General features: G+C 30.1%; 1 protein-coding gene and 4 non-coding genes across 5 annotated transcripts; 3 read left to right on the top strand and 2 right to left on the bottom strand.

Annotated features, from left to right (window-relative positions):
• The first annotated feature begins 27,371 nt into the window (after positions 1-27,371).
• Trnae-cuc (transfer RNA glutamic acid (anticodon CUC)) lies at positions 27,372-27,443 on the top strand. Its single transcript has one exon. It is a non-coding gene; the product is annotated as a tRNA-Glu (tRNA).
• Positions 27,444-40,003: 12,560 nt separating this feature from the next.
• Trnas-uga (transfer RNA serine (anticodon UGA)) lies at positions 40,004-40,085 on the bottom strand. The gene has a single exon. It is a non-coding gene; the product is annotated as a tRNA-Ser (tRNA).
• Positions 40,086-50,715: 10,630 nt separating this feature from the next.
• Positions 50,716-50,797, bottom strand: Trnas-uga (transfer RNA serine (anticodon UGA)). The gene has a single exon. It is a non-coding gene; the product is annotated as a tRNA-Ser (tRNA).
• A 2,345-nt stretch (positions 50,798-53,142) lies between these two features.
• LOC145755857 (uncharacterized) lies at positions 53,143-54,270 on the top strand. Its single transcript, XM_082572092.1, has one exon. It carries the CDS (start codon positions 53,143-53,145, stop codon positions 54,268-54,270), a length of 1,128 nt encoding a protein of 375 aa, XP_082428218.1.
• A 14,988-nt stretch (positions 54,271-69,258) lies between these two features.
• On the top strand, positions 69,259-69,364 carry LOC145758197 (U6 spliceosomal RNA). Its single transcript, XR_014286189.1, has one exon. It is a non-coding gene; the product is annotated as a U6 spliceosomal RNA (small nuclear RNA).
• Positions 69,365-72,089: the final 2,725 nt, after the last annotated feature.

The following is a 72,089-nucleotide window of genomic DNA, read 5'->3' as shown; positions in this document are numbered from 1 at the left end:
ACAGCTAAAGAGTAAGAAAGATCGCAACATGTAAACCAGTTCACTTTTTATTTGTTTTTCCGAGGACAGTATTGTTTATGCCGAATTTTTATATACCAGAAATGCACAACTTTTTTTGAAGGCATCAACTCACCAAACAACGCACTCTTAAATCGCCCTTAACGAGAATTTGCCACGTTACCTGTATGTTTTGCAATAGTAGCATGAACAAACACTCCGAGAAGGGGAAATGTAGAACAATTTGGATATTATCCTAGCATAGAACCATGTTTATATCAAAATGGTTCTTAACACGTCATAGACAATGATTAATTGCGCAAAAGGCTTATTTGTTGGCCAGACTTAAGTCGTGCTCTACCGGAAATACCAACGCGGTCATTATCTGCTTACATCGGTTTCGTCGCACGCAAAACATATTCCTGAACTGGTTTTTAACTTTCACAACCTAATTTAATTTTAACTTACTTTCATTCTATAACGTTGCCTTTCTCCTTTTCCAAGCTATTTACCTTTTTTTCACAGTATTTTCTTTTAACGTATGTATTACATGTATGTTTGAGTAAGAGTATTTGACCACCATTTCTACTCTAATCGTATCCTCGTGCAAGTTGGAAAAATTCCAACATATACTATCTCTTAAGGCAAACTAAACTGGATGCGGCTCTTTTTATAAGCAAAGCAGAAGCTTTAAAGCTGCTTGACTTACTTGATATTAGTAGTAACCTTGTCATTGAATATAAAAAATATATTAATACCAACGTTGCTAGGGATTTACTAAAAAAATATATTGATATGAACATTCAGTTTCAGGTTTTTTATTTCTAAACCAAATATATTTTACTGCCTTATTTGTTTTGTATTAAAAGGCTTTATAATAAGAGTTCTGCTTAATGGGGGATTTAAATTAAAAAAACTCTTGCAAAATTATATTGAATTAGTTGAAGCAACGTTAACATAAGTTTTTTGGATCAGAAAACAAAACAAAAAGATATTTCCGGTTAGTACTTGTTAAACAATAATCAATTTATTTTGTATTAACAAATTTTTGTAATTTAAAGACACTAAAAGCCCAAGTAATTGATGTAAAAGGAGGCAGAGTTGAAGTATCGGGATGTTAGATTGATATTCGGGATGTTACATTGACATTTAAAGGTGCACTTGATATGGATGTTAAAATCAGTGTCCATGTTGTTTGTTGCAATAATTTTACTCTCCCCACCAAGATATTTGCTTTTACAAATTGACCTGAATATAGAGTAAAATTATTTACCCTGATCCAGCCTTAAGTTGCCTTAATAGTTTAGAAAATTAGTAATTATAATTGCCCAATAATTAAGCTCCTTGTTAGTATAGTTGTACTAAAAACCAATACCAACAATTAATGTTTAGGAAAATCCAACATATTTGTTGACTTCACAATTTGAATGCTTGCCACATGGATTAAAGTTTAAGGTTTCAGTTACAATATATTTTTCCACTTCATTTTACTCAATGGGAACCTGTGTTGTTATGGTAATTCATTATTTATTTATCATTTGTTCAAGATACAAAATTTGGGAAAGACAGTGTTATTTTTAAAAGACTGTTTTACTTTTTTTTCTGTATCTAAATATTATCATTTTATTGTATTTTAGCCACAGGTTAATGAAAATGAAATAGTTTGGGAAGATCCTGCTGATGTTATTTAAATTAGTAAATACATTAACTGATAAGTATTTTTTTTGTGGTTTTATTGCTATTAAATTAATTTATTTTTATTAAATAAATTTATTGCAAGTAATTTGATTTTGTGTAGAGTCGCAATGAAATTTAATAGTAAAATTGCTCTTATATTCTTGAATTGTGCAGTTTACTTCGTCTAACGCTTATTGACATATAAATTGATGACGTTATAGCTGAGTTTTGGCCCATTTTAATTTTTTAATTTTAATTTTGGCCCATCTCTACCTAGAAGAAGTTGGGGAATTTTGCGGCAAAATTGTTGTAGACTTTCGCTACAACAAAGCGTATCGGATGCCTTTATTCTTGGTAGGTGCTTCGAGCTCGAAAGTTTACTTCAATTACTGGATGGAAGCCCTATGAGAACAGCACGGCAACGAGCCCTATTAAGTGATTACGGACATCAAGATTTCAAACTGTTTTTTCTTATGTGTGCGAATTACCGCACGTACGAAAACTTGCAGCGGACAATCCCCAACTAAATTTGCTACCACACTTTTCAAAAGAAGTATTGCAGTCGTATAAAAATGTTATAAGCGAAGTTGTTTTTTACAATTTTGGTGGGCTGCGAAACACCTGGTTTAATCCATAGCTGGAACACTTGCGGATACAAATGCCGAATCATTTGAAGTAAATGAAAATCCAAACGATTTTGAAAATAATTACGAGTTTAAATATCTCAGTATTGAAACAATTTGCTGTCGGTTAGACGAAGCGGCGGTATCTGAAACCTTTTATACCAACGAAAAGGTGGGGAAGGAATTTTGCATTGCTTTGGATGTGGCGTTAGGGAGGCGGTCGTTGAATCGTACTATTCAGTAATAATAAGCCAAAGTGGCGGACAAAACGACATTTTAGTAAAAAGAACAAATATTGATTGGTTTATCCGATGCCCATGCAATGTCCAAACGTAATAGAAGTTTCACGGTTCTATTTGGATGGCGACCAAAACTTTGGTATACCAAAACACTACGCCCCTGTGTTTTTGAATAATAGGCAAAGGGCATTAAAAAGGTTTAAATACGGCAGCAATTTTTGGATAGGTTGCACAAAAAACCTATTAAAAATTATTTTATTTTACGGGGATTTCATGATTAATATTTCCTTTCTTGGTATTTTTTGTTTTCTTTTTTTATTGGGTATGTCTTTTTTATACAACTATTTTTGATTTTTAGCCGTGTGAACCATAAAATGTTAAGAAAACCACCGATTTCGTGAGAAACAGTTTAAAAGTGTAGAATTTACCCATTTAAAAAAGCTTGAATGTAACATAGCAAACAGTTAATTTTAGGCGTGCATTTTTTGCGTGAAAAAATTTCTCGTGCGTGCAGACTGCCCTACTTTTCAGACTGGTGGCATGGCCCTCCCTTCATTCCAATTAAATAAGAACGCAAAGTATCAACCATACAAATAACCTGGAATTATAAACAGGGTTTTATCTCTAGTTTAAAAATGTTACCTCGGAACTCCTTTTCGCCAGAGCAATAACCGTATCATAACTCCAAGGCAACATAAATGCATGTAGGCCTATACAAAATACGAGACCATTTTTACTTTTACAAGAGCTAAATTTTGTGTTCTAAAATGATGCTTTGTGTAAAATTACACAAAAAGGTTATTTCACGGGTAGATGACTTGTTGCTACAGAACAGTATTTCCCGCATGGATTTTTATTAAAATGGAATGAACATAAAAGTCTGGTGAGTGTCTGAACAAAGGTAAATTTTTTTTATAGTACTATAATACTTTTGTTGATGTAGGTATGCAGTTTGGTGGCAAACTGAAATGAAACTGATGTAAGTAATTAAGCAACCTGCTTATACTTGCTTTGGGAATATTTACCTCATTGAAAGCCCAATTTGCACAACTTCGTTAATCGTTGTTTTCCATTATGCTGATTTATTAGGCTTAGAGCCATTGCTAGTTCTTTGCTATTATGAGGTTTCCAAGTAGGTTTATTAACATTAGACTGCAAGGCAGTGTTGTTATTACAAAACTTATTACGCCTCCATTTTTGAACTTTTGATAAATTCCCAAAGTTCTTCTGCATTTTTCTTTTAGTATTTTTTTGGTTGCTCCATTTAAGCGAAGTATAGCATTTTCTTGATATGTAAAAACGATCTATATTTATATTTTTTTCTGTTTAGGAATACTTAAAATTTAAAAATTGATATATAACTTTTAAAACATTCTTTGGGAATGTTAATAGATAAAGTGATATGGCCTGTTTAATATGCGTTTTATGTTTTTTAAGTTTGGCAAACCTGTATATCTCATATCTGGCTCACATGTCATTATGGAATAGAGATATCTAAATTTATATTTCGAAGATTTATTGTAATTTTTTATCTTTTATAATCCAGATTTATAGGCTATTTGAGCTAGATTTATAGTTAATTATGATACTATTGTATACTTTACTTGGGAATTCTTTAAAAGAAGTGAACTAATTACACAGTTCGATCTTTGAAATCGGACTTGCATAACTTAGGTAATTTCAATTTTTTTGTGATGTTTTGTATTATTCCGATGTTAGTGTTTTCACTAATTCTATATTTCTGCTTTGTTTGCATATAATAATAGGTTTTATTTACTATTATCAGGGACTTAATCATCACCATCGTAATAATTTTCATAGGGCCTAGCAGTTGGTTCTGGGTTACTTCTAGCTTGACTTGCTGCAGGAATTGGCTCTGCTATAGGAGTATTTTCTAGTTCGCAAAAGTGTATATATCTGTATATATTGCAGACTTTTCAAAAACAGTTGCATCATGGGTGCTTCCAGGGCTTTGTATATTTATAGACGAATCCTATTTTACATAAATAAAATGAAAGCGATTTTTTTAATTCAAGAAACATTGTGGTGTTTTAAACATTTACCTAAATTATTAACTTACATGCACTGATTATCAACAACAGCTTGTAATATTATCGAGTCCCATCCTTTTCGGTTTGTGTAGTTCTTTTTCCCTACTCTGGGTGCAGTTAAAGGAATTTTGTATTTAAACATAAAATGTTGTTTATTAAGCACAATCAACTTTTACTTTTTAAACTAAAAAAAGTACACACTTTGGGAAAATGAGACTTTTTTGGGATTCTTTTGCAATTTCTATAGCTTCTTCTGTGTTTGGCATATAAATAAACCCATGCAATCGAGCATTAACAGCTTTGCAATGTCTAAATTTATGTAAAAAAGTTAATATAATATCTTTGTTTATAAATTATAGTTAACATCAGCCCCAAAATGTATTACTTTAAACCAGTGGTTCTCAACCTTTTTAGCCCATGGACTATTTCCAAGCTGACCTAAATATACGCGGACTCAAGCCATAAGTATAAAAATAAGGTAGTTCTATAGCTTTCTACCGAAAAAAGAAAGCGCTGTTTATTTCTAAATAGGCAGTGTATTTCACAAAATATGGGCATTAAATACGGTATTAACGAAAAAAAGAACGCACTTTTTTACAAAAAATTTCTCGCGGTAATTAAAATGCAAAATCCCCGCTGTTTTGAAAAAAAAAATTTGGCCGAAGTGTCTGGTTACCCATGCAGACATGATACATATGGCAAAGGTGGTGCACACTTATAGAAAAAAAAACTTACAAATGCTTACAGTCTGACATTTGTATTTTACTGTAATTTATAGCACATTTGGACAAACTTAATAATAACATTTTTTTTAAGGAAACAATATATTATCCTTGTTTCTCAGAATACAATATTAAGTACTGTAGATTGTTTATTAATTAGCTTTAGATTATTAATTTGCTATTTAAAAAATGGAAATGCGTAATTCTCCCTCCCAAACACCCGAAAAAGAGTTTGCTTCGGAAAGTGAATTCCTGCAAGGTATACAACCATATGCATTTGAACCACAAAAAACAGGATTATCTGAAATGACAATATCGACAGTGATTATGATGACAACAATCCTGAGGTTTTGCAGTCTTCAAGAATTAAAAATTTATCATGGTGCACATGCTTAAAATGCGTAAGTATGAACAACCCTCTTGAATGTTTATGCTGCAATGAAATCCAAGTATTTCGCCGTCAAAGTACACTTGCTGGTTTTCGATGTATTACAGACAATCCTGAATTTGACATGGTTTGCTTAAACAGAGAAGTAAATGAAGTAGCACTGTTAACCATGCATGAACTTCGTGGTGATAGCATTTTGACTCGACCTTTATCTTCTAGGTAAATCAATCGTACATACTTTTTAAATTTATATGTTGTTTTAAATTTAAACTAAAATAGTCTTTTAGAACATACCGATTGAGTTGTTACCGGCAATTTACATTGTGGGCTCGAGGCAAGTTGGGTAGAAAGGTGCGTTTTGTTATACCTGCCTGTGTAACTAATAAAATTCGTGAAAATTATCCTGAAGCAAGATTCTTTTACTCTGGATTCTCTTACTCATCATTCTCTTACTCTGGATTCTCTTACTCATCAAGGTAATTAGGCTATTTATTTTACAAAAAATTTAATAAGGCATAGCTGCAAACTTGATTTACAAATATTTTATTGTAATTGTAAAAACACATAAATAGAAAACCCAGTATAGAAAAAAAAGCATTATTACATTTATAAAACAGTGTTCAATTATTTGCAGTGGGGAATCTGCTCTTCATTGATTCAATTACTACATCCCGTGGGGGTAATTCAATTCCAGCATGCTGAGCAAGTGTTTGTGGGCTTTTCTCTGCTTCCACAGGGTCTAGCGCAATATTTTCTAAAAAACATTATTGGTTTTGTTGTTAAAGTGTAAAAATTTTGTTATGTTTAAATAAAATTCAAATAAAAAGATATTTAATTGTTTTTACTATTTAACACAAAGTTACTTACCACAGCTGTACTCGAAAATTTCTTTAACTAGATCATTACGAAATTCGTAAGTTTTTGTTTTTTTTACAATTTTAGCCACAAAGCCAGCAGCAGGTTTAGAATATTGAATTTTGTACTGGGGATCACCGCTTTTTGTTTTTGCCTGCTCCCGGTCTACAGCATTGTTGTGGTCCATTGCAGCCACCCTTAATCGAGCTTGTAGACCCTTTTTTGTAAATTTTTTTCGTTTCGGACAATATTTAGTGTACAAAGAGTGTAAACTTTCCAATTCTCCAGTATGAATAAATTCTGTAACCTAAAATAAAATCATAAACAGGCTGTACAGTTGGTAAGGGTTTTTTTAATTTTCTAATTATATACAGCTGACCAAAAACTAAAGTAATATAAATACCTTTTCAAGGGATTTCAGTAAAGCTGGTCTCATAACTGCCGACTTAATTATTTCCATAGCAATGCCTGATGGGTGTAGCCATTCTTTATTTCTTTGTTCATCAGTTACATATGGAGGGTGATCACAGGCATGAAATTTTTCATATAATAACCAACTGTGCTTATTTTGAATATGGTAAACCAGGGAATACCATTTTTCTTTTAACAATTGAGCATCTTTATTGCAAGTGGACACAGAATACCATAAGTGGTTAATTATAGCCTTTGTCCACTTTAAGACTAAAGGATTTTTAGATTTTACTAAACGCTTTTTCAAATATTTGGCAATATGCCATAAGTCATATTGGTGATTTATATGAGAGAAATCATCTCTCAGCATTTTTTGAACTCCAGGGTGCATATCAGTGGCAATGCTCTGGACCTCTACACCAAAATTCTGTAAGAAAAAAAAACATGATAAATACAAAACAATCAGCCATAAAATGTTGCTTTTAAAAACTTATACTGTAATTATGACACAGTGCTATTTGTCCAGTGCAATTCACAACTGTGTATTTACAAAACATAAAAATTAGGTGTATAAACTCACATTTAGATAAAATAAAGCTTTCTTTAATCCTTCAATTTCCAGCCAGTAACTGTTTTTTACATCGCTTACGTGGATAGTTTCTTGTGCCAATATTAAATTGGATTCTTTATCAAGGAGAGTATATGTGCCAAATGTGGCGTTATGTCCTGGGCTATCAAATCTTGAATCCCCAGAGATTACTCTTCCCTTGCCAGCTACGGTTGCCAAAATTGACTCATTATGCCGGTTCCACATTTGATTAACGATAGGAATAATAAAAAGGTTTTGTACATTATAACAATTTTTTTCAGATTCACATTTAATATAAAGTGTTCGACAAAAGCTTAAAAATGTTGAGTAACTATTTCCAATAACAAACAATGTTGATGGTATTAAAACATTGCAGGAAAAACGTTTTTTGGTCACCGGTTTTTTGGTCACTATGCACTCTGTTGTAATTATTACAGCAAATCCCCTATAGATAACCTTAGGAGCTTCATGGACAGCTTTACCACATCCAATGTGGTGACAGATTTTAAAAAGATTTAACAGTAACTGCACATAAACAATTACTTTTAGTCCTGTTACAATGTCAGTATTTTTATTTTTCTCCCAAGAATCGATAGAAGATGATGTTGATGCAGATGAATCATCTTTGCTATCGTTTGATGATGATGATAGCACCTCCATTTCCATGGTTCCTACAAACTGGCTTTTACCCTGAGGTAACTGCAAAAATGATGTGGTAGGTTGGCGGTCAGTGTTTACAGCAGCTTCAGCTGTTGTAACAAAATCAGTCTGTGTTTGAGCATCTATGCATCTGATCTCAGAAGTCATTACTTCATCCTTTTAAAAAAAATTGTTCATTAGATCAAATTAACATTAATGATTTTACATAAAATGAGTATATTCTTACATCTTCCGATAAAAGGGAAATTTCCCGTTCCTGAGCTTCAGTTGAAACCATGTCTCGTGTTTGTACTACCTTTTTTAAAGTATATATAGATGCAGTTAGAAAGTTTTGTTACATATGTTTCAATAAAAATGTCTGTACATTTGTTGGGTAAAAACAATTATTGTTTAGTCAAGCATGTGTAAGTTAGAAGTTTAATAAAACCTCGAAATCATAAAATTATGTTCATGTTTAATCTAAAAGATTACATTTCACATACCATTTTGCTTTGTCTATATTTATATCGCGTAGCTCTTGTAGATTCCTGAGTTGGTGAAGATGTCGAAGGCCGATCAGTTGTTTTATAATCATATGAGCTAAAATCAAAAACTGAAGGCACGGCGTCAGGCTTTAATCTACTCAAATATTGTGTCACAGCTCGGCCTTCTGAATCAATCTCCATTTTTGTTAGATAATCTTCCTTAACAAAATGCTGACTGCAAATCATAGAATGTTTTGCTAAAGGTTTTGATCTCTTTAGCTTATGCATCCATGCTTTTAAAAGAGCTTTATTTTTCTGTGGAAACCTATGAAAATGAATTGGTTCTGATAGATTTTTTGTATTGTAAAAAGAATTGGAGCATCCAGGAGCTTCACAAAAATTGCCACTTCCAGTTGATGTTTTAGCTTTTTTTGATAAACTTTCACCACTTGCAATGAGACAAAGCCTGTCCCCTGTCATGCTGTACTTAGTATCTAACAAAATTTGACCTTTGAATTTTAATTAGAAACAAATTACAGTTGATAGTAGACGGTAAGCATTTGTAAGTTTTTTTTTCTATAAGTGTGCACCACCTATGCCATATGTATCATGTCTGCATGTACATTTTGGTATTTTGCAGTCATAGCCAAACACCCGAATTTAGCCTTAATAAGTGGATTAAACCTAAAAATTTTACACCAACCTTTCATGTAGACCTAATTACAAATGTTTATCACATTTTTATTTAGCATTCGCAAAAAATAAAAGTTTTAAACTCATTTGAAACTACATTTACATACTAAACTATACAAGCGAGATTACGGACTCCCTTACGGTGACGTCACGCGCGGTAGGCACTTTTTTCACTGCAAAATCCAAATCCCCGTAATTTTTAAAATTGACCCCGAAAAAAAAAAATTTTTTTTGAATTTAAATTAAAAAAATATAATAATTTTATTAGTCTGGGTGAAATAATGAGTTCAGTTCCCCTTTAAATTTGTTTATATATATTAATTTATTGTTGCTTTTTTTGTATACCATTTTGCAATTTTTTATACAACTTATATATATATATTAATTTTATTATTCCTTTTTTGTATACCATTTCGCATATACTTATATACCTTAATATACTATAAAAAATTTAAATTTAGACTAACCTTTTATTAATGATTGACTGATTTTACTGATTTGTGTCTGCCACCACCATTCTGTTGCACATAATATTACTAGTAGAGTTGACAGGCAGCCAGGAGGCTAAAATGTATTATAAAACGAAACAAATAGAGTTTGATATGAACATTTAGAAAACTTTTCTAAAAATAGTTTGTTAAGAGGGTTTTTGGGCTTGGTAAGATTTTTCATTTATTTATTTTAATGTAAGAAGGTCAACATAAAGGTAAGATTTTTCATTTATTTATTTTAATGTAAGAAGGTCAACATAAAGTAACATCTATTCACCTGACCCAGTCTTGAGTTGCCTTTGGCAGTTTGAAATATTATAAATTATACCTACGTAAAAACTAGGTTGCTGATAAGTGTTGGCTAGGCATTAGTTCACACCGTTTTTAGCGCTTCACATAAAGATGCTATAGAGCTATGGCGGTCGAACCCGTGATCTTTGGAAGTGAAGCTTTTTGACCACCACGCCACGCTGCCGGTTTTTTATTTTTTAACCGTCTAACCTTTTCATTTGGAAAACAGCTGCTTTGTATAGATTTATACAATAAAATCTTATTTTAAAAATTAAAACATAAAATATCTAGAAAGAAAGATCGTATAGCTAAAAATTTACGAGAAGCTTAAAGAAATGTGCACATTTATCGAGCCGCGTGGTAAATCACGAAACCAGTCGACAAGGCCAAATCCTCTAAAATATTAATATTTTTAAAACATACTTTAATTTAAAACAATTTAATTTAGAAACAGTATATTTTTTATAAACAAAATAAAATGTTTTTACTTTATTTAACAAAAAATAACAATAATTGTTAAAATTTTTTGGCAACTCTGGCTAGTATGGCAAATCGGTCTTCAATTTTTGACACAAAATTGTTGTGATGCCCACTCTAGTGTATATATTAGTATCTCTATGGTTACAATTGTGTTAACAAAAAAACTGTGTACCAAATTTTTTTTAATAATTAAAACAAAATGGAATTAGTAACTAAAAAATAAATATTTTAAACGAAGATACAAATAAGTTCATTAACATCGTAGAATGTAAAATAACGATTCTGTAACCGTTACAAAAAAAAAACATACCTGGGATGAAATTACAAATCCTTATAATGCTTTGAACACAAAACTTACAAGAAATTCGGCTCAAATTTAGCAATTGTGGAAAAACATTAAAAAAAAACAAAGAGGATGTAAAGTTCCAACGAAGGAAAATTTTTAAGACCGGAGGAGGGAAACCATCCCCTACGCTTGAAACAATGTCGGATCAAGTCTCGGGTAAATATTTCGTATCAAAATGCGTTGATACTACTTTACTAAAAACTTGTTATTTTTAGCAATAATACCATCTCAAATGGTTCCGTTAAGAAATTTGTTCGACGACGATGCGTCTGCGTTTTTGTCCGAAACTTTCCCTGTTTTGGATGACTTTTTTTTTGCTCAAGGTGATTTTTTTTCTTAAAATATATCTATTTTTTTATAAATTGTTTTTCAATGTTAAAAAATTGCAATAGGTATGTGGTGTTCATTAAATTAATCGTAATAATTTATATTTATTTGTGTTGTTCTACATTCTTTAATTGCACGTTTCTAATTTTCCAATTAATGACGTCAAACGCACCACAGGTGCTTCAAGTAAAAAAGCGTTAATTACTAAACTAAACACATTTCTTTCATTTCTAGTTGTAGAAAACACGTGCTCTCATTCTCTGTTGTAGAACTTACAGTAAAGTTAATATTGTTTTCTTTATTTAACATTTTAACTAACTACTTATTATTTAACGATTCTATTTGAATAAGAATAAGGCAATAAATTTAACAAACAAATTGTGTAATTATTGGCATCCTTTATTGGTGAGACCCCGACGTGATCTTTTATTGGATTTACTGAAAATGAAAACAAGATCAAAAATGGAGGATTCAAAAAATTCTTCATCGTCAAATTCGTATTTTAAATCAACGGAATCTATTCGAATACCACCATTCTGGCCGGCTGACCCGCAACTTTGGTTCTCGCAAGTGGAGGCAAATTTTAGCAACAAAAATATTGTCGACCAAAAGAGTAGATTTGAATGTATAATAGTCTCGCTTGCACCCGAATACGCAGTAGAAGTAAGGGATATCATAATTACACCACCAACAGAAAACCCATACGATAAATTAAAAGAAGAGTTAATCAAACGGACAACTGTTTCTGAGCGAAAGCGTCTTCAACAACTTTTGTCTAAAGAAGATATGGGGGATCACAAACCCACGCAGCTTTTACGTCGAATTTCTCCAAATGTGCGAATGATTTTATCCCCAAATCACAATTTGCCGCTGGAAGATCAAGCACGAATGGCTGACAGCATAATGGAGGTCATGACACCGTCTGTGAACGTTGTGACGCAAAATTCAGACCAAAAATTGGACCAAATTATTGCTCGTCTTGAACGCCTGGAAAAAATCAACTTTGAAAGGCCAAGAGGGCGCAGTTTTCGGCGAAACCGTTCTAACTCACGTTTAAACCCTGTTTCGCAATCTTCTGACTTGTGTTGGTACCACAACAAATTCGGTCCGGATGCAAGGAAATGTAAACCCCCTTGCAGAAAATCGGGAAACGCGGAAGGCAGCAACTAAAGACGACTGACGTTGTTGCTAATACTTCTATTTTACATTACTGATAAAACTACACAACGCAGATTTTTAATTGATACTGGAGCTACATTATCTATTATTCCTCCAAATTCATTTGAACGAAAGCGTCATTCTGACGGTAGAATTTTACATGCAGCAAATAATTCTGCAATTACAGTGTTTGGAGAACGTTCCCTGACCATTGATTTGGGACTGCGTCGGGAGTTTAAGTGGATTTTTACCATTGCTGATATTCAACACCCGTTAATCGGTGCAGACTTTTTATGTCATTACAATTTATTGGTTGATGTGCGTTTTCTGCAATTAATAGATGCTACTACACATTTTCGTGTAAACGGTTTAGCATCTAATCAACTATCAATCAACCCAACATTTATGCCTTTTACTGACAACGATCATAAAATGTCACAATATCGAAAATTGCTGGCTCAATTTCCAGAAATTAGTCAGCCATTGAAATTTCGATCCAGCGTTAGACACTCCGTTACTCATCACGTGACAACGCATGGACCTCCAGTGGTTTGCCGACCAAGGCGATTAGCATCTGATCGTTTAAAGATTGCCCGCAAAGAATTTCAACACATGTTGGATCTGGGAATAATTCGTCCCTCTTGCAGTAATTGGTCATCGCCATTACACATGGTTCCAAAAAACAGTGGAGCTGATTGGAGACCATGCGGGGATTATAGAGCTCTAAACGCAATCACAAAACCCGATAGGTACCCAATCCCCCACATTCAGGATTTTTCTGCTAGTCTTGCAGGATCAACAATCTTTTCTAAAATCGATTTAATTAAAGCGTATTTTCAAATTCCCATGGAACAAAACGACATACCAAAAACAGCCATAGCAACCCCATTTGGACTGTTTGAGTTTAATTATATGCCATTTGGATTAAGAAACTCAAGTCAAACTTTTCAACGGTTTATAGATCAAGTAATAAGAGGTCTTGATTTTTGCTATGCCTATATTGACGATATTTTAGTAGCAAGTTCTTCTGAGACCGATCATATTCATCATTTAAATAAATTATTTACGCGTTTTCAAAACTTTAGTGTTGTGATAAACCCTGCTAAAAGCGTTTTTGGACAAACGGAGCTAATTTTTCTTGGCCACCATGTTAACAAACACGGTATACAGCCTCTTGACGAAAAAGTTCAAGCTATCAAAGACTTTCTACTGCCCAAAACACAGAAACAATTACAGCGTTTCTTGGGATTGGAAAATTTCTATCGTCGATTTATTCCAAATTGTGCTAGGTTAGGATCCCCTTTGTACGAAATGATTAAACCAAAAACAACAAGATTAAAAATTTTGGAATGGAACGAAAATTTGGTGATTGCTTTCGACGCTTTGAAAAATGCACTTGCCAATGCATCAATGCTTTGCCATCCAAGTCAAAGTGCTCGGACCAGTATAATGACAGATGCCTCAAACGTATCTATTGGTGCTGTACTTCAACAATTTATCAATGATCAATGGAAACCAATTTCATTTTTTTCAAGAAAGTTAACTCCAGCAGAAACACGCTATAGCACATTTGATAGAGAATTACTTGCAATTTATTGCGGAATCTTACATTTTCGTTACTTTGTGCAAGGACGTGATTTTACAGTGTTCACTGACCACAAGCCGTTAACTTACGCTTTAACAACAAACCCAGAACGTTGTTCACCACGTCAATCGCGACACTTAGACATTATTTCACAATACACCAATGACATCCGTCATGTCAAAGGAAAAGAAAATATCGTCGCTGATGTACTGTCTCGTCCTGATGTTTGCAACGTAGAAAAAGCAAGCAAAAATGAAATATTAGATTTTGTTGAAATGGCCGAAGCTCAGAAAAATGACAATGAAATTCAAAATTTTCTTCAACTAAATACAACGGCGTTAACACTAAAAGAAATTCCGATACCTGCGAGCAGCAGCAGCCTTATTTGTGATACATCAACTGGTACACACCGGCCTTTGGTGCCAAAAGAATTTCGAAAATGCATCTTTAACACATTTCATTCAAAATCTCACCCTGGTGTTCAAGCTACAAGAAAGTTAATAACTGCAAGATTTGTTTGGCCAAATATAAAACAAGATTTAAAAGATTGGACAAAATCATGCATTGCTTGCCAACGATCAAAAATTCATCGACACACGTCATCACGTTTGGGAACATTCACAAACCCTGATGCTCGGTTTGATCATGTTCATATTGACATAGTAGGACCATTGCCAATGTCAAATGAATTTCGATATTTGCTTACGTGCGTAGATAGGTTTACAAGATGGCCAGAAGCCATACCAATATCTTCAATCACTGCAGAAATATTTGCCAAAGCGTTTTATGAAAATTGGATTTGTCGCTTCGGTTCACCATCAACAATTACCACTGACCGAGGTACTCAGTTTGAATCGCAATTATTTAAACATTTGTTAAATTTAACGGGATGTGCGCGCATACGAACCACGTCATATCATCCATCTGCGAATGGAATGTGTGAACGAATGCACCGGCAAATGAAAGCTGCATTAAAAGCACAAACAAGTCCAGATCGATGGATTGACACATTGCCCTCTGTGCTGCTTGGCATGCGCACAACGATTAAGGAGGGCATTTCGGCTACATCTGCCGAACTGGTGTATGGAACTACGTTGCGGTTGCCGGGAGAATTTGTAACTTCAAGTACATATGAAAAAAACGATCCTGCCTGTTTTGTTACACAGTTGCGAACCGTGATGCACCAATTGCGACCGGTTCCGGGAATAAATAATTCGAAAACTTATATTTACATACCAAATGATTTAAACGCTTGTACACATGGTTTTGTGCGGGTGGATACAGTAAAAAAACCTTTGCAGAAACCTTATAATGGCCCGTACAAAATTCTTAAACGAGACGATAAATATTTTACTTTAAATATCAAAGAACGGTTGGAAAAAGTTTCTATAGATAGATTAAAACCGGCATATTTTGTACAACCTGTACCTTATTGTGATTTATCTTTAACAGCTAGTTCTGAGAAAAAGCATGACATAATTAAAACGCGTTCAGGACGCTCTGTTCATTTTCCCAAACGTTTTGCTACTTACTTGTGTTAAAATTAAATTATTTTGTATTTTTTTATGTTTATTTCTGGTATCATTCGCTTATACTCACTGCGGGGGAGTCATGTGGTGTTCATTAAATTAATCGTAATAATTTATATTTATTTGTGTTGTTCTACATTCTTTAATTGCACGTTTCTAATTTTCCAATTAATGACGTCAAACGCACCACAGGTGCTTCAAGTAAAAAAGCGTTAATTACTAAACCAAACACATTTCTTTCATTTCTAGTTGTAGAAAACACGTGCTCTCATTCTCTGTTGTAGAACTTACAGTAAAGTTAATATTGTTTTCTTTATTTAACATTTTAACTAACTACTTATTATTTAACGATTCTATTTGAATAAGAATAAGGCAATAAATTTAACAAACAAATTGTGTAATTATTGGCATCCTTTAGGTACAACGAAAATTGTTTCAAATTCAAGAACGGCCAAATCGGAAGCAGAATTACGCCTTTCTTTGCTTCAAAAGGAAAACGAAAGGAATGGGAACATGAATGGAAGGAAGTTAAACACCAAATGAAAAACTACGCCTTAAAACGAAATTGTTAAATAAGTAAGTAAATTTTATTTCTGTTTTTCACCTTGTAAATATTATTTAATGTTTTTTCTTAATATATTTTACCACAAATTTAAACCTGTTTTATTTTTATTTCTTATAAAAAACGATAATATATATATATATATACTATATAACAACAAATTATTAGTATGAATTGTAAAGATAAAATTCTAATTATAACAAATTACTACAAAGAAAAATTAAATAAATAAATATAGTTTTACACAGTACATACAGTTTTATTAAAAATTATAAATACAGTTATAAAAATTTTTTAAAAATTAAAAAACTGAACTATAACAAAATTACTTGTTATACACAAAAATACACAAATATATGTAAAAAAGAAAACACAAAAAAAAGAATTATGAAAAAAAAAATTGTGATATGTGTTGTCGAAAATAATTACCACCACCTGTAGCTGGAATAGATTCAATAGAAGGTTCCTCAGAACAAGGAATAGAAGGTAATATGATGTCGTTATGTTTGATTGCAAAATTATGGATGCAAGCAACAGCAACAAAAATGGCAAAAGAATTTTGCAATTTAGTACGAAGTGGGATTTGGAGGGAGCGAAATCTTTGTTTCATCACACCTAAACATCGCTCAATCACGCTTCGATGTGAAAGCGGTTGTATTTTTGCTTAGCTGCTGTGATTGGGTTAGCAAGTGGAGTTAAAAGATATTTTCGGCATGAATATCCCCCATCACGAAGTAAAATTCCTTCCATCATGTTGGTATCAAACATTACAGAAAGTTTGCTATTATCAAAAATTCTGCTATCATGGGTTGATCCAGGCCAATTTGCTACAATGTTAGGTATTAATAGTTCAGCATCACACATATACTGGACATTAACAGAAAAATAACTTTTTCTATTTCGAAAGAGTTCAGCTTGGTCCCCACCAGGTGAAACTATGGGAATGTGTGTGCAGTCAATCGCACCAACAATACCAGGAAAACCAGTAATTGAGTGAAACTTCAGTTAAGTTTAAAGGAAACTTTATAAAATATTTATGTTTTGCAGCTATGATTTTGATTATTCTGCAGGCAGTGGACTAGTGGTATTCAAGAAGATCCCCACCACTTCTTTGCAAATGCCCGGTTGCATAAAAGCGGAAGGGTTATTAAAAGTTGTATAATAGGGGAAACTGCGTGTGCTCTGACTTGCACCATCGAAAAAATAATAGAAAAAAGATTATGTACTACTACTTTTGAAAATCGATATCTTGCTTTAAATTGAGTTTCATCTAAAACAGTGAATGGATTATTTTTAATTGGAATTGGACACATTATCGAAATCATTGGTTGTCTCCGTGCTTCTTTACAAGGCAGTTGATCAAGAAAAAGAATAACTTCCATTTTTTTTAAAATTACTTAAATTTTACCAAAGGATTCTATTTATATTTCACTACATTACAAAAATGTTAAACTATTAATTTTGAAAGCAAAAAAAGCCTGTTTTAAAGCTGACCTTAAACGTTTTGTAACCGCCGTCTGCCAATCCGCAGGCAACATAAGCTTAACGCATAAAACTACTTGTCTTTTTGTTTTTTATTATTCTTTCGTTAACTAATTAACATTTTTGTAACTTTTAAAACTAAGTTAATCGAAAAAAAAAATAACAATTACACTTTATAAACGACGTCCGACTTTCTGACGCGCAATTCTAAACTGACTTTTCTAAAAAAAGTTGTGACTTAACTCGTGATTTAACCTCAGATTAGCTTAACTCTACTTTCTGCATAACAAAAAAATTTAACTCGCGATTTTAATTCAGGTTAACGTTAACTCGACTTCCTGCATTAGACCCTAAATTATACTTTGCGGCAGAGATAATGTTGCGGGCATCCACTTTTTAGGCGCGCCTTCTCATTTTCGCCCCATTTTCTATTCGGACACAACCTTTAATTGTTTTTTTGTTGCTGTTGTTTTTAGCATTTTTTGGCGGGTGTTGTGCTTCTGCTTAAATTGTATTTAATTTAAAGTAAATAAATTAACAAAAAATATTGTACATAGGTTGAATACTAACATTGTTAATAAAACTTACAAGCAATATTACATCTCAGTAAATGTAATAATAATTTAATTGTTTTGAGTTGTTATCAGCTTAGTTTAAACACCAATCCCTTGGGTTTATTAACACTTTGTATTTGTTTCAGTAAAACGTGACTAAAGGCGTAACTTGCTAATTTCCCTTATCTTAATTTAATCTGTCTTGAAACTGTAGTTACGGTTTACTTACTTTGTATCTTGTATTGTTTGTTTTTCTAAAACTCAAAAATAACAACAAACTTCTAACTTTTTGGACAAAAAACAGCATAGTTAACATCTTTTAACATTAAAAATTTATGTGAAGAATGATGGTATGGATATCAAAACAGATAGACAGTCACCAAAACCATGATAAAACACAGCCAAAAATACCAACATTAAAAAAAAATAAGTTATAATAACTTAAAAAAAAACTCGACTAAGGCCAGTTATGGTTCCGAGTCATAATAACTCTTTCATTTTTGTTCAAGGTGATAGTTAAGACCGGCTTTGTAGTTACGATCACCTATCGTAATGTAGGGTTTTCTTAATGTTTAAAAAAATTTAAATTAAATAATGGTGATGGGGGGGTTTATTGGATTTAAAGTTATGGATTGTTGATTTGGGGTAACTGCAGATTCTATCATAGCCTTTATTGCTAAAGTCTATGCTAAACCTGACTATTTGATTATTGAATTGTTTGAAGTTTAAGACTCGGTTTAACTCCATTTACACCTAAGCTTTCTGGTTAATTTAACTTGATAATAACAAACTATAAACTGATAAATTGCAAGTTATATTGTAGATACAAATAATATAAAATAAGTACTTGATTACACTGAATATACAATACTAAATAAAAACTAACATTACATTTTTATATTGATGACGCGTCTGGCCATGTTTCAGTTAAAAGAAATTTATCTGGTTACTGTGAAAGATAAAAATTAAAGTTTTATGGTCTTGATAAGGTTTGTAAAAAAAATTGTATATAAAGGAATTATAAGCTTAAATTTTGAAAAAAAATACATTTACTGATTGTATATTTACCATATCCATATTTTGAAGGTATTTACCGTAAATTTTACCATGTTGAATTTGGCCCAGGTGTGAGCATTGTTATTGGTTGTTTGTGTTAAATGTGTGTGTTTGAAAATATAAAAGAATACAATTTGAATATTAGAAGAGATGTTGATCGGCACAAAGCCGTTGTTGCTAAGGCTGGAAATATGAAGATAATATTAAAGCGATTGAGACAAAAGGCGTTTTTTTTCATGCAAGAAAAATGTCTTCTGAAAAGAAAAACAAAGGTTTCAATCGTTGTAGCGTCGTGTTATTAAAACAACTCTTCCGCTAGTTGGCGGCTCTTCAATCACTGGTTGTGATGTGGACGTTACGATTTGTAACCAAAAAAATGTCGTGTTGTAGATAACGACTCTTCCTCTAGTTTGCGGCTCTTCAATCACTAGTTGTGATGTGGACATTACAATTTGTAACCAAAAAATAAAGAAGTATTGGGCCTGTTTGCGCTCCTGAAGAACTACGCAGCCGTACGTAAGATTAGGTTAATACGATTTCGCGATATAAATATTTAAAGTCGTGCCGTTTTGAAACAAGAGCTGCAATTGATTGTTTAAGTTGTAATTGTTTTTGACCCTTGACTAATAAATGAACTTTGCTAAGTCCACGTACTATATGACCTTGGATAAACTAACTCCAATGACAGATTAAGTTCAAATGCGAACATGTTTTGAATCGAAAACAAAGTCTTTGTTCCCACAAAGTACTGGCTCAGCAGGAGTTAGAGTTCATACCATAATATTGCATAAAGTTGCATAAAGTTCTGACTCATGATTATGAGGTGTAATTGAATGAAATTTGTTTTCGTCCAAAACAATTTTTCCGGACCCTCGACAATCATCTAAGTTCCCTTATGTGCATTTTAACGATATGGCAATACAACCAGTCCCACGTCCTTGCTTAGAATTTGGAATATATCTAAGAATATCTTCTGTAACATAAAGTATGGCCCATGCATGGCTAATACTCGAACGTGCAATGGTTGAACTATACCTGAACTACCGAGTATGGCCCATGTCTGGCTTATAGCAGGTAATGCGATGGTCGGGAACCCGACCAAATGCCACACTAGAGCCTGGCATAGATAAATACAAATGCCTAGCATGGGCCGGGCTAATGCCAACTCAAAATGTTTGACTGGGAGAGAAAGCATGCTATTAATAACATGTTTACCAATGACTTGGAATCTAACGATAAAAAAATACTCTTTTTGTGGAGTAAACAAAAAAATATTTTCGATCCTCAATCAAAACCTAATTTATTTTAAACAGATGCTGCAGTGAACACGAATTTCGCTCGCGCGATTTCGTGTCAACTTCGCCACTAAACTTTATCCCCAAAAATTATACATTTTTATCACTAATTACCAAGTAATATGTGTTTTTTTATTAAAGTTTAAAGGTTGTTATTATTTTATTAAATCTTGGTCAATTGTATATCATGATATTGGTAACTCAAAAATAAATTAAAATTTTAATTTTTATCACTAATTACCATGAAATAGGTATTTTTTTATTAAAATTCAAAGGTTGTTTTTATTTTTTTTAAATCTTGGTCAATTGTATATTATGATATTAGTTAAATAAAAACAAGTTAAACATTTTTTTGTATGTTTATCATATTTAATAGCTTGTTTATTTAATAAAATTTAGGGATTGTTATTAAAGCGCAAAATAATGAATTTTTTTAAATTTTTTAGTCTAATAATTAAAAAAAGGTATACGTAATATTTGTATAATTAGTTTAGGTAATATTTTTTCATTTGAGTTTATTATTTCTCCAAGAAATCAGCACATATTTCGTCACAAATAATTCTCTTTTGATTATGCAACGCGTTGAACTCGTTTCAAACTCGCTACTAATGTAGCCTATATCTTGCATAAAATAAAAATGTTTTTTTTTTGTTATTTTTTTTAGGCGACTTCCTTCTAAAAAAAATTTCATATTCAATAAAAAGCAGTATAGTACATAATACATTTCTTTCATTTATGGTTAGCAAACTAGATTAAAGTTTAGTTGACCATTTACTAATAACCATTTTTCAGATATAAAAAGCAGTAAAAATACTTTAAATTAATTAAAACATAAAATTAGCAACATGTTTATTTGAGACATTAATGTAATTAGATAGTTTGTGCGAAAAATAATGATATAATTTAAAAAAATTAAAATTACATATCAACAAAAAATTTTTTTTATTTAATTGTTACATTAATGAAATATTTAAATATAATATTTGCAGTTACCCTAATTTTTTCATCTTCTCTTCCCTTTTTTTCCACCCACCCGACCTTTTCCTCTTTTTCCCCAGCCCTTATCCTTTCATTCTCCCTCCTCTTCTCACCAAACCCGTTTTCCCTTCCTCCACCACCTTGACCACTAAAATTTTTGTAATTTGATTAAAAAAAATGTGTAATGTAAATAAATGGATTACTATTCCTATTTTTAATAAGGTATTTTAACAAGCTAAATAAAATATTAAAATTTTTTTCTTACCTCCATTCCCCTCCCCCATATTGGTTGAATGTACAGTTCATTTTTTTTTAAATTAAATATTTTTAACCTAAAAATCTTTTTAATCTTTTCAACCTAAAAATAAATTCCAGTTTTTTGTACGGTGATTAAACCGCACGGGATGGTAGCGAGTTTGCACTGTTTTGGTTCGCCGAACTAAAGTTATTATTGCCCCCGTGAAAAGGGGTTTCTCACGTATTTCTTTTGTTTGTTGAATCAATATCAGTTGATTCTGGTTGATATTGTTCTGTTTTTAATACCCCAGTGGCCAACGCTGTATTTTATTGTTCAAGGCCAACAGGTCATACGGTTTTCTCGTCGTTCGGTGTGAACCGGCATCAAGTCTGGTTTGAGGCTAGGAAAGCCTTGGCATTGTAAGTGATGGAGATGATAAGCGCTTTTCTACACAGGCAAGGCTTCTTAAGGAAAATGTAAAAGTATTTCACACACCATGTGTGTGCCACAATTATAATCTTTAACTAGAAGATGTGACAAAAAGTTGTACCGAAGCAATTTCGTTTTTTGGGATACTACAAAGAATTTGTTTTTCTCTGCTTCCACAAAACACTGGAGCGGCAATACGAAACTTAAAACGTCACTTGAAAACGTAAGAAACGTCACTTTGCGTAGCTCAAAATTTTTTCTTTTGCACTCTCTCATTTTTAACGAACTAGGTGGTTTTGTAAAACCGATTTAGTTAACGAGCGAGATAGCTCGCTAAATTTTGACGCATTAGCGAAATCGTTAAATTTAACTTAACAAGTTTCACAATGCCGTCCTTGGTCTGTCTTTAGAACCCATGTTACAGGTTTGTTGGTTAAACCACTCAGTGGAACCCTATGGGAGTGTAGGATAGACAGTGTATAGGTTGTAAGATATCAAGCTGGTGAGGTCTATGATGCACTGGCTAAAATTACATAAATCGCCAGCAAATAAAGGTAATAAAACCAAAAATAAGGAAACTCGTCTGCGTAAATTGGTAGCTGCTAATTTTGAACAAACATGTATTAATTAATTCACCTTTTTATTATTTTGTGAAAAAAAAACACAACTTTTTTTCTAATTTTCATTGTGATTGCGCAAGGTCTTCTTATGTTAATAAAATGTTTTGCTGAATTTGCACTTTGTCTTTGGTGTCTTGGAAAGACTAAGACCCTCTTTGCTTTTTAAGATAGATTTTTGTCGGGGATTTGTACTTTCGAAACGAAATAACAGGAGAAGTGGAAGATTGATTTTGTTCTAAGATTAAACTTAGTTTTTTCTAATCTATTGTTCTTTAAACAACACTTGGTGCAGGGTTTACCGCACTAAATTTATAAACAATTTAATCATCGTCGATAACAAATGATGGGGTTGCTTGTTGATAATATCACTGTAACATAAATATATAAATTTTACTAAAAATGTTAAAAGAAAGAGCTTAAGGCTCGAAATTTATCCACAATCTGAATAGTTTTATCAAATGTCCACATTGAAAATTTTAAACACACACACTGTAAGTGCTTTACTCAACTGTATAAAGTATCCTTCCTTGCAGCCCCAGGAATTTTATCAACAACTTCTTTGCCTATTATTGCGACAACCCTGTAATTCATTTTAGAAGATTCAGATGCTCTTTTAGGGCCACCAACCGTTTTCTGCATCTCCTTTTTCTTCCATGCAGCCACCTTTTTTTGGAGAAACTTTTAATATCCCACCACTTGTGCTCAACTTGCATTGGTGTTCGGGCCACCTCCGCAAGATTTACAGAATTTACCTGTACATTTATAACAATTTCAATACGTATTTAAACAATATTAAAAATTAAGAAGTAAAAAAAATACTTGTAGTTCAACTTTTTGTATATCACCTTGTCAGCAATTGTTATTTATGCATCTTTTCGCCTCTGCAATGTGACTGTTAGGAAAATTGATCCTTCAATCATGCCACTATTCTTTTCGGTACCTTTTAACAACTCGTATAATTCTTCTATTAACCAAGGTGGTTATCTTTTAGCTTTAATATACTATATTTGTATAACTTTTTTTTTTATTTTCATATTAACATATCGATTGTTTAATTAAATAAACATTAAGCCGGTTTTAACGATACTAATAAATCTCCTACATGGTCTAGGGGTTAGGATTCTTTGCTCTCACCCAGGCGGCCCGGGTTCGATTCCCGGTGTAGAAATACTTTGCTCAATTTTGCCTGGCGTTTTGACAATATGATGCATAAATCGTTTAATTACCTTAAACTGATAACAAATTGAAATAAATTTGGGATTTTGAAAAAAGGTTTAAGTATTAAGATATTTTATTTTGTTAAATACATTTACTTATAACGATATAACTAATACATTGACTTTCTTCAAAAGCGGTATGGCTTAGTGGTAAAGCGCATAATAAACAGGAGATCCTGGGTTCGATCCCCGCCTGTTTTTTTCACGGCTTAACCAGAAGAGCTACCATAGCCGCCTCTTTGTTTATTTTAATTATATTTTGACACAATCGGTTATTACTTACTTTCGTTACAGTATACTTATTTTAACTGATCATGAAATTAAGGTACTGTATAACGATATTTAGTAAACAAAGATACTTACTATCATGCGGCTCGTTGGTCTATCCTAGATGTGGTAGTATGGTTTTTTCTTTGTTACAAAGGGAACCATGTTTAATATATAAACTAAACATTGTAAGTTTTTAATTTTAAATTGGTTATGGCAAATCGTTATATTTGGTTTATAGCTTTTTTATATATTTTTGTGGGCTTGCAAGCTACATCCTGTTTATGTAATAAATTAAACCAATATTATTTTTAACAACCATAATGACGTTTTTTAAATTTAAACTGAAAAAATACAGGTAACAAATGTGATTTTTTTATCTTTATTTGAGGTAAGTTAATATAAAATATACTATGATACCTAGCATGACAGATCAAATAAAAACGTTTTCGGTACGTAATTTTTTTTTAAATTTTAATAAGCAAAACACTCTGACAAAATCAGATAAAGAATTTATGTATTTAAAATTTCTATCCATACGTTTGACTATTTGTCGAAAAAGATGTCGTACGTACGTTGCGGTTAAAATTAAAAATTTTCTTTGGCAATTTCACTTACAAAATCTAAATACATATCTAGAAAGAGTACGCTATTTAGGCATACAGCACACTTTGTAATGCAACAGGCCATTCAGGTAACAAATGTGATTTTTTTATCTTTATTTGAGGTAAGTTAATTTAAAATATACTATGATACCTAGCATGACAGATGACTTGACTTAACGTTTTAATTAAATTAATAATATTATTAGTGATGGTTTATGGTGGTTTATAGAATTTGAGTTGTGGATTGTTAGTTGTCTAATTTGGGGTCACCACAGGTTCTATCATAGCCTTTATTACTAAAGTCTATGATAAACCTGACTATTTAATTAATAAATTGTTTAAGATTCAAGACTCCGTTTAACTTGAATTGCACCTTAGCTTTCTGATTAATTTAACTTGATAATAACAAACTTTTAACTAAGGATTGCGAGTTATATTGTACACACGTATAATATAAAACAAAAACTTGATTACACTAAATGCGCGATACTAAATTAAAACTGACATTACATTTTTATATTAATGCGTCTGGCCATAAGGCCAGACTTGACTGCTGTTGTCTAAACTTCAGATCGCATAAACACTAAATAAGAGAGCGTGAGAGTAAGAGTCAGAGAATAAGTGATTTTATAAAATAAAATACAAGCTTATATACCTAAAAGGCGGGATAATTATAAAAACAAGGTGGCGTCGGGAAAGTTATACGAGTCGTCCTTTTCTTGGTTTCTTCTATTGCGATGACGTTTTAGAACCGGCCTGGAGCGGTTAGAAGTCTGATTGCTGGCATTGTTCCGATAAATTGCGTTGTTTGGCCTGTTAAATTGTATTGTTTATGGCCTGACCGGTAAAACGTCGTCATTTGCCGCTAATTTCTTGACGCCCGAACCAACTTTGAAGACGTGTCGGCTCGGTGAACTCGTATGAACTTAACCCGTTGGAAAGCGGTTAAGAATTAAGCGCTTGCCACAATACAAAAAATATGAATATTAAAAATCAGATAAAGAATTTATGTATTTAAAATTTCTATCCATACGTTTGACTATTTGTCGAAAAAGATGTCGTAAGTACGTTGCGGTTAAAATTAAAAATTTTCTTTGGCAATTTCACGTACAAAATCTAAATACATATCTAGAAAGAGTACGCTATTTAGGCATACAGCACACTTTGTAATGCAACAGGCCATTGAAAAGTATGAACATGACAATCTAAGCATAAAAAGTTTTAAAAATCGTATAAAAGGCTTTGGCCTCGTCCAAGATTTGAATCCGGGACCTCCCGCACCCAAAGCGAGAATCATACCCCTAGACCAACGAGCCGCTTGATTTACAATATTAAATTCAACCTATTGCAAGTGAATTGTTGCACTTGGTTGGTCGACTTGGGTGTGTGAAGTTTTGGTCTTATTTAGGGCAGACGAAGTTTTTAGTTGTTTTTAGTTACGTTTTTTTTCATAATACTTCTTACAAAATTAAAAAACATGTGTTTTTTAGTATATAAATATTAAGCCGGTTATAACGATCGAATTAAATCTTCTTCATAGTCTAGGGGTCAGGATTCTCAGCTTTCATCCAAGCGGCCCGGGTTCGATTTCCGGTGAAGGATTTTATTTCAATTTCGAGGTGCGTTCTGATAATACGATGCATAAAGAATTAGAATTGTTTCTGCATAACGATTAAAGTTAATGTAATTCCGTATTGATCGCGTGATTAGTTTATCCCATATTAATGTTAATCGCACTTTTTGCAATTAAAGAAAAATACTTTTAAAAGGTAATTTGGTTTCGTACATTATACCAAAAATAAAGTCAATATTCAAAATGTCTATCTAATTTAAAACAATTGCAAACCTAAAATTAATTATGGTTTTATTAAATACGTGTTTATACCAGCAGCGTGGTGTAGTGGTAAGAACACTTGCAACACGCCCACTAGGTCGTGGGTTCAATCCCCACTGCTCTCATACTGCAGCGCCCTTGAGTTAAGCGCTATAAAGGGTATAAAATCCTGCCGGGATAGCAATAATGAGCAGCATAATTACACGGCAATTATAATTAATAATATTCCAATCTGCTAAAGGCAATTCGAAACTGGGTCGGAGTTGCTCATGTTACTTTAAGTTTAGGTCGCGCATTTGATCTTTCCACATCGAGGATAAAGATATATATACAAAAAAACGAAATGCTGTTTTATATTTAAACAGTAAAAAATATATATTATAGTATTTTTAACATAAAAAAAGGCAATTTACCATAAAGTTGATTAAAAGTAGTCCTTTATTAAAGAAATTGTATACAAGTAAGGTAACAGCCAATAAAAATATACTTACAAAGTGTGGGCACTATTCTTAACAAAACTTATATTAAAGACAGAAAGTTTATGCGTGTCACGCTGGGAGCTTGGTTTGGTTCTTGGCTTATGCAAGTATTTTCATATTAACATATCGATTGTTTATTTAAATAAACATTAAGCCGGTTTCGATGATAGTAATATATCTCCTACATGGTCTAGGGGTTAGGATTCCTGGTTCTCACCCAGGCTGCCCGGGTTCGATTCCCGGTATAGGAATACTTTGCTTAATTTTGACTAGCGTTTTGACAATATGATGCAGATATCGTTTAAGCACCTTAAAATGATTACAAATTGAAACTAGATTTATTTGATAAATAAAATATGGTTCGAAATCGTTTGATTCTTTTTTATAAATATAATTTATTTAGTAGGTTTATTAATTAAATTATAAATTTAAATATAAACTTTTTTATATTTAAACCTAATTTTAACAAACGAACACGCATTCATTGATATTGTAATAGAAAAGTAAACTAAATTTAAAAGCAAAATACCGATCTTAATTTTTTAGTAATCAAACGAGTATTAAAATATAATAATAACAAAACAATAAAAAAAAAATTTTACACATTTTTGACTTATAATTATTAATAATTTTACACATTTTTGACTTTTACTTTAATAGACAGCGAGAAGGACGATTTTTGACGGCGACCAGAACGCTCACACTGATTCGTTATTTTATAAAAAAACTAAAATAATGATTAAACGATATTTAGCTAGAGTTAAATCTTCATTTTAAATAGCAACATACAAAATAATAATACCAACAACATATTAAAATTTCAGAAAATTTAATCTTTAAATTTTAATAATAAAATATTTTAATTAGTAATTAGTGACATTTAAATGTCGTAAATAGGAGGTTTGCGATTCGTTGGGATAATAACAAACATTCTAAAAACTTAGAACTTTTACTTTTAAAGAACAAAAGTTATCGTCTTTCAAAATTTGGTCAAATAAGAATTAAAACAATAATAATAATAACTAGATTTATTTGATAAATAAAAAATGGTTCGAAATTATATGATTATTTTTAAAATTATTCTTTATTGTAAATAAATTTATAGACAAACATTACCTAATTAAAAATATTAACTAAACTAATTAACCAAATATTACATGTACTTTTTTTAATTATTACACTAACAAATTAAAAATTTTTCTTTGTTCTGCGCTTAAACAACAATCTTTAGTTTTTATGGAATTAACAAGCATTTAAATATGATAAACATACATAAGTTAGTTTTTTAACTCGTTTTTATGTAAATCATATCATAATATACGATTGACCAAGATTGAAAAAAATAATAACAATTTTTAAATTTTAATAAACAAACACTTATAGCTTGGTAATTAGTAATAAAAATTAAAATTTTAATTCAATTTTAAGTTACCAATATCATGATATACAATTAACCAAAATTTATAAAATAAACAATAATCTTAAAATTTTAATAAACAAACACCTATTAATTAGTGATTAGTGATAAAAATTAAAATTTTAATTTATTTTTAAATTACTAATATCATAATATACAATTGACCAAGATTTGAAAAATTAATAACAATCTTTAAATTTTAATAAACAAACACCTATTAATTAGTAATTAGTGGTAAAAATTAAAATTTTAATTCATTTTTAAGTTACTAATATTATGATATACAATTGACCAAGATTTAAAGAATTAATAACAATCTCTTTAAATTTTAATAAACAAACACCTATTAATTAGTGATTAATAATACTTAAATTATTAAAATAGGAGGATTGAAACACAATATGATAATAAACAACATATTAAAATTTTAAAAATTTAAACACACAAAATCAAAAGTTATTTGATTTCAAAATTCGGATTAGTAAGAATAAAAATAATAATAAATATACGGACAATAACAATATGTTTCGAAATATAAGATTTCGAACCATAATAATAATAAATATATGGACAATAACAATATGTTATTTCGAACCATAATAAATATAATGACAATAACAATATGTTTCGAAATCTAAGATTTCGAACCATAATAAATATAATGACAATAACAAGATGTTTCGAATTTATGTAAATGCTTGTTTATTTATTAAAAATCAATTTTAGGAATTTAAAATTTAGTCTAATGTGTATCCTAATATTAACAACTTAAAACTCGGTTAAAATATCAATTTTTGTATGTATAATATATTTGAATACTTGTTTGTTTATTAAAAATCAAAGATATGTAATATTCTTACTAGATGTTTACGCATATCTTTATTTATTAAAATTTATGCTAAACATAATCAAATAATTTTGAACCATATTTATTTATCAAACAAATCTAGTTGTTTTTATTCTATCTAGTCAGAATTTTGAAAGACAATAACTCCTGTGTCACTAATTACTAATTATTGATATGTATTTGTTATTCAAATTTAAAGAATAACTCTTTCGAAATTTTAATATGTTGTTGGTATTATTATTTTGTATGTTGCTGTTCAAAATAAATATTTAACTTTCGCTAATTATTGTTTTTGGTTTATTTATAAAATAATGGATTAATGTGAGTTTAACGCTTGAATGGATTAATAGCGTTCTGGTCGATGTCAAATATCGTCTTTTTCGCTGTCCGTCTTAAAGTAAAAAGTATTGGTTGAAAATACAAGTAGAATGTAAAATTCAAAAACGGTATAAAAATGAATTTTTTGGTTGTTTATAAAAATTATTAATTGCTTGTTTTTTTATTAAAATTAAATCAATATTTGTTTTATTACATTTTATTGATTAAAATTCATGATACAAATAATAAATTTTATTAAATTCCTATGATATTCTGCAAATGAAATTTATTCCATAATTATATTACAAAGTTTAATACAAAAAATGCAATTTTGTGTTGGTTTAATAAATTTTTATCGCGTTGGTTATGCTTTATTTTTTCTTTGTTTATTAAGTTTTATCTTCTCTAAAAGGCCGCAGGACTGGACTTAGTATTGTTTTTCACTATTAATTCCTGTAAGCGTCGTAAAAAATTTCCATCCCGTAGTTTGTGCTCCATTTGCGATTACTTAAGGAGTTTTTTTTTTGTTTTAAATCTAGCGTGTTTATCTTGCTTTAATTATTATGGTTCGAATTCGCAGAGAATTTTTTTGGGGTAATTTTTTCTTTTTTTACTTTTTGTCTTACATAAACCGCTGCCAGTTTCTTCTTAAATCATTGTCAGTTTTTTTTTTATTTCTAATGGTATTTTGTTTGTTGGCAGGAGCTTATTTATATAGTCATCAAATTGTTAATATTTTATTTGTTCACGTTTATATTTTTTACAGTTTACTATATGAAGGCAATTATTTTAGATTAAAAATAATAACTTAGCAAATTTAAATTATAAAAAAATTAAAATTTCTTGTAGTTTTTTTTTGATATATTTCGAAAAGTAAGGAGGAACTGCAGCACTATAACAAATGTTTGTAGTCTATAAATCATTACAATGCCAAAGCGAAAATCTCACAATCAAATTTTGATTGATCAAAAACGAAAAAGAAGAGCTTCAATAGCAGCTAGTGAAGCTGATTTAGAAGATCCCTTTAATAGGGCTTAAGAAAAGAAAAAATATTATGAAGACAATAAGTTATCGAGAAAGGTACTTAGCAAATCCACAGTACTTTAAAGACATTGCCAAAAAAATTACGAGGAAAGTCCCGAAAAAAAAAACAGACGAGCCGCAATAAATATTTATTGAATCCGCAATACACTATTTCAAAGATGATTTTAGGTATAATGAGAATCCCGAATATACAAAGGAAAGAACACAACAACGTTTACAAAACAAATCCCGCTTATGTTAAGAATATGACACAGGAAAAATACAAAACAAATCCCGAATACACAAAGAAGAAGACATAGAAAAAATCTATTATATACGATCAACAAAGTTTTGGAATATAACAAGTTAAGACCGGATCAACCACAAAAAAGATGAAAAGGTCAAAGCCGCAATTAATTTGTTTAAAGCAAAATCAAGAAAAATGTGTGAATACCCTTGCAATATTTGCCATCGCTTTTTTGGAGGGATTCTGTCGTTCAACTTAATGTTTTAAAACACCAACCCCATGCTTATACTACCGAATTCGAACATCATGGCCTTAAATGGATCTGTTCAACTTGCAAGCGACTTTTTCTAAAAAAATCGAAAACTTTTTCTAATAAAATCGAAACGAATATTAGGCTTAAAAAACACACAATAAACAATATTTTAAATCGCTATAGAGCTTTTTTCTTATAATATTTTTTCTAGTGACCCGACTTTTTTTTATTTACAATATGTTAAAGAGATAACAGAGTTAATGTCTGCAATTTTCATTGCTATAAGAAAAAATAGGTCGCCTTTGTTAACCACTATTACTCCTAAATTATTGCTTAATCAAGAATCTTTATGATAAAGGTTACAAATTTATGAAAACTGTAAGAGGATCACCAGCCTACTGGGAGAAAACAATGAGTGATTTGTTTGCTCAGTCATATTTTTTTATGTTTTAAAAAGGTTTTTATTATATTTTTAAAGGTGACCCGCCGTTGGAAGGAGATTGTTCAAAGCATTTGCAATCAATTAAATGTTGAGTACAAAAAGACTTTATTTGGTCTGAGTACTGTCAGTTGATTGCAAGCAATCCTGTGATGGCTACGAGGATGTTTAATCGACGAAGAAAATGCTTCTTTCATGATTTGTTGATGAACAAATCAAATCCAGTGGAAGAAGTTGTTGAATATTTTTACAGGGTAGAGTTTAAGGCTAGAGGTTGGCCACACATTCATGCTTTGCTGTGGATCAAGGATGCTGCTGTGTTTAAACGTGATGATCCTAAAACCATCAGTGCATTCATTGATCAACATATAACTTGTGAGATTCCTTATTCAGAGGTCGTTCTTAAGCTTTATGAGATAGTCACTTCTACACAGACTCATAGCAAGAGACACACCCGATCTTGTAAACAAAACTTGTCGTTTTAATTTCCCTCGTAAAATATCCAATCGTACTTTTTAACCTAAAAATACAGCAAACAAACTATAGGAAGTTAAAAAAGTATTACTTCTCATTTTGGAAGCTATCAATGAGCTAAATGAGTATAATATTTTTTCTGCATCTAAAGTTTTTAAGTTTGCTTGTATATCCCAAGAAGAATTTGAAGATGCTGTTAATATTTTAGGTACACGAAACCAGGTTGTTTTAAAACGCAATTCGAAAGAGATGTGGATAAATTTCTACAACCCAAATTTATTTTGCTCATGGAATGCAAATATGGACATCCAATATGTTTTAGATCCAGGTATTATAATAAACAATATTCATTGTAGAAATCATAATTAATTTAAATTTTACAGTTGTGTTATGTACATTCTCTCCTACATCACAAAAGAAGGGAGGGAGGTTGGAATGTTCATTAAACAAGCACAGAAGGAGGCGCGTAAAGAAAATTTGGATGCGATGAAAGAACTGAAGTCACTTTCTAATGTCCATCTTAGTCATTGGTAAAGTGTCTGTGATGGAAGCGATGTTGGGGATTTACCATTGAAATCGAGTACTAGAGATGTTTTTATACATGTAGATGCTGACAGTATCAGAACCACGGGTGACCTAAAAACAATCAATAATTTCAAAAATTTGAAACAAACAAATATTTTCGATAAACTCCAGCTGTTTTTGTTTATCAGAAAAGTTTTTAAGATTACTTTTTCATAATATATTATAAAACCTTTGTTTTAACAAAATTGTTTGTGGCATGTTTTAAATCATAAAATTATTTTTTTCTGGCCGCATTTATGTAATATCTATTGTATATCTTTTTATTCACTTTGATTAAGATATTTTACTATTACTTAAATGTGCTTTCCAATTTAAAAAACAACAAAACATTAAAAAATGAAGTGTTCTTTAAATAAAAATAATATATAAATTAAATAAACAAATGGTGTTGGTAAACAATTCATTATTTATTTTTGGTGAAGTTAAAAAAATAAAATAATAATTGAGCAATTATAAGTTCAAACCCCAGATCCCACGACAAGGGGTTGCTCTTATCCAGGAAAAGAAAAGGGGTAGAAAGTAAAGCTTAAAAAAACTTAAAAAGATTAAAAATAATATTTATAATTCAAAGGAAATAAAAAAAAATGTGAAAAGTATGAGACTAAGAGTAGCAAGTTAAAAATGTATAGACTAATATAGACTGAAGCGAAAAAATAATAAATGTAATTATAGTTTGATGAGAGTGTAGAAAGATTTATAGAAAATTTTTAGCTTTACAAAAAAAGAAAAATGGATAGGTCAAATAAAGGAAAGATAAATGGATAGGCTAATTAAAGGAAAAAAATGTATAGTCTAATTAAAGGAAAGAAAAATGTATAGGTCAATTAAAAAAGATCAATTAAAGCAACGAAAAAATAAAATAGTATAGTGCAGGTAAATAAAAACCAGCCAATATAAAATAAATAAATAAATAGTCACAATAGAATAAATTTAAAAATTATCAACCAAATTCATACGCAACAGTAAACCAATGTGCACCAGCTACTTCATTACAACGCTCAGCTGACTGTTCAACATTGTTAACTATAACAATTCTAACATTATTGGAGGGTGGGTGTCTTGACCTTGAATGACGTGTGGGGCCATTCAAAATGTCTCGTTTTAACAAATTAATTGGTATGGGTGAATTTATCCAATGTGTGGGTTTATTAATACCAAAATGTAAAACATGTATCTGCGTGAGAATTTGAATTATGTCATCATTACTTAAAACGTGTGCAGTGTAAAATGGTAGTTTGTTAATAATGTTATTGTATTGAATAATCGTTGATTTATCCACATTCGAAACAGAGGAGTTAAGCCAATCTTAGTTGTTCATTTTTACAGCCTGATAGATTGACCAGCTCGCTCCAATGCCGATGTATCCACATGAATATTCACGTTGAGAATTGTTGATAGATGTTGTCTCGTTGAAACGAATTCTTCTTAAAGAATCAACCAAATCACCAGAAACTCTACTTGCCATAAAATCAACAACCCGAGCTTTGCCCCGAATAACAGTATTGTCCATAAAGTTGTATGAATTAACTTAAGGTTTTGTGTTGGTTTTACTAGATCTAACCTGTATAAATGGATTTGCTGATTTAAAATTGGTTTGTAGAGTCTTATTACTGGTTGTTCCATAGAAAATTGATTTGCAGCAGCTGTAGAAAAAAAAATTATTATAAATAAGACATAAATTTATGTAAAATATAAAAAAACTCATTTTTGATTAGTTATTTACCTGGATTATATTCAAAATTTTTATTGTTGCATAAGGCGATATAAAGTATTATATAATAATAAATATATATTCAATACTAAAATTTTTTTAAAAGAAAATTATAATTTACAGTCAATGTTACAACACTTTATGATTACTTTAATAAATCTTTATTGAAATCACCCAATATAATTACAGTGCCATAAGTATTTTGGATTTTAAAAATAAATTTTAAAAAGTTGGTAGTGGTTGAATTTGGGGGCCTGTACACTGCACATACAACACAATCTTTTACTTTGACACACACAATTTGGTTATTATAAGAGTCCGAATATTGTTTAAGAAATTGATGATTTAAGTTTTTCTTTATGTAAATTATTATGCCACCACCTCGCGATCCTTTGTTTCTATCAAATCGCAAAAGGAAATGACTCTCAATTTAAAACCTAAAAATAATGTAAATTGAGTTAATAAACGACTACATGAGGTTATTAGTTCAAAATAAACAAGTAAATATATAGATAACTAATCAAAGTTAAAGTACCTCGTAGTTGAATCTCTTTACACCATGTTTCACTAACACAAATTACATTTAATTTTAAAAATTCATGGTAGGATTTGAAATCATCAATATGCAGAGATAAAGATTGTGCATTAACTGAAGTTATTACTAAGTGGGAATTCTGTTGTTTAAGATCTTGAATCGGGAATATTTGATGCGGTAGAATTTTGGGTATTTTTTATAGAGCTTGAATAATTGAATGTTTAGTATGAATGAAGTCCGAATTATAATTTTTAAGATGCAATCCTTTTAACTGTTGACATCGACTCAATGCTACATAAGCTTGTCCTAAAAACATAAATTAATTAAATTAGAAAAGTAGATTAACATTAACAAGTTCAATAGAAGTTTTTCCGCTTAAATTTTTTGAAATGTCCACAAATTATTATAACTGGAATAGTTATAACATATTGCATTATAAAAAAACATGTAACTTACCTTTGAGTCATTTTTTAATAAAAACACAGAATACTCTAATACATCTCCATCTTTTAAATCATCATAGATAACTCTATACTTAGAAAAAAATTCTGCCAAACTGAGATTTTGGAATTGTTGCAAATCAGGTCGATTAAGATAAAGATCCAATAAACTCATCATCCCCACATTTTCCACACCATCTTTCACTTGCGATTGTAATACCGACAATGGTAAGGAAATTCTTAAAATAAAAGTAAAGTTTAAACCCAAAGCCCCCATTTACTTTGATAATCTATAAATAACAATAATATTTTTTTATAGGCCTACCTAATATTTAACACCCAAATCAACAATGTTCACTAATTTAATATTAAAATTTCTTGAAATTAAACTTTAAATCCTACAATTATAAAAAAAACTAATAAGGCAGTACTTCAAACATTTTTTATTCTTAATTTTTTTTTAAGACGAAAATAAGTTTAAACTAATAAATCATTTCTGCTATTTCCATCACAACGCTTTTGGGCCAAATCAATAAAGAGACTTTGGCGGATTTAGACACTTTCTCACAAATAATAATAAACGTTCCTGTCTGTAACAGTTCGCAAGCATACCTTTTTAAGCTATATATATGATAAAATTTACCAAGCTACAACAGCCATGTGTTTTACAACAGATGTGTAGTTATATATTTAAGTATAATAGCTATATTTTATATCTTTATATTGATTAGTAAATTGGCGATCTATGACAACAAAGATAAGCGCGGAACGTAACTCTTAATTGTGTAAATTTTTTTTTTTAAATAATTAAAATAAGTCAATAATCTATTTTAAATGAGTCAGTTTAGACTAACTACTTATTATAACTTTAAATTTTAAAATGTTTAAACAATCGACCTCTCGCGAAGAAATAAATGGAGAAGATATCGTTCAGGAGCACAAACGTATTAGCGTGCATATGATTCCGACCGCAGTTTCGCCAGTAAAGCAAGGCAGAAAGAAATCGTTTTTTACTGCGGAAGTTGCTTCTGGTAAACGAAAATTTACCTTCTTCTCGTTTGACCATGAGCAACAACCAAAATTCGCTGAATGCAAAACGCTAATTGTCGCACGTGGAGTAGCGGTTAGAAAATTAGGGCCAAACTACGGCGATCAGTTACAAATAATTGTAAATCCTGGCAATGTATGCGAAGTTTCGGACCGAGATTTGCAATGCATTCCCGAAAAGGTTGAACTTTTGACCATCAAGGATGTTTTTAAACACTCCTCCAATATCAATGATATGATGCCCTACTCGGTTAGGGTAAAAGTTATTAGTGTGCATGGAATATTATCTATATTTGTTAAAGACAACTTGGTTAAAAGACAATTTGTTGTTGTCGCCGATGGTACAAACACAATCGGCATTATATTAAGTGACACTTTTGTTGATTGCCTAAAAATTAATAAGAGCTACGCTGACTTCTATAGGTGAAGATGAAACTATCTCAGGTATAGAAGCAAGTGATCCATTTGCTCTAAATGGGGAAATCAATTCTATTTCCAAGATTGTTCATTACGATCGGCAAATGCCAACTTTGCAGCAGCATTTTAAAAATATATAGACTTCAAAAAGTTTGTTTGGTAAATTTCGATTTATTTGTGGGTGCCGAACAATTAAATCTTACATTGTCGAATACAATACTGGAAAACTTTTATGACATAAATATAATTATTAATGATGACGAAATTTATAGTTCCTTATTAAGTAATGATGAGGTTAAAGTTATTATTGACACAAAATATTGTGTTCTTTTTAAATTTTGAAAGTAGCAACGTATTTTTGTTTGTTTTGTGAAGCGTGTGTTTAGTAAATGTGTATTATTGTTTTTACGTACAATAAAATGTAAACAAGATATCGATGATACGAATTCAACATAAATAAAGTCCAGATGTTAATAGTTTTTTAATATTACAACGCCAGAAATTTTTTAATCATCTGTGAAAACGCAAGTTCGTTGATTGGGCCAAGATAGGCTTTATATTACGTAAACCTAGAAACCCTGTATATAAAAATAAACGAATTGATTAACTCATTGTTAGTAAACCACCGGTGATCAGACGAAAAACAATAAATCGGAAAATTTGGAAACGATAATTATATTATAATTGATGTTATAAGTCGAACTGTTTTTGCTTTTTTAAAATAAAGATTATAAAAGAGCTCGTTAAATTCCCACGAATAATATTAAAATTTTTACAAAATTTTATAGTTATATTGTTTTAGTAAACGCAAAATTTCAATTTTTCTGCATTAAGTATGGAAAATTTCTTTGCAATTGTTGTGGATTTAAATTAAAAATTAATTCTACCACTATTATTGTATAAAATTAAACATTTTAAAAGTCGTACACTGAGCTAATGCAAGGGCTCTGTCTTTAACAAATTTAAGTTTTAACTGCCTTTAAAATTACAATAGTATCATTAGCCTTCTATTATTAAACAAATAATAATCGCTCAAAGAAATTTTAAACAAAACTTTTAGGGTGGAGTTATTAAAGTCGAGTTAACTTTTTTTGGTGTTATTAAAGTCGAGTTATCGCTAATCGCGGATTAAACTCGAGTTAAATCGCCAAAAAGTTAACTCGCCTATTGAGGTGCTTTAAATTCGGATTAACTTGAAAAATTTCGTAAAGGATAAATTTTTTCAATAAGTTTTTACGGTTCATTATTTTGCGGTCGATCGATTTGACATTCTGTCAGCACGTGCCTGTGCATTTTAGTCTACCGGCATACTGCATATCATATGTTTGTTTGAATGCCATCAATAAGATCATAAACGGATTTAGATATTTTAGGAATAAAATTTCATTTACAGTAATTAGACAAAGCCAGTAACAAAATCATTACAAGAATAGTATCGCTTAAGAATTGAACAACTAACGTATTTATATCAACTCAAATGAATAAAAACTTCGACAGAATAGCATCACAGTAGTAACTGCATCCATAGTAAAAATAATATTTAACTTATTTAAATAAAAACTGCGATATGATTCTCCTCTCCTATCACACTTATCTCAAGTTGGCCGTAAAATCACAACCGACGGAATAAGATCTAAACCGACGGAATAGGATCACAATCCATGGAATAAGATCGCAACCGACGGAATAAGATCACAATCGACGAAATAAGATCGCAACTAAGGGAATAAGATCATAATCGACGGAATAAGATCACAACCGACGGAATAAGATCTCAACCGATGTCGTCTCTGTGGCGCAATCGGTTAGTGCGTTCGAATGTTAACCGAAAGGTTGGTGGTTCAAGCCCACCCAGGGACGAATTTTTTGTTTGTTTATTTTTATTACCATAATAATGTTTTGCAAATTTAATAAAAATGTCGCGAATCAGTTGTTGTTGTGTTGCAATGGTTGGCGCATTTGGCGATTAACCGAACGGCCAACCCAGAGATAAAAATAGTTTTCTTTATATTTAAAATTTTTCCTTTGCAAATTTGTTTAAAACTTTTTTCACATGGATCCTCTAACTTCGTTTTTCTGGAATTAAACCATTTGTTTTAACGATTCATTTTAGGTTTTTATTAAAGGCAAGAGTTTGTTTTAAAGACGAAGGGCAATTTTGTTCTACCGAACAGAAGCCACTCAATAAACATGGATTTACCATTACTTAATTTAGCGTTTAATTTTGAATGAAATTAGACAGAATTTTATATTTTTGTAAACAACCGACAACTAAAGGCAGTTATTAATTAATAAATTTACTACACTTCATTTTTAACAAACCTTATCTTGGAGACAATATCAAACATCGGTGGTAAAGTTTATGCTTGTCAAGCTTGGGATTTCTGGTTTTCACCCAGACAGTCCGGCTTCGATTTCCGGTGTAGAAATAGTTTTCTTATTTTCGACGTGCGTTTTAACGTTATGATGCATAGATCGTTCAATTTGGGAGTTTTTAACAAAAATTTAAATATTAAGATACTTTATTTTAAATACATTTGTTTGTAACGACATAACTAATACATTGACTCTCTTTGAAGGCATTATGGCATAGTGTTAAAGCGCCTGTCTAGTGAAAAGAAGGTCCTGGGATCGATCCCCATTAGCGCCTAATCATTTACCGCACGACCAGTAATTTTTTTTTATGAAGGTACTGTCCAACGATATCCACCGAACAATGTTACTTATTTTTATGTGGAAAATCTCTTCATTCCCTTTAAGGCAGCTAGCGTGATTTTAGTTAAAAAAATTAAAATAGTATTAAAACTAAAATAAAAAAATCCGTTGTCGACAGGATTCGAACCTTGCGGGCAAAGCGCAAAAGATATCAATTCGATTGCCTTAACGACTTGGCCACGCCAACTCTTATGTTAGATTCTAGGAGCAGCCAGCGTGATTTAATCAAATTATTTAAAGTCGTATTAAAACATAAAATAATGCGTTGTCGGCATGAGTCGAACCTGCGCCTGCGATTTTAATTAGTTAATTGAATTTGTATTTAAACTAAAATAAAAGAATTCGTTGTCGGCAGGATTCGAACCTGCGCGGGCAGAGCCCAATAGATTTCAAGTCTATCGCCTTAACCACTCGGCCACGACAACTGTTATGTTGGATTCTCGGAGCAGCTAGCGTGATTTAAATTAATTTTGTAATAAAACTGAAATAAAAATGCGTTATCGGCTGGACTCGAACCTTCGCGGGCAGAGCCTAAAAGAAATCAAGTCTATACTAAGTTTTCTTCTTCGAGCAGCTAGCGCGATTTTAATTAATTAATTAAATTTGAACTAAAACTTAATAAAAATTTTCGTTGTCGGCAGGATTCGAATATGTGCGGACAGGGCCTAAAACATTGTAGGTCTATTGCCTTAACCACTCGGCCACGACAACTTTTTTGTTTACTTTTTAAGGCAATTTTAATTAATTAATTAAAGTTTTAATTAAAAAATGCGTTTTCGGCAGTATTCGAACTTGTGCCTCCAGAGCTAAATAGGTTCCTTTTTTATAGCCTTAACCAATCGGTCACGACAACTCTTGCTTTTCCTTCCTGAGGCAGCTAGCGTTTATTTTATTTAATTATTTAAATGCTCGTCCCATGGCATTGTAATTTTTTCATGGTTTTTGTGTTTTAATTATTTTTATTGGTTAAGTGTAGATTTTTGTCCCAATAAGCTAGGTATTTACAGTAATATGTGTAGATATGCTAAGTGTAGTTTCTTTACAGTTATAAGTGCTGTTGTTCATTTGACCGTTTCTAACAACCAACAACTAACTTTGTTCCTTTGTAAATAAGGTATATATGCTATTTGTATAATTTTTAAAAACAGAATTTTAATAAAATTTTGCTAACGATTTGTCAAATTTTAATCAAACGAATGTTAAATTTTAACATTTTTTTATCGAATTTTAATCAAACGAATCTTAATTGTGGACTAACAATTAATAAAGTTAAAAGAAAAAGGGCATATTGTTCGTATTTTTAATTTTTTAAACGTAAGCCGATAGATATTCTTTATTACAACTCAAGTTGTAGGATCACGTCTGTGAAACTACATATATGTTTAATAAATAGGCAAAAGTGATACAAATTCGAATAACTGGGTATATGGCCAGCTGCAAATATTTGTTGCAACTTTTACGTTAATTTTGTTTGTTAATAAAGTGATTTAAAATAATATTTGTCGCAATTACAAAAATAACTAGATTTATTTGATAAATAAAATATGGTTCGAAGATATTTAATTATTCTTAATATAAATTTTTATGAATAAAAAAAGATATGCATAAACATTAACTAAGTATATTACATACTTTTAATTTTTTAGTAAACAAACAAGCATTTATATATATAATATACAAACAACTATTATTTTAGCCAAGTTTTAAGTTGGTAATATTAGGATATAAATTATAGTAAATTTTAAATTTCTAAAATTGTTTATTAAATAGACAAGTATTTAAATTTAACAAACAAACAAGAATTTTTTTTAATTCTTTTTCGAATTAAAAATATTATAAGATATAACCGACCAAAATTTAAAAACCTAAAAACTATCTTTAAATTTGAATAAACAACACCTATTTGATATTAATTAGTGACAAAAATTAAAATTTTTATTTATTTTTGCGTTACTAATATCATGATATATGATATACAATTTGCCAAAAATTAACAACAACCTTTGAATTTTAATAAACAAACACCTATTAATTAGTAATCAGTAATAAAAATTAAAATTTTAATACATTTTTGAGTTAGTAATATCATGATATACAATTGACTAAGATTTAAAAAATTAATAACAAACACCTATTAATTAGTAATTAGTGATATTTAAATTTTTGCGATTCGTTGGGAAAATAACAAACATACTAAAAATTTAGAACTTTTAGTTTTAAAGAACAAAAGTTATCATCTTTCAAAATTTTGACTAGAAAGAATAAAAACAACTAGATTTATTTGATAAATAAAATATGGTTCGAAATTATTTGATTTTTTTTAACATAAATTTTTATAAATAAAAAAGATATTCATAAACATTAACTAAGAATAATACATACCTTTGATTTTTAATAAACAAACAAGCATTATATATATTAAATTGGTATTATTGGGATACAAATTATAGTAAATTTTAAATTCCTAAAATTGATTTTTATTAAATAAACAAGCATTTAAATATGATAAATAAACAAAAGTTATTTTTCAAATATGTTTTTTAACTACCCATATTATAAAATACATCATACCACATTATTAATGCTTAATATCGAACTTTAATTTTTAATGAACAAACCAGCATTTAAATATAACAAACAAACAAAAAAATTTTTTTAATTCATTTTCGAATGATAATTATTACAAAATATAACCGACCAAAATTTAAAAACCTAATAACATCTTTAAATTTGAATAAACAACACCAACATTAATTAGTATTTAGTGATAAAATATAATAAATAAACAATATTATTTTTCAAATATGTTTTTTAGCTCCTTTTATTATAAAATACATTATATCAAATTTTGAGTACTTAATGTTGAACTTTAATTTTAAATAAATAAACAATAATTTAAATATAATAAACAAACAAAAATTAAATTTTATATCTATTTTTGAGTTACCGCTATGATGATATACAATAGATTAAGATTTAAAAAATTCATAACAATCTTTAAATTTTAATAAATAAACATCTATTGATTGGTAATTAGTGATAAAAATTAAAATTTTAATTCATTTTTGAGTTACTAATATCATGATATACAAATGGCCAAGATTTAAAAATACATAACAATCTTAATTTTTTTTTAAATAAACACCTATTAATTAGTAACTAGTGAAAAAAATTAAAATTTCAATTTATTTTTGAGTTACCAATATCATGATATACAAATAGCCAAGATTTAAAAAATATATAAAAAACCTTAAATTTTAATAAATAAACACTTATTAATTAGTAATTAGTGATAATTAAATGTTGTAAATAGGAAAATGAAAACACAATCTGATAATAAACAACATACTAAAATTTCAAAACTGTAAAAGTTCAAAAACAAAAGTTATGTTAACTCAAAATTTACAGCTTATAAGACACTGAAAAATATTAATAATAATAATAATAATGACAATAACAATATGTTTCGAAATCTAAGATTTCGAACCATAAAAATAACTAGATTTATTTGATAAATAAAATATGGTTCGAAATTATTTGATTATTTTTAACATAATTTTTTATCAATAAAAAAAGATTGCATAAACATTACCTATAAATATTTTATACCCTTTTTTTTAAAAAAAACAAACAAGCTTTTATATATATTATACAAACCAAAATTAATATTTTAACCCAGTTTTAAGTTGTTTATATCAGGATATAGATTATACCAAATTTTAAATTCCTAAAATTGATTTTTGATTTAAATTAAAGAAACAAGCATTTAAATATGATAAACAAACGAAACTTATTTTTCAAATATGTTTTTTAACTACTTATATTTTAAAATACATCATACCAAATTTTTAATGCTTAATTTCGGATTTTAACTTTTAATCAACAAACAAGCATATAAATATAATAAACAAACATTAATTAATTTTTAATTCATTTTCAAATTATAAATATTATAACATATAACTGACCAAAATTTAAAAAATTAACAACAACCTTTAAATTTAAATAAACAAACACTTTTTAATTAGTGTACTAATATCATGATATCCAAATGGCCAAGATTTAAAAAATAAATAACAAACTTTAAATTTTATTGAATAAACACCTATTAATTAGTATATAGTGATAAAAATTAAAATTTATTTTTGAGTTACCAATATTATGATATACAACTAACCAAGATTTAAAAAAATAAATAACAATCTTTAAATTTTAATAAATAAACACCTATTAATTAGTAATTAGTGATAAAAATGAAAATTTTAATTCATTTTTGAGTTACCAATATGATGATGTACGAATGACTAAAATTTAAAAAATAAATAACAAACTTTAAATTTTAATAAATAAACACCTATTAATTAGTAATTAGTGATAATAAAATGTTGTTAGTAGAAGAATGAAAACACAATCTGATAATAAACATACTAAAGTTTCAAAACTGTAAATGTTCACAAACAAATGTTATGTTAACTCAAAATTTACAGCTTAGATTAATAATAATAATAACTAGATTTATTTGATAAATAAAATATGGTTCGAAATTATTTGATTGTGTTTAGCATAAACTTTAATAAATAAAAAAGCAAAACCGAAAGTTTAAAAGTATAGGCCCTAAGCAAAACCGAAAGTTTAAAAGTTTAAATGCTACTTCTTCAAGATTGCTGTGCGCAAATGCAAAAAAAGCCTGTGATATAATAATTGTTGAAATTATTAATCGATTTAGCAACATAAAACAATTTGAGTCGTTCTCATTAGTTAATCCATGTTTGTTTTAAAGGTTTAAAAACATAGTTCCAGTTAACTTGGTTAAACAGTTGGTACTGGGTTACCCTATGATAGATAGTTTAAAGCTGGCCAACGAACTTAAAGTGTTGTACACTAACAACAGCTTTGAAAACATTAAATCAGTTGTGGGTTTAAATTCATTTCTGATAAAAGGTTAACTTTTGAATTCTTTTTTTAAAGTTAGTAAGATTATAGGAATAGTTTTAACTACTCCAATTGCAACTGCAGAATCTGAGAGGTGTTTTAGTACTTTAAAACGAATTAAAACATTTTCAAGAAACACCATGAGCTAAGATGAGTTAAATGCTTTAGCAGTTTTATCCATTCACAAAGATGTCATTTCAGCCACACCTGATTTTAATAAAAATGTCATAGAATTGTTTTCGAAGTTGAAAATTAAAAGAACTTTATTAAATTATAAATAAAGTGTTTTTGATGATGAGTGTTGTAATGTTGATGTTTTCTTAGATAAGGATTATGCCGACCCTCCACTGTTGATGTGTTAAGTTTTCCTGAAAAAAATCGATTTCTGTGCCCTCCACTGTTGATGTGTTGAGTTTTTCTGGAAAAAATCGATTTCTGTGCCCTCCACTGTTGATGTGTTGAGTTTTCCTGGAAAAATTTGATTATGCCTGCCCTCCACTGTTGATGTGTTGAGTTTTTCTGGAATAAATCAATTTCTGTGCCCTCCACTGTTGATGTGTTGAGTTTTCCTGGAAAAAAATTGATTATACCTGCCCTCCACTGTTGATGTGTTGAGTTTTTCTGGAATAAATCGATTTCTGTTCGCTTCACTGTTGATGTGTTGAGTTTTCCTGGAAGAAATCGATTATGCCTGCCCTCCACTATTAATGTAAAGGTTGATTGTGTAGAAACTATTTGTTTGGATAAAAATACCAATGGATTTATTTAAAAATTTTATGTGCATATATATATATAACAGCAATTATAAAAATTTAAAATAAATTAACTGAAATTTATTTTTAGGTTTAAAAAATAATTAAATAAAAATAAATGAATTTTGTGTTTAACCAGTATGGGGGAGGGGAATGGAGGTAAGAAATAAATTTTAATATTTTTCATAGCTAAAAGAATAGTAATACATTTATTTACATTACACATTTTTTTAAATTTAATTACAAGAATTAAAGTGGTCAAGGCGGAAGAAGAGAACGAGGTGGAGAAAAGGGTCGTGGTGGGGGAAGAGGCAGAGGAAGGGGAAAATGGATTTGGCAAAAGGAGGAGGAGGAATGGGAGAGAAAGTGGAAGAAGGTCGGGTGGGTGGAGAGAAAGGGAAGAGGAAATGAAAAAATTAGAGTAACTGCAAATATTTCATTAGTGTAACAATTAAATAAAAAAAAATTAGTATTCAATTAGAAAGTTTAGTTTTCTTATTTGGTTAAAAGTTTAGCCTTATTTCTTAAGAATTAATAGTTAAGTATTATATCATTAAATTAAAATTTAGGTTTTATATTATAAAACCTAGAAGTTTAGCTTTAACGAAGCTAAAATATTTTTCACCAGTTTATTAAAAAAATTTGATAAAAATATTTATTAATAAAGAAAGGTGGAGTCGAAAAAAAAAAATAGACAGGGAAAGGAGGAAGGAAAAGGTAAATAGTTCAATAAACCTTCATAGTTTGTCACTTTTACTTATTAAATATAAATAATTATTTGTAATGTTGCCTTTAAGAAATGCTGAGGAACTAAAGAAAAAGGTGATCAAAATTAATTTTTTTTTATGCGTTCGCTTTATATATTGAGTTTTTGTTGATATGTGATTTTAATTTTTACAAAAATTAGATATTATTTTCCACACTAACTATTTACGTTGATATCTAAAATAAATAAATATGTTGCTGATTTTATGTTTTAATTAAATTCACTGTTTTTTGTCAAAAAAATGGTAATTTGAAAATTGTCAACTGCACTTCAACCTAGTATGCTAACCACTAATGAAAGAAATGTACTATGCACCATATACTGCTATTTATTAAATTCGAATTTTTTTTAGAAGGAAGAAGTCAATAAAAATAAAATAAAAGTTGAAAAGGCTACAATAGTAGATAATAAAATAACATACAAGGTCGTGTTTATTTAAAACGGTTAATTAAAATTGTTGTAAGCTCTTAAGCCCCCTTTACTAATAGTGTAACGGGTTTTGCTATAAAATTACTTAGTTTTATAATGTAATCACAGACACAGTTTCATTAACTTTATCGTCCTTATTTAAATAGAATTAGGTGAAACACTTATAAATGTATACAATAAAAATAATGCAATATAAAATAATATTTATACTCCAAAATTATCAGATCAAAAGTAGCAAACACAAAAAGTACCAAGACTTTACAAAATGATAAGAAAATTTGCTCTGCTCATAGATAAAAAAAGGTAAGTTAGAGCTCCCGGGGAAGTGTTAGCGCCAAAACACGCACAAAGTTCGCTACAATATCTTTTTAGGTAATTTAAAAAAGACCATTTTGTATTTAAAATAGACGATTTAGGGCCATCAAAAAAAAAAAAAAAATCCGGCCGCCCCTAGTGGTGCTGTGATTTTCTAAAATTACCCCCCCATCCATTTTGCTCACGAGCCGCTACTACTGGTCGTAAATATAACTGAACTAAATTTAAAAGCAAAATATTTATCTTATTTTGTTATTAATCAAGCAAGTATTAAAGCAAAATAAAATACCTAATTTTATACCCAAAGTAAAAATCATTAACCTTTACCGCTTTAAGTAAAATGTTTTCGTTAATTTGAGCATTTGTTTGAACAAATAAACGCTGTAAAAGACTCTTGTAGGGAGTGAGGTCAAGAAAATTGTAATCCTAAAAAGTATCGACTGAAACTGTGCTCCTTGGTCTGATGACAATGTTGACGGTAATAAATCTTGTTAGTAAGCATTTGAAAGTTTTATTGCAAAGCGTAGCAAAACCGATCAACGCAACCCCTATTCAGACTATGCAATGTAAGAATGTTTATTCTAGGCACTTCTTTGTTTGTTATCGCAAAACCAATCACTTACCGAGTTGGAAAATTGGTTTATGGTCTATCCGAGAATATCCCTAGTTGAAAATTAATTTCAGAAAAAAAATATTTACCTTTGTGTATGAAAATAAAATTTGTTGTTTAAAAACTACACCTTGATTTATTCAGCTTCTCATTTTTTAAGTTTTTTACAACTAAACAACAACTAGAAATATAAGACGTCTTACACATGACTTTGTTTCGCTGCGATGCAATGTAATCGTTATTAATCGGGTTTTTAAAGAACAAGGCAAACTTATTAACCCAACGAGTAAGTTTTACGATTTTGTACAGTATGCAATAAAAACGCTTCAAATAGAGTATAAAAAAAATGATATGTAATTTTTTTTACATACATTTCCTACTTTTTATTGCCATTTTTTATTATTTACAAAGCCCAGTCACTACTAACCTAATCCAATTGTTTATTTTTGTTTTATAAATTTTAAAATGACTTTAGGCAAGGGTCACCCTTTCCTATGCAAAAGGGTACAATTTTTTTGCTCTTTTATATAACGTCACAATGCCATTGTGTAATGAAACCGACTTTATCAATTGCATCGTGTGATTGAATAAGCAACCGTAACTCTGTATGTGATGAAAAGTGAACAAATACATATGTCTTAAGCATAAATAAGTATTTCACGTACTTTAAGTAGGAAAAATTTTGCTAAATAAAATTCGAGCGCGCCAGAAATCGAACCTCGAATCTTCTGCTCCGTAGGCAGACGCGTTATCCATTGCGCCACGCCTCACAATGTCAAATTTGATAAATAATGTTTTCTTAATCAGAACTTTTAAAATGCTAAGTCTGTCCAAACAAAAAACAAAAAAATGGACATGCTCCCCCAAAAACTTTTTGAATTTATTTGCTGTAAACACGCTATTTTTACATTTAATGGTTAATTGCTTAAAATAAAGGCCCTTTCACACGGCGTACGCAAAATTTATTTATTATTGTCTATTTTCTATATAATTTAAAACGTATTTTGTATATTTTAAATTCTCATTATAATAGAGCTTGAATTGACACAATAAAAAGCAAAGTAGCATAACAGATTTATTTTATTATAATCGTCTATTAAGTTTAAAACTAAAAATGTTGGGCAAATAATGGTGCAGGTTATGTAACAAATGACAATACATTTCAACGAAAAAATTTATAAACATTTATTAATTTTCTTGCTCATCTTGTCAGCTCTTCTATAAAATAACACGATATATCATTAAGCATTTTAATTAAGACCTAACAGATTATAAAGTTTTTGTTGATAATCTATTTAACTTTCCTTTCGAATAAATATTCTTTCACCTCTACATACTTAAATCTCCCCAACCCCTTCTCCCTCCTCCTTTTCCTAGTCAGTCTTTCTCTTCTCTATAGAATCACAACATCACCTCTATAGAATCACAACATCTCCTACTCTTATTGTTTAAGTGTTTGTGTAATGTACAAAACTATTCATAAATAGCCTGTTTGCAATAAAAATAGGCAACCTTACTTTTGTTAGTGTATTTCACCAACACAGTTTTATTATTAAACAGACAGACAGAAAAGTGTATTTAATGACTGTTGCACTTACCAAATGCTCCTGCAAAATGATGTCGAACTAAGCTATTAGCTGCAAATAACCAAAATATTTCTCGATTACAAAAGTTTGCTGTTTAATTAACTTTTTGCATACCAAAATATGCACAATACAGATTCTTTAATTTCCATTAAATCAATCATCTGATATGCCTAAAAGAAGCTGGTGATGCACATGTTAACGTTTGTAAAACTGTTTTAATATATTTATATTGAAAAAAAGAATATCCCATACAATTATTGTTGTTTTTTAAAGAACGCACTAATTGTGTCTAAGTAATTTTAAATTCATCATCACAACAAGCAAAAATACTTACAACCAGATAAATTTGAAATAAAATACGATTTAAAATAATTTGATCAATTTTAAAATTAATCTCTATGGATAAATAAAGATAATCATAAACATTAATTAAGATTATCAACTAAATTATTAAATCAAATTTTATGTATTTAATTATTAGCTAAATGTTTATCATTATTATTTTCTTTTGAATTTAAAAGATTGCGGTTCGAATCCAGCCAGGGTCAAATATATAATCGTCTTTTTTTTACAATTTTGCTTTGCAAGTTTGATAGAAATGTTGCAAATCAGTCGTTTCTGTGTCGCAATCATTGGCGCGTTTAGCTCTTTAACCGAAAAGTTGGAGGTTCGAGCCCGTCCAAGGACGAAACTAGTTTTTTATCATTTTTATTATTATTATAATTTTGTTTTGCAAATTTAATAGAAGTGTCGCGATTTAGTCGTATTTGTGTTGCAATAGATTGGCGCGTTTTGCACTTAACCGAAAGGTTGAAGGTTCGGGCCCATTCATGAACGAAATATATTACTACATTTTTATTATATTAATTTTGCTTTGCAAATTCAAACAAAGTGAGGCAAATAGTCGTCTCTGTCGCGCAATCGGCTAGGGCGTTTAGCTATTAAGAGAAAGTTTGAAGGTTTAAGTCCACCCAGGGTCAAATTTATTTGGTTACATTTTTATTATTATAATTTTAATCTTCAGATTCAATCCAAGTGTAGCATATATGTCGTCTCTGTGGCGCAATCGGTTAGCTCGTTCGGCTGTTAACCGAAAGTTTGGTGGTTCAAGCCCACCCAGGGCCGAGTTTTTTGTTTGCTTCTTTTTTATTACGATAATAATGTTTTGCAAATTTAATAAAAATGTCGCGAATCAGTTGTTGTTGTGTTGCAATGGTTGGCGCATTTGGCGATTAACCGAACGGCCAACCCAGAGATAAAAATAGTTTTCTTTATATTTAAAATTTTTCCTTCGCAAATTTGTTTAAAACTCTTTTCACGTGGAACCTCTAACTTCGTTTTTCTGAAATTAAACCATTATTTTAACGATTCATTTTAGCTTTTTATTAAAGGCAAATGTTTGCTTTAAAGACGAAGGGCAATTTCGTTCTACTGAACAGACAGAATTTTATATTCTTGTAAACAACCGACAACTAAAGGCGGTTATTAAAACATAAAATAATGCGTTGTCGGCATGAGTCGAACCTGCGCTGGCAGAGCCTCAAAGAACTCAAACTTATAGCCTCCACCACTTGGCCACGACAACTCTAATGTTCCATTCTCGGAGCACCTCGCGTGATTTTAATTAGTTAATTAAATTTGTATTTAAACTAAAATAAAATATTGTGTTGTCGGCAGGATTCGAACCTGCGCGGGCAGAGCCAAATAGATTTCAAGTCTATCGCCTTAACCACTCGGCCACGACAACTGTTATGTTGGATTCTTGGAGCAGCTAGCGTGATTTAAATTAATTTTGTAATAAAACTGAAATAAAAATGTGTTATCGGCTGGACTCGAACCTTCGCGGGCAGAGCCTAAAAGAAATTAAGTCTATACTAAGTTTTCTTCTCCGAGCAGCTAGCGTGACTTTAATTAATTAATTAAATTTAAACTAAAACTAAATAAAAAAATTCGTTGTCGACAGGATTCGAATATGTGCGGACAGCGCCTGAAGGATTGTAAGTCTACTGCCTTAACCACTCGGCCACGACAATTTTTTTGTTTACTTTTCAAGGCAACTTTAGTTAATAAAATTGTAATTAATTAATTAAAAAATGAAATAAAAATGCGCTTTCGGCAGGATTCGAACTTAGGCCTGCAGAGCTGAACAGGTTCCTTTTTTATAGCCTTAACCAATCGGTCACGACAACTCTTTTGCTTTTCCTTCTTGAGGCAGCTAGCGTGATTTTATTTAATTATTTAAATGCTTTTGGGTTTTAATTATTTTTATTGGTTAAGTGTAAATTTTGGTCCCAATAAGCTAGGTATTTACAGTAATATGTGTAGATATGCTAAGTGTAGTTTCTTTACAGTTATAATTGCTGTTGTTCATTTGACCGTTTCTAACAACCAACAACTAACTTTGTTCTTTTTTGAATAAAGTATATATGCTATTTGTATAATTTTTAAAAACAGAATTTTAATAAAATTTTGCTAACGATTTGTCAAATTTTAATCAAACGAATGTTAAATTTTAACATTTTTTTATCGAATTTTAATCAAACGAATCTTAATTGTGGACTAACAATTAATAAAGTTAAAAGAAAAAGGGCATATTGTTCGTATTTTTAATTTTTTAAACGTAAGCCGATAGATATTCTTTATTACAACTCAAGTTGTAGGATCACGTCTGTGAAACTACATATATGTTTAATAAATAGGCAAGAGTGATACAAATTCGAATAACTGGGTATATGGCCAGCTGCAAATATTTGTTGCAACTTTTACGTTAATTTTGTTTGTTAATAAAGTGATTTAAAATAATATTTGTCGCAATTACAAAAATAACTAGATTTATTTGATAAATAAAATATGGTTCGAAGATATTTAATTATTCTTAATATAAATTTTTATGAATAAAAAAAGATATGCATAAACATTAACTAAGTATATTACATACTTTTAATTTTTTAGTAAACAAACAAGCATTTATATATATAATATACAAACAACTATTATTTTAGCCAAGTTTTAAGTTGGTAATATTAGGATATAAATTATAGTAAATTTTAAATTTCTAAAATTGTTTATTAAATAGACAAGTATTTAAATTTAACAAACAAACAAGAATTTTTTTTAATTCTTTTTCGAATTAAAAATATTATAAGATATAACCGACCAAAATTTAAAAACCTAATAACTATCTTTAAATTTGAATAAACAACACCTATTTGATATTAATTAGTGACAAAAATTAAAATTTTTATTTATTTTTGCGTTACTAATATCATGATATATGATATACAATTTGCCAAAAATTAACAACAACCTTTGAATTTTAATAAACAAACACCTATTAATTAGTAATCAGTAATAAAAATTAAAATTTTAATACATTTTTGAGTTAGTAATATCATGATATACAATTGACTAAGATTTAAAAAATTAATAACAAACACCTATTAATTAGTAATTAGTGATATTTAAATTTTTGCGATTCGTTGGGAAAATAACAAACATACTAAAAATTTAGAACTTTTAGTTTTAAAGAACAAAAGTTATCATCTTTCAAAATTTTGACTAGAAAGAATAAAAACAACTAGATTTATTTGATAAATAAAATATGGTTCGAAATTATTTGATTTTTTTTAACATAAATTTTTATAAATAAAAAAGATATTCATAAACATTAACTAAGAATAATACATACCTTTGATTTTTAATAAACAAACAAGCATTATATATATTAAATTGGTATTATTGGGATACAAATTATAGTAAATTTTAAATTCCTAAAATTGATTTTTATTAAATAAACAAGCATTTAAATATGATAAATAAACAAAAGTTATTTTTCAAATATGTTTTTTAACTACCCATATTATAAAATACATCATACTGTAGCGGCCTCTTAGGGACACGTGATTTTGCCTGATAAGAAGTCTGGGCTACAGTCTTATCTTTTGCCTTTTTTGTATTATGTTGTGTCTTATAAACCGACTACCAATTCATACTTACTGTTTTTGCTTAACTGGAATAATAAATTATATTGTTACAATTTATATACGCTAAATTGGTGACCCCGACGTTTTAAAACGAAAATTTTAAAACAATATGACGCAAGAAAATGCTGTAGCGGTTAAACTGCCAACCTTTTGGTTGCAACATGCCAAAATTTGGTTTAACCAAGCAGAAGCCCAATTTACTCTGCGAAATATAACAATCGACGAAACGAAATACTGCCATGTTATCGCAGCACTAGACCAGGATACAGCAAAACGCGTAATCGATTTTATGGAAAATCCACCAACAAAAGGAAAATATATTGCTATCAAAGAACGTTTTTTAAAAACGTTTGAGCTTTCCGAGGAAGAACGAGCCCAAAGGATAATTGAAATGCCAGAACTTGGAGATAGAAAACCTTCTGCTGTGATGGACGAAATGCTGGCATTGATGGGAAATCACGGATCGTGTTTTCTCTTTAAACATATTTTTTTGCAACTACTGCCCGAGGAAGTGAGAGTTGGTTTAGCTACCGAAGAAACAACAGACATGAGAGAATTGGCTTCAAAAGCAGATAAATTATGCTTAGCTAAACCCCAATTTTCTGGGTTAGTTTTTAAAGTTTATAGATCCCATGAAACTGATTGGAAGTATAATAAACGTCGACCAAATAAAAAAAATCTATGTTTTTATTATCAACGTTTCGGAAATAAAGTCAGGCAATGCTGTTGTACATCTCGCAGTTTTTCGGAAAACGAAATAACGATGAGGGCGGCCGGCAGCACGTTTAATTTATACTTCGTTAAAGACAAGTGTTCAAAACAAAACTTTTTAGTTGATACTGGAGCTGAAATAAGCGTATACCCACCAAGAAGAATTGATCGATATAATGGCTCTAACCAGAAAAAGCTTCGAGCCGCCAACGGAAGCGAGATTAAGACGTACGGCCAACGCCTATTACATTTGGATTTACCGTTTGGTAAATTTAAATGGATTTTTACAATCGCAGAAGTATCTCAACCACTGCTCGGGGCAGATTTTCTTAGAGCCAATTCGCTTTTGGTAGACATAAAAAACAAAACATTAATTAGCGCTAAATTAAACACAAACTGTTCGATTGAGTTGTTAGATGTCTCAGCCCCCAGAATAAACGCAATTGGTTTACATCAAAACCAATATGCTGCTTTACTCGCACAATTTCCACTGATAACTCCAAATTTCCACATTTTTAATGCTTAATATCGAACTTTAATTTTTAATGAACAAACCAGCATTTAAATATAACAAACAAACAAGAATTTTTTTTAATTCATTTTCGAATGATAAATATTACAAAATATAACCGACCAAAATTTAAAAACCTAATAACAATCTTTAAATTTGAATAAACAAACACCTATTAATTAGTAATTGGTGATATTTAAATGTCGTAAATAGGAGGTTTGCGATTCGTTGGGATAATAACAAACATACTAAAAATTTAGAAATTTTAGTTGTAAAGAACAAAAGTTGTCGTCTTTCAAAATTTTGACTAGAAAGAATAAAAACAATGATTTTTAATAAACAAACAAGCATTTATATATATTATGCAAACAAAAACTAATATTTTAACCAAGTTTTAAGTTGGTAATATAAAGATATAAATTACAGTAAATTTTAAATTCCCAAAATTGATTTTTGATTTTTATTCAATAAACAAGCATTTAAATATGATAAATAAACAATATTATTTTTCAAATATGTTTTTAGCTCCTTTTATTATAAAATACATTATATCAAATTTTGAGTACTTAATGTTGAACTTTAATTTTAAATAAATAAACAATAATTTAAATATAATAAACAAACAAAAATTAAATTTTTTATCTTTTTTTGAGTTACCGCTATGATGATATACAATCGATCAAGATTTAAAAAATTAATAACAATCTTTAAATTTTAATAAATAAACATCTATTAATTGGTAATTAGTGATAAAAATTGAAATTTATTTTTGAGTTATTAATATCATGATAAACAAATGGCCAATATTTAAAAAATACATAGCAATCTTTAAATTTTTTTAAATAAACACCCATTAATTAGTAATTAGTAAAAAAAATTAAAATTTATTTTTGAGTTACCAATATCATAATATACAAATAGCCAAGATTTAAAAAATAAATAAAAAAAACTTAAATTGTAATAAATAAACACCCATTAATTAGTAATTAGTGATAATTAAATGTTGTAAATAGGAGAATGAAAACACAATCTGATAATAAACAACATACTAAAATTTCAAAACTGTAAATGTTCACAAACAAAAGTTATGTTAACTCAAAATTTACAGCTTATAAGACACTGGAAAAGATTAATAATAACTAGATTTATTTGATAAATAAAATATGGTTCGAAATTATTTGATTATTTTTAAAACTAATTTTTATTGTGAATAAAGATAATTTCTAATTCAAATCTAAATAAAAACATATAAAAGGAGAGCTTTGTCCCTCTTTTAACATAAGTCTTATTGTAAACAAATAACAATGTTACAAAGAAATAAATTTAAAAGCTTTACAATTATAATCTTTAATTTTGTTAAACAATCAGCGATTTAATTATAAGAAAAAACAAAAATTTGATTTTACACATCATCTCTTAACGTAATTCAAATTTATATTGTATTTAATGTTCAAAACTCAGACTAGTCATAATAAAAACAATGAGCACTCTTAGTTTAAAGCCTAGATCCCACGTCAAGGGGCTGCTTTCATCCGGAAAAAATAGAGAAATGGGTAGAAAAGTATAGAAAAAAGGGTAATCCAAAAACAATAAAAAATAAATACATAAAAATAAATTTAAAACAAAAAATTAGAGTAACAGAAAACTTGGTAAAACAAACCTAACAAAAAAGGTACAAGGCATCATAACAAAGTTATTTGTTTTAAAAAAAGTGCAATAAAAAAATTTGTTTAATGAATTAAAAGATGTATAAAATTTAATTAACAAAAAGTTGTAATATTATTCTAATTGATAAGCTACTGTAATCCAATGTAAGCCAGTTTCTACATCACTAAGTCTTGCAGATTGCATATCAGTATTAACAATAACAATTCGAACTCCATTATTTAAATTTCGTCGAGAGGGGCGATAATTTAAAATGTCGTGCCGTAAAAGATTTATGGGAATAGGAGAATTTATTCAAGTTGTGGGCCGATTGTTTTCAAAATGAGTAACATGAATATGTAAAATAATTTGTATTATATCGTCGTTATTTAAATAGTGAGCAGTATGAAAAGGTTGTTTGTTAATTATATTGTTATATTGAACGATTGTTGACTCATCGACATTTGATAAAGAACAGGTTAGCCAATCATCACCATTCATCAGCTTGCTAAATTGACCAACTTGCACCTATACCAATGTAACCACAAGACACACCCCGTTGAGTATTGTTAATTTCAGCTGCAACATTAAGTCCAATATTACGTAAGTCTGTAACCAAATTAACAGTTACATGACTACCCATAAAATCTACAACTCGCGCTTTTCCACCAATTTTAAAAGTTATAGGAAAATTATAAGGATTGATTAAAGGGAGGTTACTATTGGGATGAGTTTTTAAGGAAAAAGTTGATTTTTTAGTTTTAATGATGTTAGTGTTAGTTTTGCAGCCTTTTGCTAAAATCTTTTTTTGAGAAAGTTTTGTAGTTTGATCTTTGGGTTGTAAAAAGTTGGGTATGGGTTCTCTTACTGGAATAGTTTGAACATCAAAGGATTGAATACCTGTAAATAAAAAATACTATTATTAAAAAAGATATAATAAAGTTTATTAACAAAGAATATAAATTATTATAATAAGAACATTATTAGAATAAAAATTATATACATACCAAGTTTATAATTGCAATCTTTTTTTTCACATAATGCAATATAAGTGGAGTTGTGGTAGCTAAAATGAACCGATATAATTCCGACATGGCACAGTAATTGTTTAGAAGTATAAATATGGTCTAGATGAGTGGAATTTTTTGTTGTTGGACTTTCAATCAGTTGAGAGAATTGTTGTTCAATTAGTTTTTGGTTAATTGGTTGCAGAAAATGATCACTAAATAAATGTTAGTGAGTGTTAAGCTTTATTTGAACACAAAACCCCATAACCATATCAAATAAATTAAAATTGTAAAAACAACTTAAATATGTAAAAAAATCAGTAAGTTACAAGTCAAAATGTTTTACCTTGATAAATCCTCATTAAAGTCACCTAACAGGATTAAAGTGTCATGCAATTTTTTCAAATTTAAAATAAATTCCAAAAGTTTTGATATTGTTAATTTGGGCGGCCTATACACTGCACATATAACATAACTCAGTACTCTAACACAAACAATTTGGTTGTTGTACTGATCATGAAACTGGTCGACTGGTTGCATTTGTAGATTTTTTTTGACATAAACAATTATTCCACCACCACGTACATTTTGAAGTCTATCACAACGAATTAAAGAATACCCTTCTTTATCAAATCTGCAAAAACACAAAAATACTCTTTAAACAAAAGTTAATAAAAATGGAGAGCGAAATAAATGTTCTGAAAATTACCTTAAAGATGAATCACACAGGCTTGCACCAAGTTTCAGTAACACAAATAACATCAGATCCTAATATTTGATGATGGGATCGTAAGTCATCCATGTGACTGATCAGAGATTGGGCATTTAACGAGGTGATCACAAAATGCGAAGTCATCTTAAGAGTTAGAATTGGGTACAAAAGGCTGCTATCAACCTTTGGCATTTTCTTGACAGCTTCAACAATAGTGTGTTTGGTATGCAATCCACTTAATTCACGGCAACGACTTAAAGCCACATATGCTTGACCTAAACAATTTATTACAGATATTAAAAAAAGGTTGATTTATAATACGATTTTTTCCAACCAGTTGTGAATCGAACTCAACAGCTATAAATTGTGAAGCCCAAATTTCAATTTACCATCGATGATGCACCGGATAGTTCCCAAACAACCATTGCAAATCCCGTCAGACACATCTATATTAACCAAAAGCATAATTCGACAGCCAAGTGTCACACTAATAATTGAATCCCAAATTAAAACCTTTTTAGCAGCAGAAGCTGGATATATAAAAGGCTTTGTTTCAATTACAATTTTGTTAGCCAAGTTTTTAGATAAATTAACGGCTTTCAAAATACGAATTTTCCCAAGATTTTCAATTATTTTAGAATTATGCCTGGCAACTTCTAGATTTGTACCAAAGATATGAAGAATTTTGTCAGCAGAAGAGGAATCAAGTTCTATTGTTCGCAATTTCAAAATGTTGTTATCAGAAAAAGTTAAATTTTACTTTTACTCGAAGCCTGTTTAAAATTTTAGCAAATTGTTGATCCCCTTTCTGTCTTACGATTTCATTAAGATGGTGAACTTTAAAATGTTGCCAGTGGTTAGGAATAAGAGAACCAGGATCAACTTCATACAAAGGACGCGCTCGAACAGGAGGAAGTTGATGAAAATCTCCTACCGCAATAACACAGATATTACCAAATGATGCGTCCTTTGAATGGGGCCTTAAGACTTGATTCAATCGTTCGCTAATTACACCCAACATTTCCTTGCTCACCATAGAAATTTCATCAATAATTAGAAGTTGAAGATGTTGATATTGAGCCCTAAGTGAATTGGCAACTTCTTCAGTTAATCCCATAGGTTGACTCATCTTCATACCAGGATTTATACGAAATGCGTTGTGAATAGTTCGACCGCCAATTGCAAATACCGACATTGGAGCTACCAAAAGCACAGAAAGGTCATCTGGATTTTCAACTATTTTTTGAAATAAACGTTGGGTTTCAAAATGAAGACAATGAATAAGATGACTTTTTCCGGTACCAGCACCCCCAGTTATAAATAAATGTAAAGGCGAAGTTGAATGGATACACAATTTTTTTAAGCACCAAAGCGAACGAAGCCAAAAATTGCCTGTTGATCGATGTTGAGAGTTCTGATCATGCGCATGCCTTCAGCATAAGTCAAAAGTGGTTGCGCACTTATACTTTCAGCAAACTCGGAAGATGGAAAGTCCTTAACCACAGATGTTAGTTCGGCAGGTAACTCATCTTCCTCCTCACCTTCAACAAGATCAGACTTCTTAAGCCCTTTGGTCTCTAACGCTCAGATTCCGTTTGTGAAGCAAGACTTGCCCACGCATCAGTCAAAATTTCTGGATCCATAGATTCTACAGCGTTGTCAAGATCATCTTCAATAACATTCGTAAAAGCCGACATGTTTATTTCCACAAGATCTTTAACTCTAACAACAATATCAGTAGAAAATATTTCACCACACTCGAAGTACTCTTCGTATGTTAGATATCCATCAGGCTTAAGCTCTTCAGGCACACGATGTAAAATGTAAAGCCGCATTATGTTTTCAAAAAACTTTCCCTCATCTCTTTCCTTGTTTAGTTTGGTATGCTTAATTACAGCCGACCTTCCAAGTCTGCAATATTAAAAAAATGTTTGTTTTTTTATATTAAAAATAAACATACTAATAACATGTTCAAGTAATATACCTGAATTTTATAAAAGAACATTTCATGTAAGTGTAGTTTTTTAAATGAATATGGACAAATAACAAAATACCATGTGAAAAGAGTTGTTAAATAACCCGCAAATTTAATAAACAAGTTGTAAACTTATTATTTAAATAGGAAGGATAAATACGCCAAAGCTTGACAGCAAATAAATATTAATTCAATTTCAAATCAACATTAAAAACTATTTGTTTATAAAATTAAAAGTTAGATTATGTGGATTTATCCAAAATAAGCTACAGAATCTGTGGCCTTGCAAGAGTTTACAAAAAGTATTGGTTTAAAATGTAAACCTGATTATTTATGCATTTCTTCTCAATATTCGTACCTTGCCGCAACTCCTGATGCAGCAATTACATGTGACAGCATGGGTATTGTAGAAATCAAGTGCCCATACAATGGAAAAGATTTTACCTAGTGATCATTTTTATTTTTTAGAGTTTAGCCCTGATAATGACATAGTTGTTAAAACAAATCATGGTTATTATTATCAAATTCAGGGTCAAATAAGTGTTGCTAATAAATGTTACTGTTATTTTGTTGTTTATACTCAATGTGATTTGCTTGTTCTAAAAGTGAATTTTAATGATGATTTTTTCTAAAATCATATGCTTCCCAAGTTAACCAATTTCTATAAAAGATATTGGAAGCTAGTTTTGGCTAGTCAGTTATAAACATATTAAATAAACATTTTTTGGTGGTTGAAAGTTTTTTTTTTAAACAAGATAAAAAAAAAATCTTTAAGCATCACAGCTGACAATGCTTTGCCTGAAATTACATAAAAAAAACACACAGAAATAATTTTTTCACTTAAAAAAAGTAATTTATGAGGAAACGAAGTGGTTAATATTTTGTAAGTTTTTGCTAGGCCAATAATTCTTTCCACATGAATACATTCTGATGCAATCCTTCTATCTTTAATAATTGTTTCTGGTTCCAGTTGGCTTTTAACATTGTTGGTGTGTTAACATAAACACTATGCTGTGCAAAAATATCCTGCACCATAATACCTCGGTCAGGCATTATGCTGTCTTTTGGCTTAAAAACAAATCATTCGCACATTGATATAGTTTTGCTAATAAATGAAACCAATCCTTTTTGTGTAATACCAACAATTAATTTAATAGTAATTTTATAAGATGAAAAAGATTGCTGTTGTGTATATACATTAAGGAGATTTTCTATGGGAATTTCAGTTGCGTCAATAATAACTCTAGTAGTTGGAAAACTTTGTTTAAACTTGCATGGCATAGTACTATCTATAATTTCACGAGAGGGCCAAACTTTTTTTTTGTTTTAGAAGCATCATCTTCTATATTTTTTTTACTATACATTCATTTCCAATGTTATCAATGATTAAAGAATTTTTTTAACATACGCAAGCCACGCTGGGATAGACATTCATCTTTTTTATAATTAAAAATGGAGGGAACAGCATTACTTTTTAACCTCTGTTGCCTTTTAACTAAACGATTAGCACAAAGTGAATAAGTAAAATCATTACTAGTAAAAAGATTTTTACACGCAACATCCCAATCGTAGTTTGGAATCTAGAGTTTGCGTATATAGGTGTCCAATCTATATATTGCAATACGCCGTTTTAATGAAAGTTCTTTGTTTTTAGGAAATAGATGACCTCCATTTGACGAATTACATCCGGGTACACAGCAATATTGCGGCATTATTTTATTTATTAGCAAAACATCTTTTTTTAATTATTAATAAACGTAGTGGAGTAATTAAAATTTTGCGAATTCACGTTTAAGCGTTTGTTGTTAACTGATGACTAAATTGTTTACAACCGAGATTTGCTGGTATCCGGCTAATGTGCCCCATTAGCTCGACAAAAAGTGCCCGCAGAAGAAAACTGGAAAATTTACAAATGCAAAATTCTGTGTAGTTTAACACTTTCTGTAAAAGACAAATAAAATTGCCATATTGTTAATTGTTTTAGAATCTTACGATGGTCGTTTACAAAAAGCTTACTCAACTTTGGACCACAATTCATCCTTATCAGATGATAGTGACAACTCAGATACTGCAGAGCAGCTAGTGAGATGGAAAAGTGGGCTTCTTCCTTTAGTTAATAAGCAGTGTTCTAGCATAAAGGCATCTTTAAGGTATGTGTACATGTTCAATTTAATAAATGCACATATATATATATTTAATGGCACACAACGCATAGGCTATATTATATTAGAATTATTGTTTTAGTTTATTTACTGTGCCGGAATTAAAGCCTCCCCCAAAAAAATTAAAGCAACTTCCCATGACAATTCTGCGAATATATTATACACAACGTTGTCAATTAAGAGGGATATGAACAGAGTCATGCAAAACTTTAAAACCTTAAACAAACGTCTAGATAATGTTGGAACTATGATAAAAGGAATTCATGAGAATGAAAATAGCTCAAACATAAGATGCCCAGCTAAACATCAGCGGTCAAATTTATGTACCACAATGCGTGGTCGGCGAAGGTCCACGGGGATCGCCAGGACAATTCCGCGACCGTGGCCTTCGTCACCACCAACGTGAAGAGCCTATAAAACGCCTGGCAGGCATGGGCGACTTAAATCCAATCAAACGCCGCTTCACAGAAGCAGAGTGGGTGACAGAGGCCTTGTTAAAAATCCCTCCCAAAAAACTCAAACCAACAACAAACATTTCCGACGAAATTGTATGCCAATTAGCGGAAGCCTCATTGAACTGCCTCATTAAATGAGGTCGCTGAGTACATTATGGCTTTTAACAAAAGTTTAAAACAACAACAAAACGAAAGTGAGGGCGAGGAAGAAACACCACGCTCCCCTGAACGTAAAAGACCAGTGTTCGAGGACGAAGAGAGCGAGGACGAATTAATAGAATTCCTCAATAAAAAACCAAAATCCGACATCGACACGCCATCCCCCCAACAAGAAAAAGACGAGTCAACCAGCCGTGCGTTGGGCTGTCCAAAGTGTCCAGCCACAGACGCCCAGTGCATGTGCTTTCTCGAAGATATTGACTTACACCAGTTCGAGGAGTGGGTAGTGCCGATTACATCTCCGTCTGAAACTGCAGCTACTGGAGTGTTCATTATTTCTGAGAGAATTGAACTGGGATACGATCGGGAAAGAATTTTGTAAATTGTGGACAAAGCTAATTCAATTTGGCAGGTCATCATTTCTTCATTCTCCTGGATCATTAAAGAAAGCGAAACAACATCCTGATCAAGGTCGTTCGTATAATAGGTTGAAAGCGGCATTGTGTTGTTTACCTTAAATGGATTAATTGCTGGGGAAAAAGGTTGTTTAGCTACTTGGATTTTAGAAAGTGCCTTACAATTTTCAGAAATTGCTAAGACCAAACCTCCATTATTACAAAGCCATGACTTTACCTTTTTTTCATTTTTAAAACATTGTGGAAAATATTTACCGCAGTCAGTCCAAGTCACAAGATTAATGGAAAGATTTTCCAATTCCAGCCTGTAAACCTGACCTGATGAATTTTTATGAACACGAATGTTGTCACTTCCTAGGACATTAATTGGAGGGCATTCGGAACGATTGGGGACGTCCCATATAATAAATTTTGAGACAAGGTTACATTGCCCTTTCTTATATGACATGGAGACATATTCTACGTGGGGCTAAGCAAAGCGTCGTTAACAAAGTCGTATTTGAAAATAATTTTTTAAGAATTATATTTACTTGCTCACCCTTCGTTGTTCTAGGCCAGTTATAAACTATGTTTGGTTTGTTGGTAGTCGCCCAAACATTTACTCCTTGCTTCGTCAAAGGTCCAAGAGAAGGGTCGTTCAAAGTACGCGCCAACTCATGACATTGATATGCAGAAGGTGCGGAATCCGGGAAAGTCCGTTGATCCAGCGTGCACGCTCCGAAGAAGTAGTTTGAAGTGGTCCAAACCGTCCGTGTGTATTGGCATACAAATCCTTCAAGTGTCTGAAATTGATTCGAGGTCTTGTATGCCCTGCCTTTGCAAACTTCCGTGGATTCGTGTTTTTGTTTCCGACATTTTTCAGGAGAAGGGATATTGAACTGCCCTTCGTGTAAGTTCTTAAAACAAACTTAAAATTTTGTTGATCTATTGTTAAATATAAGTTGACTCATTGTAAATTTAATTTGATTTCCTGTTTTTCTAGTTCCTTAACGTAAGAAATTCTTAAATCTTTTTGGTGTGAAAATCCGGCGTCCATCTCTGGTTCTTCGGATTGGTATTGGATCTCCGTGTCGTGATGATGGTTCGTCTTCCAAGTCTATGTCTTCGGAATCCGATGTTATTGTCAGTGATTTGTTTACAGTATTTAAACTATTTCCTAATTCTGAAAAATTGAGATGAGCAGGGTTAGTTTCGTTAGTGGTAGGTGTAATTATCCAGTCATTTAATTCAATTTTATCTTTTAAAGCACTTGGTAAGAAAATGTTGGCTACTTTGACTCGATCAGCTGAAATATTGTCTACTTTGCCATTATATTCTATTGTAAAGTGTGTAATTGACCTAGCTAAAACTCGGTAAGGCCCTCGATAAGTAGGTAAGAGTGACGTATGGGAAGCGTCATCTCTAACATAAATATGAGTGCACGTTTTGAGTTTACGATCTAAATCACTACGTCTGGGCGCAACTCTGGTCTTAGTGGCTTTTATATTAGAAAAGAATTCGTTAAGCCTTCCAGCATATTCCGATTGGTCCCTGTCTTCTGGAATAAACTCATCTGTTACCAAATTGGCTGGTAACCTCAATGATGTGCCATATACCAGCTGCGCACTGGAGCATTGGAGATCCTTCTTAAGGGCGGTACGTAAGCCTATAAGTACAAATGGCAAATTTTCATACCAATTCCATGAACTAGAATGTGCTCTTAATGCAGCTTTCAAGGTGCGATGGACACGTTTGATCAAACCATTCGATGTGGGCGTGAATGCTAGGGTCAGGTCTTGCTTGATGTTTAGATAGTCCGTAAACTTTTTAAGGCTGCGGAAACGAAAACACTTCCTCTATCAGTTCGGAGTTTCTGTGGGCAGCCAAAACGAGCAATATAATTAAGTGCAAAGGCGTCAATTATTGTTAATGTTGTAACATCTTTAATAGGTATACATTCAACCCAACGTGTAAATCTATCTATACATGTTAAACAATACTTAAAGCCTTTGGAGATGGGTAGAGGTCTTACAATATCAATGGATACGTCTGTGAAACGTTCGTCTGGTACTGTAAATTCCAGAAGCGGCGTGATGTTGTGTCTGGTGACCTTTGACATGACAAACAGGCTTTGCAAAACGTGAAGATGGTCGACTTCATTCGTGGACATGAGTAGTATAGGAAGGTCCGATATGAAACCATCCACTAGAGGCATCTGAAGGTAAAGGTGATATTTTCCGGAAGTAAAGGTGTGTAAAAGTAACATTTTCTGGAAGTAAAGGTGATATTTACCAGGTAAAGGTAGTTTGAAGTAAAGGTTTTCAAAGGAAAACGGAAGTGTGTATAGGTGAGAGTTTGTCAAAAGTAAAGGTGTACTAAAGTATTTAAAGGTGTTTATTTTTTTAATGTTAAACGTTTTAAAGGTATTTAAACGTATATTTTAAGGATTTTAAATCTTTTTAAAACTATTATAATTCTTTAAAGGTGTTTAAACCTTTTTAAAGTATATTTAAATCTTTTTAAAGCTTTTTTAATTCCTTCAAACGTGTTCAAAACTTTTTTCAATATATTTTAATAAGTTACTTAATCGAGTTTGGAATTATTTAATTGTTTTAAAAAAGTCTCAAAGGTGTTTAAAAGTTACGTAACTAACTGACATCCTTTAACTATTTTAATTCTTTCAAAGGTGTTTAAAAGCTATTTTAATTCTTTTAAAGGTGTTTAAAACTTTTATTTTAATGAGATGTTTAATCGAGTTTGGAATTATTTAAATGTTTTTTTTTTTAAGTCTCAAAGGTGTTTAAAAGTTACGTAACTAACTTACAGAACTCTAACTTGCTAAATAGATACAAAAACACAACAAGATTTGCTTACATCACGTGTATTAAGGATTATATTGATTAAACATAGGTTTTCGATTATACTTATAATACGGTTTATTATTGTTCACTTTTTTATTTTTTACGCGAGGGTTGCTCTAGTTCATCAAGGATCTGTTGGTACTGAATTAAATCATCAGCGATCAAGTGCGGCTTTCCTTGATTGAGAATTTCATATTTTATGCTTCGTTCCTTAAATCGTGCCACGAATTCACTAAATTGTAGATTGACTGACAGCTGTGCAATTTGATGTAAATATTCTTTTTTGAAGCGGCATCAACAATTGCTGTCATATTGTCTTGAACCGGACACCTTTCAACACTGTCAGTAGGTTCGGAATAGTAACTCGTGTTCAAGTGAAACTCGTTGTCAATAGGAAAGCCTAAAATTGAAGGATTTCCTTCTAAAAGTGGCTTAATTAGTTTGTACAGATCTTCGTGTCCCCATTTACAACCTTTTGAATAAGCTGATAGAAAGGTTGATGATGTAAGTCTAGGGTTAGACGCAATGTGACCAGGTGGTAGCTTTCGTTTACTCTCAATGCTATCGAATAGGTCGTCAAGAGACTTTGGTTTTTGTGTAGGCTTGATCTTCGAGTTAAAGTTTTTTTGCTTTATTACTGTTGCCAGGCGTTACCTTTGTCTCGACAAAAACATCATCAGGAAAAGACTGATGATCTTCGCTTTCACCCCAGTTTTCCTCTAGTAAGCTTATATCTAAGTGCTTTTTACTCATTTTTCTCGTTCTTGAATTGAATGAGAATTTGGTTAATGTTGTCGCTCTTATATAGTTTTTTTTTTATCATGTGATTACGTGACTTGAATAAATTAACTCCGCTGCAATAAAAAAGAGTTAAAGACTTTAATTATTTCTAACTCAGCGCATTTGTACATAGCAAGTTAATTATTTGTTTGTTTTTTCTTTTTTAAATTATACAAGTTCGATATGCTGATTTAATACGAAACAACAGGAAAGCATTATTTCTAACTCAGCGCATTTCTTTTATGCTTGTTTTAATTTATGTAAGTTTGATGTAGTCGATTCAACACTGGGAAAACATTACTTCCAACTCAACGCATTTGTAAATTGCAAGCTAATTCTCTGTTTGTTTTAATTCATACAAGTTCAATCAAGTCGATTCAACACTGTGAAAACATTATTTACGACTCAGCGTAATTAGGAATCACAAGTTATTTATGATGTTATTGATTTGGTAATTCTCTAATCACTTGTTAACCCTTGGCAACGGGAAAGTATTATTTTCATATTAGCGCATTTATTGATTGCAATCAATTCCCTCCTTCCGTGAGAAAACAAAAATGTATAAGTCTGTGAAATTATAAGTCGTGTGAAAGTAAAAATAAGAAAAAGGTCGACAACCTATAAATTGAGGTGCTTACTCAAGTTAAAATTATACAAATATTAACTACCTCTATAAATATGTATTGTCACGGTTGTCGAATAAGTTTTACGAGTGTAGAAGCAAAAGAACAACATAACGAAGAAGTGCATCATATAAGTCGGTTAAGGTGTTGTTTTTGTCAAAAAAACTTCACTGATCAGGAAACATGTATTCAGCATATGTACGGTTGTTTAGGTATGTATTTACTATAAGATCTAAATGGTTAATTTTTCTAAACTATGTTTTTTTTTATAGGTGAGTATCATTGTGTCGCAAGAAGTCAAGGCGTTCAAGTGAGAGGTAATACGACTACGTTTTTTTTTTAACTGGAAAAAATACATCAGGTAAAACCTTTCTTGCATTCAGGTTAGGTTATGTAAACGAGAAAAGAATGGATGAGGAAAGCATAAACGAGAAGGATATAGACGATCGTTTTCCAAGAGGTATTTTATTTAAAAGTTTTACATAAAACCTATCTAAGCTTGAGTTTATTTAAAAAGTAAAACTCTATTTATTTTTAAAAAAATTTCTGAACAGGAGGTAATCGTGATCAGCGATTCAGAAGGTAAGTTTTACACAAAACCTACTCAAGCTCGAGTTTATTTAAAAAGTAAAACTCTACTTATTTTTACAGAAATTTCTGAACAGGAGGTCATCGTGATCAGCGATTCAGAAGGTAAGTTTTACACAAAACCTACTCAAGATTGAGTTTATTTAAAAAGTAAAACTCTACTTATTTTTACAGAAATTCCTGAACAGGAGGTAATCGTGATCAGCGATTCAGAAGGTAAATTTTACACCTTACAAAGATTAAAACATCACTTGATTTTACAGAAATTCCCGAGCGGGAAAGCGATTCAGAAGGTAAGTAAAGTTTGGCGTAATACAACGATTGCTTAAAAATGTAAAATCTTCACGAAACCCTATTTTTATAGACATTTCTGAACAGGAGGTGATTGAGACTAGCGATTTAGAAGGTAAGTTTTACACCTTGAAGAAAAAAGAACAAAGATCAACTAGTTTTATATTAATTCTTTAGCAAGAAAGCGACTTAGAAAGTAAAGAAAACTTTATAGACCTACTTAATTGCTTTTTTAGATGCTTCTATTCGATCGAATCCGGTTTCAAGCGACTCTGACGGTGAATAGTTTTATTGTTGCGCAATACTTGTTTTTTTTGCAATCTCAATAAAAATAAATGTTTGTTCTTTGAACTTGGTTTAATTAGATTCTGATAACCGGGTACAATTTCCAATTCCAGTTGATTTAATTTATGTCATACGGTTTAAATTTTTGTTGCTGCAAAAGTACTTGTGTTATAGATATATTTATGCACTATTGAAATTTATAAAAGAATTCATACGTTACAAAACATATTTGGTATTTTAAAAAAATAATTCAGTTTTGCATAAATTATCTAATATTCGAAACTTTTAGTTTTTTTGTTTACTTAAAATAAAATTGTTTTAACAATTTAAAATTACGCCACTAAACTGTTCTCTAACTGTACAAAATAGTAGTTTCTATTTTTAACTAAAGATCTACCATGAATATATAATCGATTATTTTCACACAAATCATAAACCAAAAAAATTAAATTATTTTTAATCAATCCTTAAAATTGATATTCATATTAAAATCGAGAGTTTTTTAGGTCAAATAAAAAACTATATTTAAAAAAAAAACATGTTTAAGTATTATTTTTTACAAATTAAAAAAAACTTCTATTCTCTAACCATATATATTTACGAAAGTATTTGAAAATAAATATATTTTCTTTAACTAAACAAATTTCTATGTTTAAATTAATGTTTTTTGTAGGTTGAAAATTTTTTATTGTAAGAAAAACGATCACGGCCAAACAACAGATAGACTAAAAATTTATTACTGTTTTAATGACCAAGTTAATATATTTACTTGATATTGAACAAGTTAAAAAAAAGGTTTAAACAAAAATTTATTATTAAAATCGTACAAAAAAATCTATAAATAAAAAAGTAAAATTAGTAAATTATATAAAATAAACAGATACTAAGACAATAACAATTCTATTGACAACACAAGATAATGAAAAAAATGAGTTATATTAAAAAAAAAACAATAAGATTTCTCCAAACACTTGTGATGGCCGCAAGTATAGAATTTTCTTCTGTAACAAACCGAAGATTTTAAGAGTGCTTTTGATTAAATGTGACTTTATTTACAAACTTAAACGTACTTGCTTAATAGCGGTACATATACTAAACTTGGAATACAGAGAAGATTAGCATGGCCCCTGCGCAAGGATGACACGCAAAATCGTGAAGCGTTTTATAATATTATTACCGTTAAAGAATAATTTTTTTAATTTGAAAAAACAAATCTGTGATTTCTAAATAAAAAATTAACTAATTTTGGTGATAATCGTTACAGCTTAATATAAAAAAACAAACTAGATTTATTTGATAAATAAAATATGGTTCAAAGTTATTTAATTATTTTAACATAAATTTTTTATAAAAAAAGACATACATAAACATTACCTAAGAATATACCAAACCTTTGATTTTTAATAAACAAACAAGCATTTATATATATAATGCAAACAAAGACTAATATTTAACCCAGTGTTAAGCTGGTAATATTAGAATATAAATTATAGTAAATTGGTAATATTAACTAAGTATATTACATATCTTTGATTTTTGATAATCAAACAAGCATTTAAATATATTATATAAAAATACAAAAATTAATATTTTAACCGAGTTTTAAGTTGTTAATATCAGGATACACATTAGACTAAATTTTAAATTCCTAAAATCGATTTTTGATTTTTAATAAGTAAACAAAAATTATTTTTCAAATATTTTTTTTAACTACATATATTATAAAATACATTATATTAAGCTTTGAATACTTATTGTCGAATTTTAAAATTTTAAATAAATAATCAATAACTTAAATATAATAAACAAACAAAAATTAAATTTTTATCTATTTTTGAGTTACTGCTATCATGATATACAATAGACCAAGATTTACGAAAGTAATAAAAATCTTTAAATTTTAATAAATAAACATCTATTAAGTAGTAATTAGTGAAAAATTTTAAAATTTTAGTTCATTTTTAAGTGACCTATATTATGATATACAAATGGCAAAAATTTAAAAAATAAATAACGATTTTTTAATTTTATTAAATAAACACTTATTAATTAGTAATAAATAAAAAAAATTAAAATGTTATTTTCGAGTTACTAATGTCATAATATACAAATGGCCAAAATTTAAAAAATAAATAACAAACTTTAAATTTTCTATTTAATAATTGTAATATCTGCTATATTCTATTATTATCTGTCTCTGTTATTTCTATTTTAAAATTTATGTTTTCATTTATCTAATTTTTTTGTATTAACAGATTGACTTTTTTGCCACTTTATAACTATCAAAAACAACAACTACTACTATCCACAAAACACATTTTTATTTTCTATCTTTAAATTTTTTTTTCCGGGTGAAGAGCAACCCTTGTCGTGGGATCCGGGCTTTTAAACTAAGGTGGCTCAATAATTAACTTTGAAATTTAAATCGCCGTGGAATTAAAAAAAAATTTTTGGTCGATACTTTACGTAATTCAAATTTGTTCAACTTAAAATAGTCTTTTATTTTAGTATAAATCAGATAATGTCAGGTTTTTATTAATTTTCTAATGTCGGAAAGTATTTTAAAATAACTCGGAAATAAAAAAAAAAAAAAAAAGATTCGTTTTTCGCCTAGAGGAGCGGAATGTTGTTTCTTTTATAGTATTTAAAATGTCGATAATTCGTGAAAACGCAAAATGTGCATCTTAAAACTGTGCAAACTTATTTATAGTTGTAGAACCTAGCTGTGATTAAATTTTTGTAAACTTCATAATGTCGGAAAGTATTTTAAAATAACTCGGAAATAAAAAGATTTGTCCAATTTTCGACATATTTGTTAACAGTTTTCGGCCGATAGTTCGCGTGAACTAAGTTTGTTCATTTTGAAAGTTAACATACCCATTTTTTTTAATTCGGTTAATATGATGTTGAAATTTTTTTTAATTTTATAATGTCGGAAAGTATTTTTAATTGGGTCGGAGCGAAATTTTGTTTTTCACCAAGCCTATTATGTTACAGGGGTTTATTTGTTAAAGCAGGACAGAGGCTCTTCCCCGCAATCAAGATATTGAATCATAAAGTCAACTCACATTTTTAGAGATTTACGTAAACTTATATTTTGATCTTTTTTTAGATGCAATGCAGAATTTAATTTTCTTGCCTTTTGATAACACCAAATTTTTACGAAAAATTGACATATTTTAAACAGTATTTGGTGCACAATGGGTGAATTTTCAATATTAAGCTCCAAACAAAGAAGTTGTTGGTGATAAACCACATCAACTTTTTGCAAAACATCTTCCTGGTATAATCTAAGGCATTTTTTCTAGAAAGAATGGAATCATAAAGACTTTGAATAGTTGTTATTCATTCCATCAGCACTAAATTTTAAGAACAGGGCATTTAAGGACGTATAAGAATTAAAGACATTCAAAAAATAATTTAAGGCAGACGGTTAAAGTTGTATATTAGGGTCACCTACATTTCACAAGGTTCTAATGTCACTGACTCAAGGTTGGTAAGGCTGGTTCACATGCCAGTTCTGTGCCGGTATTTGACTCTATTATACATGAAAGTTGGTCCAAAGTATCCCCATCAATAAATACTGCGACAATTTCGTCATTAAACTCATTTACATTAGCCATATTCATTTAATATACAACAATTTTTGAAACTTTAAATAAAAATGAATAAAAACACACATTACTACACTAGAAACATTGAATGTTTATTGTTTTTCACTGAAGCGTCACCAGAAAGATGTAAAAATGAGCAAAACGAGAAAGTTTCTTATGGGTTGTATGATCATTGTTCAGACGAAACAATCAATCATTTATTAAACATTTTTTATATAAAGATAGGGTTGGGGAAAGGGAATATAAAGTGTTGCTTACTACATACTTAACTAGCAGGCACGAC

The sequence above is a fragment of the Corella eumyota genome, chromosome 6 (assembly GCF_963082875.1).
Source record: "Corella eumyota chromosome 6, kaCorEumy4.1, whole genome shotgun sequence".
Lineage (NCBI taxonomy): Eukaryota > Metazoa > Chordata > Ascidiacea > Phlebobranchia > Corellidae > Corella > Corella eumyota.
The sequence above is the reverse complement of the archived record's forward strand: the minus strand, read 5'-3'. Positions and strand labels throughout refer to the sequence as shown.

Bases quoted from the DNA above. Each gene is read 5' to 3' on its own strand.
- LOC145755857 (XM_082572092.1), top strand. From the start codon at position 53,143: ATGACGCAAGAAAATGCTGTAGCGGTTAAACTGCCAACCTTTTGGTTG.